Consider the following 72,089-nt stretch of genomic DNA (forward strand, 5'->3'; position numbering starts at 1 on the left):
ACACTGACCTACCTGACTGACACACACTGACCTACCTGACATACACTGACCTACATACACTGATCTACCTGACACACACTGACCTACCTACACTGACCTACCTGACCTACATACACTGACCTACTTGACACACACTGACCTACCTGACACACACTGACCTAAACACACTGATCTACATACACTGATCTACCTGACACACACTGACCTACCTGACCATCATACACTGACCTACCCGACACACACTGACCTACCCGACACACACTGACCTACCTGACATACACTGACCTACCCGACACACACTGACCTACCCGACACACACTGACCTACCTGACCATCATACACTGACCTACATACACTGATCTACCCGACACACACTGACCTACCCAACACACACTGACCTACATACACTGACCTACCTGACTGACACACACTGACCTACCTAACCGTCATACACTGACCTACCTGACCTACATACACTGACCTTCCTGACTGACACACACTGACCTACATACACTGATCTACCCGACACACACTGACCTACCCGACACACACTGACCTACCTGACCATCATACACTGACCTACATACACTGAGCTACCCGACACACACTGACCTACCTGACCGTCATACACTGACCTACCCGACCTACATACACTGACCTACACACACTGATCTACCCGACACACACTGACCTACCTGACCATCATACACTGACCTACCTGACACACACTGACCTACCCGACACACACTGACCTACCTGACATACACTGACCTACATACACTGACCTACCTGACCATCATACACTGACCTACAAACACTGATCTATCTGACACACACTGACCTACCCAACACACACTGACCTACATACACTGGCCTACCTGACTGACACACACTGACCTACCTAACCGTCATACACTGACCTACCTGACCTACATACACTGACCTACCTGACTGACATACACTGACCTACATACACTGATCTACCCGACACACACTGACCTACCTGACCGTCATACACTGACCTACCCGACACACACTGACCTACCTGACCGTCATACACTGACCTACATACACTGATCTACCCGACACACACTGACCTACCCAACACACAATGACCTACCTGACCGTCATACACTGACCTACCTGACTAACATACACTGACCTACATACACTGATGTACCCGACACACACTGACCTACCCGACACACACTGACCTACCTGACCATCATACACTGACCTACCCGACACACACTGACCTACCTGACCGTCATACACTAACCTACATACACTGATCTACCCGACACACACTGACCTACCCAACACACACTGACCTACCTGACCGTCATACACTGACCTACCCGACACACACTGACCTACCTGACTGACACACACTGACCTACCTGACATACACTGACCTACATACACTGATCTACCTGACACACACTGATCTACGTGACACACACTGACCTACCTGACCATCATACACTGACCTACCTGACATTCACGGACCTACCTGACCTACATACACTGACCTACCTGACTGACCCACACTGACCTACCCGACACACACTGACCTACCTGACATACACACTGACCTACCTGACTGACCCACACTGACCTACCTGACCCACACTGACCTACACTGACCTACCTGACCCACACTGACCTACCTGACCCACACTGACCTACATACACTGACCTACCCGACACACACTGACCTACCCGACACACACTGACCTACCTGACATACACACTGACCTACCTGACTGACCCACACTGACCTACCTGACCCACACTGACCTACATACACTGACTTACCTGAGATACACTGACCTACCTGACCCACACTGACCTACCTGACCCACCCTGACATACACTGACCTACCTGACCCACATTGACCTACATACACTGACCTACCTGACATACACTGACTTACCCGACACACACTGACCTACCCAACACACACTGACCTACCCGACACACACACTGACCTACCTGACATACACACTGACCTACCTGACTGACCCACACTGACCTACCTGACCTACACTGACCTACATACACTGACCTACCTGACATACACTGACCTACCTGACCCACACTGACCTACCTGACCACACTGACCTACATACACTGACCTACCTGACATACACTGACCTACCTGTCCCACACACACTGACTGACCTACCTGACCAGAAGGAAACAGACTTCAGACTTCATGTGTCCAGGTCCTGCAGCAGCAGCTCAGCCATGGTGCTGGTGTGTGAGGCAGCCAGAGTAGAGGAGGAGAGCTGCCTGCCCGAGCACCGATCGATCCCGCCTTCTTCCTGTTCCAGTCACAGCACGCTGATAGGTGGAGTGCAGGCTCTGGGAGACGCTGGGGATGCTGCTCAGGATGGCAGTGTCTTCTCTCTCTCCCTCCTTGGCTCTTCCCAGCTGCCCAGGTATCCCCATCCCTGCTGCTCTGCACTGACGCCGCCACCGGAGGGACGCTCAAGTCGCAGGCCCCATGAGCACTATCGCAGAGGAGGAGGAAGTGCAATCCTCCTCTGCTTTGACTGCTGGGCAGTGTGGGCAGTGACGTCACTGGTTGCTAGCCGCTAGGCGGCTATAGCAACCAGTGACCAAAAGTAGAGTCAGGTGGGGGCGGAGCTGGAGCCGGAGCCAGCGCTACCACGGCTCAGTCCGCCCCTGTCCCCTGCATTCTGGACCGGGACAAGAGACTTGGGGCTATTGGCCCCAGGCTCGGGGCTGTAGCCCCAATAGCCACCCCCTGGCGACGCCTCTGATGGAAAGGTTTGATATTTTTGCAAAAGAAGTACACTGATGCTATTTTTTTAATCTATATTTTTGTGTTTGAAACATACAGAGATTTGCTGGCTGGTCATTTTTTTAGGATTTTACCCCTGTTAGGTGCAATTCACTTACAAGTGGTTAAGTGTGATGCATTTTAAGAAAAGAACAACTTCCATGCTTTTGTGTTTAGTTTCCAACAAGTAAATTGTGTATATGTATGAATAGTACTGCATGTAAAACATGTACATTATTGATTTGTAAGTAACAAAGAAGAAAACTAATGCACAAAACCAAGGCAAGCCAAAGTAGCTAAAGAGGACTAAGAAGCCACCACACATATGGCAGTGTTCCCACACAGAAAAACAATAAGGTAAATAGAGATATGTGGCACTAACTCAAAGTGCATAAATGTGATGAAATAAATATAATCCAATTCTTCAAGTAAAGTGCATATGCGTAAAGAGCAAAATCACATAAATAAAGTGACTAAACATCCATTAAATTCATAAGAACTAACATCGGATAAATAACAGTGAAATTCATGAAATATGACATCAAATAAATAAACAAATCCAAATGTAGGTGAATAAATCCAAAAATAGTCTAAAAGTGCATCAAGATTAAAAAAAAAAAATTATCTTTATGCACTTTTAGACTATTTTTGGATTTATTCACCTTCATTTGGATTTGTTTATTTATTTATTTGATGTCATATTTCATGAATTTTCACTGTTATTTATCCAATGTCACTTCTTATGAATTTAATGGATGTTTAGTCACTTTATTTATGTGATTATGCTCTTTACGCATATGCACTTTACTTGAAGAATTGGATTATATTTATTTCATCACATTTATGCACTTTGAGTTAGCGCCACATATCTCTATATACCCTATTGATTTCTAAGTGCCATTCTGCATAGTAGTACTGTGAGCCCTGGCCAGTGTGATGATGCACCCACCAGGGATGTGTCCATGTTGAACTGAATGATGCTGGGCATTATTTAACCACTTCCGGCCCGCCACATGCCGATATACGTCCTGACTTTGAAGAGGAATATCATTGTTATGGCAGCAGCTAGCTGCCATAACCCCGGTATCCTCTTTTTAGGCTGGTGATCCAGTTTGTGGCCGATTCGCCACAAGATCACTTTTATCGGCGGCGTGGAAGGGCCCCCCTCCCACCGTGCACCGGTGCCCTGCCTCGATCCGGAGCCAGCCGCACCGGTGGAGGTGATCGGATCCTCTCACATCAGTGGTATGGAGACGAGTGAGTGGAAGTAGTTCCCACCCATCTCCATACCATTGCAGGGAGGAAGCGACGTCAAAACCTCACTTCCACCCATAGCTCTTAAAGGGCCTGTTTTTTTTTAAATTACAATTTTTTTAAATTCCGTTTTAGTGTAAATATGAGATCTACCCAACAACGTACAGGTAGCTCAAAGCTGCGTCAAAACCATCTTTAATTTCATCTACCCTAATATAAATCAATAGATCTTTTGAAGTAAGTAACACTATAGGAGACATGTGTCCCTCTTTTTAGTATTCATTACAACCATTTTTTCTTCATATCACCTTTTAATAGCCTAATATATTTTGTTTCGCAGTCTGACCCTTCTGCCCTCTATGACCACAACTTTGACCATCTCCCTTGTATTGGAAGTATTTGGGAGGGAATTTTCAATCTGGCTTTCATTTGCTTTGGTGGCGATTTTTGTGGGGTGAGTGGTTACGTCTATGTGGTCTGTAGTGGAGATTCTGCTCACTTACAATGTATCAGTCTATGTCATTAAGTTTAATAATAATGATATTTGTCCTAATACCTTTTTATCTTTGCATTGTCTACCAACCTTTCTCTGAATTGCACATCCCCTGAAGAAGCAATCAGTGAAACATGTTTGGCTAGTGTGCAATCTTCTCTTTTCTGGTTTGAACCTACATATTTCATAACCACCTTGTTATTGTTATTACTGTGAAAATCTTCATGTTCTTTTTTAACAAACTTGTTTTTAAACCATTTTTTGTATAAATAAAATCAATTTTTTAACTCCAAATCATTTCATAAGTTTTGTTGGCACCGTAAAAGTCCCCTCAATTTTGCTCTTTTCATCCAATGAGATATGAGGTCTTTTTGACCCCAGATCTCATATTTAAGAGGTCCTGTCATGCTTTTTTCCATGTTTACATTCCTTGTAATAGGAATAAAAGTGACACTTTTTTTAAAAAGAACAGTGTAAAAATAAAAAAGAAAAGGTAAAATAAATAAGAAAAACAAATTTAAACGTGATCTGTCCTGCTGAGCTCGCGTGCAGAAGCGAATGCATACTTGAGTAGTGCCCGCATATGAAAACGGTGTTCAAACCACACATGTGAGGTATCGCCGCGATTTGTAACCTAAAACATGCAACCTGTAGAATTTGTTAAACGTCGCCTATGGAGATTTTTAAGGGTAAAAGTTTGTTGCCATTCCACGAGTGGGTGCATTTTTGAAGCCTGACATGTTGGGTATCAATTTACTCGGCGTAACATTATCTTTCATGATATAAAAAAAGGGCTAACTTTACTGTTGTCTTATTTTTTAATTCAAAAAAGTGTATTTTTTCCCAAAAAAGTACGCTTGTAAGACCGCTGCGTAAATACGGTGTGACAGAGAGTATTGCAACGACCTCCATTTTATTCTCTAGGTAGAAAAAAATGTATACTGTTTGGGGTTCTAAGTAGTTTTCTAGCAAAAAAAACCCTGTTTTTAACTTGTAAACAACAAATCTCAAAAAGAGGCTCGGTCCTTAAGTGGTTAACCTGGAAAAAGACCTATGCTGAAACACAGAGCAGAATATCTGCAAGAGGCAGTGCCAGGGAGAGTCAGGTATTGCATTAAAATAATGCATTTAAAAAAAAATGCTTGGCTGTTTATTTTTAATTTAATAACAAATGTGGAGTCAAGTTTAAAACATTTAGGTCACATACCCCATCAATTAGTGTAATTTCTTATTTTTTTTAATAACTTCACACTAAACTGTACATGGGTCCATAGCATCCACATTGTGAAGTAGGATGCGCGTGCTCCCCCAACAAAAGATACTCACATTAGTTAATAATATATGTAAACTGTGTTTATTATTCTTTGCAATGCTACTATTGTAACTTTAATTGTCAAAACTTTAACTAAAAACAATTGAAAAGATAACTTGTCACTAATTTTGTAACACACTTAACTTGTAACTTTTATAAGGAACTATACTTCTAACCTTGGAAACAATTCATACAGGTCTGAAAAGTATCAACGTTTGCATCTGTTCTTAATGTACCAATAAATAAAAGTCAGCTCAGCTCCTTATCAGTAAACATGAACAATTACAATGTGTCAGCATGTATCATAGCTTAGGATGAAAGTAAATTGTGATCGGGAGGCACATCCACCTTGAAGATAAGAACATATAAACATTTATATTTGCATGGAATATTAAACAAATTGCTTTTCAAGAGTCTCTAGAAAACAAGGACTTTTATAATATGTCACTGCAATGAGGCTGTTATCTAAACACCTACCGGCATGCACTAGCAAGAAGAGAAGTTTACATACATGAAGTCAGTGAACTGAGACAAGTATGTTACAGTAGTTGAAAGTGCAACAGTTGGCAGATGCAAATTCTTTCTAGCGATTCAACAGACAGAGCATGTTGACATTTTCTTGGTATATTAAATTTTCGTGTTCTTGTGTTTGCTCCATAAATCCTTAGCAAACCAGGGCAGGGTCATTATGGCGCCTGGCAGTCTGTCATTAAAGAACTGTTCATATAACTATTAGCCTTTGTATGTTGTGTTCTGGGAAAAAAAAAAAGGTGCTATGCGTTTGTCAGAAGGGATTAGCAAGGTAAAGCATTTTACATGAAGTAAACTAAAATAAACAACAAAACCCATTAATTTGCAGGGAAGCATTTCAAACCTATTATTTTTAACTAGATAGTAATTTTGTTCTAGGTCTTTATAATACACTTTAGAGCTTTTGTGCTTGGAGGAAGATTAGTTGTTATCAAGTTGCTGTAACATAAGGCATTCTCACTCTTGTATTGTCTTTGAACACACAGCACTTTTTCCTATTCTAAGACAACAGATGTCAGATTGTATCTTGTATAAAACAGATCACTATGTGTCAACTAAAACATACAGTTCCAAAACTGTTGTATATGGATTTCTCAAGGAAGAGAAATTATTTGCCATGGTGTGCAGCTTTGTACTGAATACATAGTTGAATTTAGTTTTCTTCTTTTTAAGATGTGACAGGCATCACATTCCAGAAGTCATTCTTAAAGGAAAACTATTGTGTGTTTTCAGTAAAGTAATCATCTTTCAGGATGAGTGAATAGATTTGTACGAGTTAGAACTCATAGCAAATCTGACTGCATTGCTTCGAGTTGGGGTTTGTCAGGAAATTGAAATTTTTTCCCACCAGCAAACATGAACTGATCCAAATGAGCATGGGAATCCTGTTTCAGGATGGGGGTAATCTTACTGTACAATTTTCTGGGAAGGAGCTGCTCAAGCCATTTTGAAAGTACTGGGCTCATGCTAGGGTATAGGTGGGGGAACCTGAGATCCCAATCCTAAAACGGAAGTTCTAGTAAAAGCAGACACTCCATATAAAACAGGGGTCAGCAACCAATAGATTGTGATCTACCCATAGATTGTGACCAGCTGACTTGTAGATCATGGTCTGGGCTTGCTGACCCATAATACAAGAGCATCATACAGAGTACAATGCAGAGGGACTACTTGTAAATTGGGAGCTGTAGTAGGGAGCAAGAGCCACATAAGCTGATGCATCCTCTGTAGTGCTGGCTCCTGTCCCATGGAGGGTGATACCAACTGCACTCCACCTCTTATCCCATCGATTTGTTGCATCCATACCCACCACTTGATTTAAACCCATGATTGCCATGCAATGCAGGTGATTGCAACATAGCAGTATGGCAATTAGAGATTTAACCACATCAATACAGTGCACTTATACACCTTCCTGCCCAGACCAATTTTCAGCTTTCAGCGCTGTCACACTTTGAATGACAATTGTGCGGTCATACAACACTGTATCCAAACTAAATTTTTATCATTTTGTTCCCACAAATAGAGCTTCCTTTTGGTGGTATTTGATCACCTCTGTGATTTTTATTTTCTGCTAAACAAAAAATAATGTTTTTTTTGTTTCTGTTACAAAACTTTGTAAATAAGTAAGTTTTCTCCTTCACTGATGGGCACTGATAAGGTGGCACTGATGGGCACTGATACGTGGCACTGATATGCAGCACTGATGGGTACACATAGGTGGCACTGATGGGCACTGAAAGGCGGCATGAATTGGGCACTGCTAGGCTGCACGGATGGGCACTGATAGGCTGCATGGATGGGCACTGAAACAATAATGCCTGCCAATCAGTGATGCCCATTGTGGGCACTGATTGCCATCCATTGTGGGCACTGATTGGCATCCCTGGTGGTCTAGGGTGGCATACCTGGTGGTGACATCCCTGGTGGTCCTAGTGGCATCCCTGGTGGTCCAGTGTGGGCATCCTCAGGGGGGCTGCACTGATAATCAATCAGCACAGACCCCTGTCAGAGGAGCAGCCGATTGGCTCTCTTCTACTCGCATCTGACAGGCACGAGTGAGGAAAAGCCAATCAATGGTCCTTCCTGTTTACACTGTGATCAGCCGTGAATGGACATGGCTCATCACGTGGTAAAGAGTCTCCATCAGAGACTCTTTACCTAGATCGGAGTTGCGGTGTGTCAGACTGACACACCGCAACAACGATCACCGTGATGCGCGCCGCTGGGAGCACGCAGTGGCTTGATATCCTGGTGACGTCATATGATGTCTGGTCAGGGTATTGAAACCATTTTGCCACTGTCATTTTGCTATATGGCAGGCAGCAAGTGGTTAAATCAGGTGTGAGGAGGTGACACTGTCTTCGTTGATCTTTGATTTCTCCCATGTTGTTCAGGTAGATCTCCACCTCTTTAAGGTTGCCTACCCCTGAATTATAAAGAGATGTTTAGTCAGTCAAATGAATATTATATACTAAAGAATAAAGCAGAATTTCTATCACATGACACGATCTTACAATTTGATTTGATTTGATCTTTAGTGTCAGGGTTTCCACCCTGCTCCATACGTTTTAACTGACAAAAAGTACAAAACATAAGGATGGAGCACATTTTTTACTGACAACCTGAAATATGACAGTCTCACCTATTAACCCATTAAAAACTAAAAAAATCTGTATTTTAACAGTATAAAAAATAAATACCGTAATTATCGGCATATAACACACACTTTTTCCCCTGAAAATAAAGGGTAAACAGTGCCTGCGTGTTATACGCCAATATTGTTTTTTTACCAATGGGGGGGTGGTGGGGATCAGGCGATCCACCCCGGGAGCCACTTATTGGGGGGTGTCAGGCCAGCCGCCCCGCCTCTCCTCGCCCTGGGACAGCGCTGTCTGCATAGTCTAAAGTTGAGAAAAAATCACTTGCCAGCCCCTTGTCCTACACTGCTTCTCCTGTGTCATTGTAAAACAAAGCTTTTAAATACCTCAATAGCTCCATTTTTTCTGGCTACTCTCCTCCTCCAGCTCCTCCCCCTCCTCAGAGTATAGCTTTAGATTGGAGGAGGAGAGTGGTCACATGACCATCTAGGAAACATAAGAGGAGAGCAGTCATGTGACTGGGTCAGTAAAAAAACAGAACTATTGAGGTATTTAGAAGCTTCGGTTTACAATAACACTGACACAGGGGGAGCAGTGTAGAAGGGGCTGCCAGTGATTTTTTCTTAACTGTAGAGTATGCTGCCAGTGCTGTCCCAGGAGACTGGAGAGGTGGGGGCTGTGTATTGTGCAGAGAGAGGGGGGCTGTGTAATGTAAAGGGGGCTGTGAAAAAAAAATCCTTAAACTTCCCTCTTAAAATTGGGGTGCGTGTTATACGCCTGTGCATGTTATACGCTGGTAAATACGGTAAATAAAAACTGCTAAAACTCGCAACAAGTAATCTGACTTGCTTAACAATTATACAGTTAAACAGTGAGTGTGAGAAAAACTGAGAATGAATAAATGGATAATTTGGTGTAACCTGTAACTGTACCGGATACCGGACACTTTTACCCCCTTCTTACCCAGATTTTAGATTAATCAGACCAATTTTCAGATTTCAGTGCTGTCACACTTTGAATTAAATTACTCAGTCATACAACACTGTACCCAAATGAATTTTTTGGCAACAGATAGAGCTTTCTTTAATGGAATTTAATCACCACTCAGTTTTGTATTTGTTGCTATATAAGCCAAAAATCTACCTAAACTTTTGAAAAAAAACACAAATAACCCAAATCAGTGTATATTATTTAGTCTGTGTGAACATTATAGAGCCCACAAACTATGAAATACTATATATATATATATATATATATATATATATATATATATTTCAAATTTGAGTAATCCTGATGTATTAACTACCTATTTCATTTCTTGAGGCCCTAAATGCCAGAACAATACAAATACCCCCACATGACCCATTTTTGTAAGGAGACATTTCAAGGTATTTAGTAAGAGGCATGGTGAGCAGAGAAGGGCTGAACACCCCCCTGTTCAGTTTGCAGCAGAAATCCCGAACAGGGGAAAAGTTCTACCCCGAACGGCGAACCCCATTGTAGTCTATGGGAGCTGAACAGGAGAAATCAAATGTGCCCATTTTTAAATGTTTATATGCAAGTAATTGCCCATAAAAGGGGTATGGGGGGTCAGGGTACTGCCCTGGGGACATGTATCAATGCAAACATTTTTTTTTTTAAAACAATTGTTTTTTCAGAAACAGTGATTTTAATGATGCTTAAAGTGCAACAATAAAAAATAAAAATTCCTTTAAATATAGGGCCTGGGGAGTCCCCTTTATCAGTCTGTAAAGTCGTGCATCTGTAACATGCATAGAACATGCTGTTGCAAAACTGACATTTCTAAAGAAAAAAAAAACTAGTGAAATCACTTTTAAAATGACTCGTGGTTGCAATTGCTGGCACCCGGCTATTGAAAAAAAAAAATAAAGAAAAAATGTAATAATAAAAGCAGGCCCTTCGGTGAATGCTGGGTCGGCAGTGTCACAAGGGGGCAGTGCCATCAGGTAAAGTTGCCAGGCTCCACTCCTTGCCTATATAAGAACTGTGAAACGGCAGAGCCTGCAGACAGTGGGAGCGTTTTTTGTTTTCTGTATTTTCCGGGTGCGGCGTGCGGCGTGATTGAGGATGGATTTACATTGGGGGACACTGTTTTTGTTTTTATTTTTTAATAAAGGAATTGTCAAAAACTGTGTGTGTTTTTATCACTTTTTGACACTTTTTGGTGAATGGGTAGGGGTACTTTGTACCCGATACTCATTCACATAGGAGGAGGCGGTATCCAGATTCTGATAAGCCCCCTGCCCGTAGACCCCCACAACAACCGGCCACGGTTGTAAGGATGGGGCAGAGCCCACCCCTGCCCCAAAGCACCCACCCCCATGTTGAGGGCATGTGGCCTGGTATGGTTCAGGAGGAGGGGGGCGTTTGTTTGTTCCCCCCTTTCCTGACCTGCCAGGCTGCATGCCCGGATAAGGGCCTGGTATGGGCTGGAGGGCCCACTCTGTTTTCTACCTTTTTTTTAAACGTCAAATTTGGGTGTTGGATGAACAGGCCGAACAGCCAATGTTCGGCCCAAACTCATGCTCGGGCCGAACCATATGCCCAACATTAATGGTGAGTTATTTGAAGTTAGATGATCTGGGCAGTCTAATGGCGAGAGCGCTGACTGGAGTGTTCTGGTGGGGGGGGGCGTTCCCCTGTCGGAACACAATAGCAAAAAGGCACCTGAGCAGTCAGTTTTTAGTAGTGTGTAATTGTCTTCTCCCAGAAGGGGGTTGGGTGGAGGAAGACACCCCCAATGGGAGAAGACAGTCATTATTGCTAGCGGCTATAGCAGCCGCTAATGATAATCGCAAGTGAATCCAGCAGGCTGGTTGTACCCAAGTCACCCGGTTCGAATCTCGGCTGGTTCCTCCTGTGATTCGAACTGTTTATGGCCGGCCTAACTCTTTCAAACATACCAATGTTTCTGGCAAATGGCAATGCTGCCAGATTACCAGCCCTAATAGATATGGCTTCTTATTAATCTTAGTGCTATGCATATTTTTGACAGCATGAAAAAAGTTGCTTATATCTGATGTTTTTTTACACTCTATGTATTTTTTAAGATGTGCATTTCATGTAAGTTTGAAATCAGGTTACAAAAAATAAATTGTGTTTATAATGTTTGCTACTTTATTTGAAACTATTAATAGCAGTATTCAAATGTATTCACTTGTACAATTCCTGAAGTACACCTTCATTGTTTCTCCTCTCTTTCCATAATCTCTATATCTCATTGCCAATTCCCACTGTCAGTCTTCCTGACGTGTGATAATTACATCACAATACAATAGCAAGAGGCTTGGCACAGCTACAAGTGGCATAAATTAAAACATTTGGACGGCTGTAAGAAATGAGCAGAACTCGGCACAGTTAATATAAAATGTATGCAGCAGTTTTAATACCTGTCAATAAAGTTTATTTGTTTAAATCTACAGTTTGCGACCACATTTGATACTGTACCATGAGCAGATTATATTGCATGCAGATTTTTTTCTCTTTTAAGGAATTTTCTCAAATTTTGTATGCAAATGGGTAGATCTCCAATTGCCCACATGTATTATTTCATGGGTCAGTAGAAATAAAAAAAAGTGTATGAGAAAAGGATAAAATGTCCAGAAAAAGGAAGGAGAGAGAGCTAATTTAGGGATAATGTGGTGAAGAATTACACAATAAAGAACAAGTGGAGAACGTATTAAGCTTGGCCTGAGGGAGAGATTAAACTTGGGGCCTCAGCTCCAATTACATGTTTTAAAGCGCAGCTAAACAGGTAACATAAAAGAAAGGGGAAAAAAGTTTAATCTATATAAGGCCTCTAGAATATACAGCCGTGAGAATCTCACCTGCTACTGTTACCTGTCCATCACAAAAAAATGTGTGGCTATTTCTTCTGGCCTTCTCTAAGGTAGACTTGAATTCTGATGCCAGAACATATAACATATGGCAAATCTTGAAAATTAATTGTTTCCAAAGATCAGCACAAGCTCTTAAGAAATGTATAGAAGTTTTCATTAGATTAATTTAGTCTTCTACACAAACTTCCTACTAAGTACTTCAATCATTAAATACAAATTTAAGTCATAGTGAAAAGATACAGTTTGGAAAAATAATAGATTTATTGAAACTATGGTATGTGCAATGATTTATAGTACTTTGTTATAGTTACAGTATATTAACAGTAAATGTCCATTGTTCAAATTGATATAGTGTATAATAGCAGTCTAATTTACATTTCTCTCTCACTGAGAAAAAAGGAGGCGTGGCTTACAACCCACAGAGTTCGAGCAAAATTAAGGCATGCTTTTTTTTAAGTGTCGGGATTGAGACTTTAAGTTATAGGGGTAGATTTACTAAAACTGGTGCACTCAGAATCTGGTGCAGCTCCACATGGGAGCCAATCAGCTTCTAACCTCAGCTTGTTCAATTAAGCTTTGGAAATAAAACCTGGAAGCTGATTGGTTTCTATGCAGAAGTGAGCCTGAGTTTGCACTCTTCAGCTTTAGTAAATAAACCCCATAGTATGACATCTCTCTCTCTAAGTCTCTGAGCTGTTCTTCTGCATTGCACCCTGCCACATGGGTTTCCAAAAGGGATTATAAGTGGCCAATTTAACACATATGGCACAGGCATGGCCACAGCTGTCACAATAAGGATTTCCATTCTAAGAAAAACAATGCAGCCATAGTTGAATTGCATATAGATAGAAAATGTTTGCAAAGAGACTTCTTTAGATTAGCAACAATAAGATGCAACAAATAAATGAAAAATAAGGAAAAAATAGATGTTTGGGATGGAAACTAAATGTTATTCAGTTAAAGTGATGGTAAATGGTCACCTTGTAAAACAACCCATTCAGTTTAAAATAGAAAAGAAAAGCAAAACATTTGTGTATACTGTAGATATAACAAAAACATTTTTCATATCTTCTCTTCCACTTTTTTATAAGTGATCACATTCCCTCTGTTCTCAGTTGCATAAGAGCTGGGGGAGGAGAAGCAACAGTTCACTGAGCTTCCCAATGAAAGGCTGTGCAAGGGGGGGGGGGTGTCAGGACAAGTCTGATCATTGGAGGAGAGCAGGCTGAGTTCCCAGCATAGCAAGAGAACTGACCAAGCTGTGCTCTCCTGTGTGGTCAGTTTTTTTATCGTAAAGTAGAGGGACTTGCAAGAACACCAGGAATATCACACAAAGGAAGCAATACAAGGAGAACAGAATACTTTTCATACAAGTACTTGGTACAGCAGGCACATATGACAAATATGAAATGTTGGATTTACATTTTAGGTTAACTCATTTTGTTTGAAAACAATGGCAAATTTTTATCATGGAAACTAAATGTTATTCATCTATGGTTAACATTTACTTTAAGATTCATATTATAGTGGCAGTGTTACTTTAGGGTAATTAGAGGGGTGATAAAGAATAAAAAATCATCTGTGTAGGCTGCCACCTTTAAATAGACAACATTGATTGAAAGACCCACAATGTTGACATTTGGGAGGAGGTGGAGTAAAAAGGGTTTAAGTGTGAGGATGAATATGAGCAGTGGTAAGGGTAATCCCTTTTTTGTGGCATTGCTAAACAGGAAAAAGGAGGACATCAATGGCCTGCACTGCTGAAGTAGGGGACTTGCACTGCACTTGCACATATTAGGGCCCAAGTCTGTGTGTCAGAAGGTGGTAAGTAGAAATGACCAAACCACCCTGTCAAAGGCTTTCTCAGCTTCTGTTGCAATTTTTTAGGAATGAGCCAGATAGATCAAATTTAACATTCTTATAGTGTTGTCCTTTACTTCTCTGTATGACATAAAACCTACTTCATCAAGATGGATTAATGTTTCACGAACATTACGAGGGAGGAGCCGGATGTGGGCGAGGACGGATCGCTAGAGATGTGAGGCGGCAGCTCGGCGTCCCTCCAGCCGTGATGAAGACGACGCGCTCACAGAGTAAACACTAACCTCCCCCCCCTCTCGTCCCGGTGCGCTGTGACCACTGCGAGGAGCACGCAGCCAACATACTCCTGTTCGCCCCCCTCTCCTTCGGCATCCTCCCCAGCTCCCGAGATCGAGGGTGGGGAGGAGGGTGGTGGAGGCGGCGCCGCGGCTCGCGGAGACGGCGGTGGCAGCAAGAGAGGATTACGGCCGGGTCTGCGGCCGGGGATGCCGTCATACCCCCCGTCCCAGTGATAAAGTAACCAGCTCTTAGGAAGCGATCTCCATCAGTGTTGAAATCACTGAAAGAGTCGCTGAAGTGCACTTAGCAGGAATCGAAGATTTCAACTGAGAAGCAAGTAAGTGGGAATCTAAGTACTGCGGGAAGCATCCAGGAGGTGTAAGGAGCCAGGAAGGGTAAGACTCTGCAAAAAGCTAAATCCACGAGGAGGGTAAGTGACTGTCATAATGTGATTTACAGCTGGCTGGATGTCTTTGCCCCCCCATCCCTGAAAAGAGTGGGCCTCAAGTCATGATGCTATCTGTAATAACTCGCAACATTAAGTGTCTGTAACCATAGTACAAAAATGATCTACTCAGTGCTAAATAACTAGCCCTAACCAAGATATAACTGAAGGAGGGGTAGATGGGAAAGGCGGGAGGCGTGATTGACGATCTCATAACGACATTGGTACTCCCAGAGCCCCTCACAGTTGATAATACCCGGGATCATACTCGGGGTTGGAATAGTGGCATACGTCCCCAAGTCTACGAACATAACTTCTAGTCTCTCTATTTATGTGACTGTCTTGAATATTAAGCACAACTAGCCTAGCAGTAGACCTCTAGGACTGAAATCCCAGGTACACTGTGAATACCATTCCGGGGTAACTCTTGGGGACTCCCTCACTGTCAGGGTCAGCATATTTTAGCGGCCTACCCCCTTTAGGGGCCGGAAGAAATAGGGAAATGAGGGGCAAGTCATCCAGAGGGAATATGGTAAATCCACCCAGGACTAGCTCAAGCCCAGGTACAATCAGGAGATACATGACGAACGATGGTAGCAAAGAGAGTCCGAGTGAATCAACAGGGGCTACAGCAGCAACAGTGACGACAGGCACAAAAAACAAGACACCGGAGCGGGCAGGCAAAACGGGAACAAGAAAACAAACGACTGAAGGGGATACAAGACCTATAGGTCAAGATGGAGATGAGGAATCATCAGGCGAACTCCAGCAGGGTAGAATACTCCCCACGAAAGAAGAAATAGCAGAGATGTTCGCCAGACTGGAGGCCTCAATCAAGGGGGAGATCAATATAGTCCATGAAAATATGAGCCATCTACTGAAAAGAGTTGAAGAGGCGGAAACCATTGTGGGAACACAGGGAGCCGAAATCCAAAAAATGAAACATCAGATGGAAGCAATGCAGGTCGAACATAGAATTATCAAATATAGATTGGAGGGCCAAGAAAATTGCAACAGAAGAAAGAATCTCCGGATCAGAGGCCTCCCGGAACCACAAGATGGAATAGAGAACCTCCAGCTTAAAATGGAAGAAATTTTTATTGATTTGTTGAACCCAATGGAAGTAGGCCGAAAGTTGAAAGTGGACAGGGTGCACAGAATCAGGAAACCACCTGAAGTCAGAGGAAACCCACCACGAGATGTTATCATGCGTTTCCACAATTTTGCGGACAAAGAACAAATAACCACCAATCTAAAGAGAAATCTCCAGGCTAAGTATAAAGACACAAACCTTCAAATCTTCCAAGACCTTGCAGCAGAGACGCTCAACAGGAGAAGAATTCAGAAACCTCTCCTGGCGACCCTAAAAACGCATGGAGTACAATACTCCTGGGGCTTCCCAGCCTGCCTGATCGGACGCAAAGAGGGCCGAAAGGCCGTGCTTAGATTCCCTGAAGAAACACAAAAATTCTGTGAACACTTAGAAATCCCCCTGGTGGACATCCCGGGTTGGTATGAGAAAAATACCAATCACGAATCAATAGGGGAAACACCTGGTTGGAGACCTACTTGAAATCAGTAGTACACCTGCAAATAAAAATGAAAAAATTTAAATTTAACAGATAGCTCCTGTACAAGAAATGGAGCCCTGCTATCGCAACCAAACCCCGCACCGAGCTCAACCTCTGGGGGATAACCGGGGGGCTGTGTGGTGGTGGAGAACCTCGGTTATAATTCAAGGGCCAAGTCAAGGCCTGCTACACCCCCAAAAAATAGGGGAAAGGGATGGGGGGGGAAAGGGGTTTTTGTGGGGTTCTGGAGGGTGGGGGGGGGTCGATGGGAGGGGAGGGAAGTAGGGGAGAGCCCAACGCAACCCATAGCATCAGGAGCTTGTCTCATAGAAAATAGAAAATTAACAGAAAAGAGAGATGCCTGCTAACTTAATAATCATCTCTTACAATGTAAGGGGATTAAATGCCTGTGTTAAACGTGCAAATATTTTGGGGGAATTAAAATTCTTGAAGGCCGAGGTGGTAATGTTGCAAGAGACCCATTTTAGCATTAATAGGAACCAAACCATCTTCTCCAGGGAATTCCCAGAATGGTATTATAGTGATTCACCAATTAGGGGAGCAAGGGGAGTGGCCATAGGGTTTGCCGGGGGAACGAGATTCGAACTAGAGGAGAGGCTCTCCGATCCAGAGGGGAGGTATCTCTTCTTGAAAGAGAAAATTAACGGACGGAAGTACTCCCTGGCGAACATCTATGGGCCAAATAAAAATACTTACGGAACAGTAATGGCCATACTGACCAAATTTGAGACTTTTAAGACGGGGAGAGCAATCGTAGGAGGAGACTTTAATCTATGTCTCGACCCCGAGAGAGATTGTACGTCCCATGCTCGGGGGAAAAGAGGATCGTGGCCGGAGAAACTTAAAAAAAAACTTCACCAGCTCCAACTAGTGGATGTCTGGAGGATACAACAGGGAGACACAAGAGACTACACCTACTACTCCCCCGTGCATGGGACATACTCAAGACTCGATTTTTTTTGGTAGAACACAGGATGTTGGAGGAAATCGCAGAAGCTACCATTGGCAATATGTCCTTTTCGGACCATGCGCCTGTGAGTCTGCATTTAAAGAAGGGTGAAACCGATGCGCAGGGTACAGGATGGAGATTAAATGAGGATCTCTTAGCTGATAACGTTATCTTAAAAAGATTAAAGGAGGAATTAGAATGTTTTTTTAAAATAAATATCCCCGGTGAGGTGAATGAGGCCACAATCTGGGAAGCGCATAAAACATACATAAGGGGGATCTTTATGATGATAGGCGGGGAAAGAAATAAGAGAATGAAAAATCAAAGGCTTGCCCTGACCAGAGAGATTTACAAACTAGAGCAACAACACAAAACATCAGGGGGGAGGGAGATTTGGAGGACCCTATACCAAAAGAGAGAAGAGCTGAGGACATCCCTGGAACAAGAAACACGTAAAACTTATTACTTGGTCAAAAAAGAGAGGTACATTAATAGCAATAGGCCCGGTAGATACCTGGCAAGGATCTTAAAAAAGAAGAAAACAAGTAATTACATCGAAAGAATTAGAAACAGCTCGGGGGAGATTAAATACAAAACTCAAGATATAGCCAAAACTTTTCAAAAGTTCTATGAGGCATTGTATGCAATTAAAGCGGGTAGCTCTCAAGAACAGGTCATACATAGGCAAGAAACCAGTAAAATGTTCCTAAAAGAGGCAAGCCTAAATAAAATCTCGGAAGAGGACAGTAACATGCTGGATGCCCCCGTGACCCTTCAGGAGGTCAGGAGGGCCATCCAGGATATTCCTAATGGGAAAAGCCCAGGACCTGACGGGCTGACTGCCCTCTATTATAAAAAGCTGCAGGAACCCCTTCTCCCTATACTATGATCTTACATTAATGGGATCGGGGAAAATTGGGAGATAAGAAAGGAAGCATTAGAAGCGAAGATAACGGTTATAAAAAAGGAGGGGAAGGATGGCACCACATGTTCCTGTTCTCTCCTGAACATCGATATAAAGATCTATGCAAAGATCCTTGCAGATAGACTGAAAAGGGTTATAAAAGAAATGATCCACCCCGACCAAGTGGGATTCGTACCAGGGAGGGAAGGGAGGGATAACGGTATAAAAACCCTAATGGTGACCCAGATAATGAAGGACAGGGGAGCCCCAGGACTACTCCTGTCGATTGATGCTGAAAAAGCATTCGACAGGGTAGACTGGGGCTTCATGTGGAATACCCTGGAGGAATTTGGGATTGGGAACAAAATGATTAATAAGATCAGGGCTTTATATACTCACCCCACGGCCAGAGTCAAAATTAATGGTACCCTGTCTGAGGCCATTGAGTTGAAAAATGGCACCAGACAGGGCTGCCCACTTTCCCCGCTGCTGTTCGTGCTGACTCTGGAGCCGCTGCTAGCCACGATCAGACATAGCCCGGACATCAGCGGTATTAAAATAGGGGAAGATGAATATAAAATAGCAGCCTTTGCAGATGACGTCTTGTTATACGTCACCCGCCCAAGGATTACCCTCCCCAACATATTAGAGACTCTCAGGAAATATGGGTGGCTATCAAACTTCCGGGTAAATGCGACAAAGTCAGAAGTAATGGAAGTGGTAGAAGAAAAAGGGGGGGATAAGGCCTACCAAAAGAGTATATCTTTTAAATGGGGGGTAAAGGAACTGAGCTATCTGGGAGTAAAAATAACATCAACAAAAGAAGAAATGTTTCAAGCCAATCATGAATCTCCTTAATGAGACTAGAGCAGAGCTAAATAGAGTTCCGCGGAATAGGCTATCATGGGGCGGGAGAATAAATTTACTTAAAATGTCAATTATGCCCAAAATCATGTACAAAATTCAAATGCTACCTCTGGCAATTACACAGAATTTTTTGAATAAAATGCACACACTTTTTTTAAACTTCATATGGAGAGGGAAGAAGTCACGAGTAAAATATGCACAATTAGTGAGTAGCAAGAAGAGGGGGGGTTGGGGAGCACCCGACATCAGAAAATATTACACAGCAGCTATTTTATCACGTATACCAGATTGGATTAACAACAACAAGGAAAAGCAATGGGTGAAGATAGAAAATATAATGAGCGGAGTAGAATTGGGAAAAAATATTTGGATACCACCACATGTTAGAAAATTAAACACTAAAACATTCAATATCACGAAACACGTTTTAAATACTTGGGATAAAATTCACACTAGAGAGAGGTGGAAATATAACTCGCCGCTAGTCCCGCTTAAGGGCACAGACTATTTCCCGCCGGGGAGGGAAGACGTGGCTGGAAGATGGATCCTGAGTGAAGAAGTCCAACTTAAGGACATTACCAGCCAGGGAACATTACGTACCTTTCAGGATCTCAAAGTACGAGAATCTCGGCTGGTGATGGACAGCTGGAAATACAGGCAGCTTAAACATTTTGTGGAGTCACTCCCGCAGCCAATTAGATCAATAGAAGATCTCTACACCCTTGAGAAAGCACTCATAAAGAAAAATAGGAGGGGAGGAATGTCAAGAATATACAGAAGCCTGATAGAAATGGGAGAGACAGGCCGACCAAGATTTCTCGGGAAATGGGAGGAGGAATTAGGAAATAAGATCAGTGATAATGAGGCGAGGAGAATTCTGAGTAGGGCAAATGGCATGTCAGTAAACTATAGGATTGCGGAGATTAACTATAGAGTTATGGCCAGAATGTACATCACCCCGGACTTAGCACATAAAATGCAGGATGAGATTTCGCAGTTCTGCTGGAGGGGGTGTGGGGAAGTTGGGACAGCAGCGCATATTTGGTGGTCGTGCCCAGAAATGAAAAAATTCTGGGAAGAGGTGCGAGAGACCACATACTTGATAACCAATAAGAAAATTCCGGATGACCCCTGGGTTTGCCTGCACCATGGGAGCAATATATCATCCAAAAACTACCGTAAAAGCCTAACACCACACCTCCTCAAGAGTCTCATCCCTAGACACTGGCGAGACAGTATGAGACCTTCAATGCGGGAGTGGCTCGACAAAATAGACGAAATCTATCATATGGAATATCTGAGATATAGTGAAGGAACGGAGATGGAGGAGTATGAGGAGACATGGAGAGATTGGGCCAAATTCAAGGCCTCCAACCAGGCAGCTGAGGTGTGGGAGGATAAAGCAGAAAACTCACCCTAAATGAAGCATCCTAAATAAGATGGAAGTTACCTATTGCGACAGGTTATAGAATCACTTGAAATAGTAGGAAGGGATTACCAACAGCTTGAGGTTGCGTTGGAGCTCTCTCTCTCAAATGGGGGGGGGGTTTGCGGGAAGGGTGGGGGCGGGGGGGAGGGTGTATAGTAATAGGATACGGAATTAAACCAAGAAGGTATAAGGCAAATATTGTATAGAGTATATAGGGATTATAAGGTGTATCTGCAAATAGAAAACAGCCACGAGGATGTGAAAGTATGGTGGGATAAGTTTGACTGATAAGTTGAAATAATATATCCTCATGAAAAATACTTAGATGATGTGGCAAAAAAAAAAAAAAGAAAAAAAAAAAGATGGATTAATGTTTCTAAGTGTGGCATAAGCCTAATGCCCTGTAAACACGGTCGGACATTGATCGGATATTCCGACAACAAAATCCATGGATTTTTTCCGACGGATGTTGGCTCAAACTTGTCTTGCATACACACGGTCACACAAAGTTGTCGGAAAATCCGATCGTTCTAAACGCGGTGACATAAAACACGTACATCGGGACTATAAACGGGGCAGTAGCCAATAGCTTTCATGTCTTAATTTATTCTGAGCATGCGTGGCACTTTGTGCGTCGGATTTGTGTACACAAGATCAAAATTTCCAACAACGGATTTTGTTGTCAGAAAATTTTATAGCAAGCTCTCAAACTTTGTGTGTCGGAAATTCCGATGGAAAATGTGTGATGGAGCCCACACACGGTTGGAATTTCCGACAACAAGGTCCTATCACACATTTTCCGTCGGAAAATCCGACTATGTGTACAAGGCATTACAGAGAACATTTTGGTGAACATTTTTGGTCAGTACTCAGGAGAGCAATAGAAAGGTAATGCACATTAGGACGGGTCTTTCCCATCACTGGGAAATGAAGATATGTGGGCTCTCATGGACTAATGGACAGGGTTGCCCTGTAAGATAGAGTTGTAGGCTGTCCCAACTCTAGAGTCAAGGATTGGGGCAAGAGTTTATAATACCTGCCTGTGAAATCATCTGGGTCATATGGGTCTTTTGAGATTTTAAGGTTTTGACCATACCCAAGAATTCACCAGTGGTCAATGGGGCATCTAGAGATGCTGCAGCAGTCTGTGGGAGAGAGTGGAGACCCAAAATCGTAAGGTTGTCTGAGATTTTCTGGTGGTGCAATAAGGTGGAGGCCAAGATAGACAGTTTTGGGAGGTTGTACAATGCCTAACAGCAATCTCTGAAACAGACCGCAATGCCTCTAGAAACATGGTATTCCATGTTTTTGTCAATGGACATAGATGTGTCTGTACTTTGCCAGCTGAGTTCTAGTTTTGTAAAGCATTAAGGAAATAAGGTTTTAGGAATTGCAATTTCAAAGGGTAACTCCACTTTTGTGAAAACATTATATAGCAAATAAATACATTTATGTAGTGTATACTAATGCTATATGATTCATATTGTAATTTAATGTTATGAAAAATTAAGTTTCCATTTCACTCTGCAGTACTGTAATTTTCTATAAAATTCTAATCAATATGGCAACCTGGAAGTATTCTGTACAACGCTGGCGATTGCCTCCAAAAAAGGTTATTTCCTGCTTGTGCGAAAAACTCTGCATTAGGATACAAAGCAGGTTTAAAGCATGCTCTGCAACAAAAATTATATTTTTGGTGATATACTCCCAAAGGGTTCATTATTTGTAAAGGGATGCAGACACTGCAACTTTTCTCATCTGAATAACACTTCATATTCCCATCGCACACATTCCTGGATGAGCTCACAGATATGGGTGCTGCAGCAACAACCAGCTGGATACTGGTTCAAGTCACAATGAAAATATTTGCCAGCACACCATGGAACGGCGTAGATAGCGTCCAAACGTGTAATTTATTGCATGATCACAACACAAGGAGAGTGCAAAGTTTCCGAGTCACGCAGGATCCCTTCGTCAGGCATGTAATGATTTTCTCATCTGAAGACTAAAAGTGCATCAGATGTGTATAATGAACCAGTCACTCCTATTCAGAACTCTGCACAGGACATGGTCAAGCAAAGAGCGTTTCCTTTAGAACAGAAAAGGGTAGGATTCTACAAAAAGCTATGCAGTGTAGATTGTTCACCCAGAGGGGGTTGTTTTTTTCTCAACAAAAGGGGAGTTACTCTTCACGTTTTTACCATTGTTGCCTGTGCAGGAGATTTTTTGTGTTGAGCTCCTAGTAGTTGAATGCAGAGGGATCGTGTAAAATCACATATTTTATCTCTCTTTAGTTTGGAGCCTTTCTGTATGAATTTACCCTGCAAAACACACTTTCTCATTAAAATAGGTTGTGAGTACACCCTGAAATGAATCCCCAAGGAGCCCATCTTGGATCAAGGGCTCATTAAAGGGGTTGTAAAGTTAATTTTTTTTTTTTTTTTAAATAACAAACATGTTATACTTACCTTCACTGTGCAGCTCGTTCTGCACAGAGTGGCCCCGAACCTGGTCTTCTGGGGTCCCTCGGCGGCTGTTTCAGCTCCTCCCCGCAAGCATTTACCACCTTAATGCGAGCTCCCTCGCACGGTGGTGAGTGCTTGCGGGCGCGCTCCCGTGATACAGCCGGCGGCTATAGCCGCTCGCTGTATCACTCGGCCCCGCCCCCCGGCGCGCCGCGTCATCGGATGTGATTGACAGCAGCGTGAGCCAATGGCTGCGCTGCTTTCAATCCATCCACTGCAGCCAATCAGCGACCAGGCTGAGCTGCAATGAAGATGACGAGGACGAGCAGCGAAGATTCGAGGCGTCAGGTAAGTAAAACGGGGGGCCTGGGGGCGGCGGTACTGTCAAAAGTTTTTTCACCTTAATGCATAGAATGCATTAAGGTGAAAAAATTTTTACCTTTACAACCCCTTTAAGTTTCCAGTGACCTGCACTGGGAGACAAAACTTTCCAAGTGATTGAAAGGGTTATCACGCATGATTGGTAATTATTACGGGGTCAACAATGACCTTAGTTTAGTGACCTGTGGAAGGGAAGAGTGTGAAACCATAAGATAATTGATATGTGAGTAGGTCTGATGGGGAGCTGTAAAGAAAATATAATCCCTGTATCAGGGTGATGTATAAGCCATACATCTGTAATAGCTGAACTCAAGCATTTGATACACTTTATGAGCTGGCCCAAACAAACTATGTCTCTGCGTAACATGTGAGGCCACTGGATGTTCTGTATAAACTGTATGTAGCCAAGGATACATACAGCATACAGCACTGTGTTCTGGGTTTGAGCCGAGACCTACCTGTCTATTACCCGGAACATAATAGAGTATACAGTACCTGATCGGCACACAGCCATTCAGAGAAAGTGATGTATTCTACCAATGAATACAAATCTTCCTCTGCTCTGATTGGCTGAGTCAGAGAGGTAGGCTGATGATGTCACAACCCCTGACTCAGCCAATGAGAGGAAGCTTTGCATTTATTGCTTGCATACATTACTTTCTCTAAATGGCTGAGTGCCGATCAAATAGACCCAATTGTGTTCGAGGTATGAGACAGGAAGGTCTCGGCTCGAACCCCAAACACAGTGCACTATGCTGTATGTAGCCTCATCTACATACAGTGTATACAGCACATCCAGCTGCCTCACATGTTAGTGAGAAACATAGTTCATTTGGGTCAGCTTGTCCCAAACAAACTATGTAAAGTGTATCAAAAGCTGGAGATCAGGTTTAGGGAGTGGAGGTCTCGTTTGACTCTCCAGGGGTATGTGTAGGACAGATAGGTCATTAGAGGATCTAACACCATGTTGAAATCTCCTCCCAAAATTAGAAGGCCTTCAGTAAACACCTGTAAGGGATTTAAATAATTTTCCAGGGATTGGAATTTTTCCTGGTTTGGGATCTAGAAGGTTGCCAAGTTACCCTTTGGCTATTAAGATCACCTCTCAGGGAAAAAACAATGTTCATGAGGTTGGGCTATTTAGCAAGCTGCTTCCATTCAACCATTCTGGATAACAGGATACTGCCCCCCCCCCCCCCCCCTTGGTTTAAGAGAGGAAGTAATTCATGTAATATAGCATTGGATAGAAAATGTAGGGACTTTATCCATTTGAAAATTCATTTTCTTGGATTAAAGCATCTTGCATGTATGGATGTGTGTGAACACCGCTCTACGTCAATCTCCCATCTCCACCTCCACTAACACACAGACCAGGTGCTTGCCCCACCCATCACAGATTCCAAATTCTTGCATGTATATTCTCCACAGTTCATTCAATATGCAGGACAGTTTCTCATGTGTATTTAGGTGTTTTTTTATTTTCTTGGAAATTGAATGAGTATATCTGATCGTCGCGCTCAGCCATTCAGACAAAGCAATGTTTTCTAGCAATGAAAACAAAGCTTCTTCTGATTGACTGAGTCAGAGAGGCAGGCTGATGATGTCACAACCTTTGACTCAGCCAATCTGAATTATTTTGAATGATTGAATTAAGTAAAATTGGTTTATGTCATGACTAGGTCCTACCTCAATAAATGATGTGCATGTTTGAAGGCAGTATGCCTACAAAAAGAGAGGTAAAGAAGGTGGCCCTTTGTAAATGAAACAGAAGGATGTATAGTAGAGAATAATGGAAAGGGTGAGGTAGGGAAAGGAGAAGAACAGCAATGATAACAGAGGAAAAAGATGTTGGGCGAGGGAGGGATCAGAAGTGCTTAACGCAACAGCTGAACTAAGCTAAACTTCCTACATTTCAGGTTCTCCTATCAAAGTAAGGGAGGAAAGGGAGGAGTATGCTACTTGTGCTAAGGGGTAGGAAACCACAGGGCAGGAGCTGCTTCTCAGCATTTAACCAAGTAAAGCAGGTCAAAACATTACAACAGTGGACATAAGGTATATCTACATCAAAAACTAGGCATAAGTCATCACGCTTAACCTCCCTGGTTATGTGTTCACTTCCTAAATTGCCTAGGGAGATATAACAGTTTTCACCAGGACCATAATATTATAAATACTGTGGTCACATGCAGATCTTAGTGCACTGTCAAGTTGCCAAGCATTAACTGTGCAAAACAGAACATACTAAAGAGTCCATAGTATCAGTGTAGCAAACTGATAGGAATATAGCTGATCTGACATCAAAGACGATACACAAGTGACCCAGTAAGCTTCCCAATGGCTTTAGCGCACCTAAAAGGTCTAGGCAACCAAGCATTCGTAAGTCTCAGTTCCATTCTTCCACTGCTGCAGTTGTCTTCCGTTAGCTTTAATTTTTCGAATTATAATTGTCCAAATCATGTATCGGTCCTCTCAGTATGGTTTGTATTAGTCCTCAGTATGTTTTTACCTTAATTTTACCAATTAGATACTTTGTGGGAAAGCTCAGTTAAAAGGAATATCTCCAATGATATCCCACCCTGGAAGCCTGTATCCTCTTCAAAAGTGTCATGAGCATTTGATGCGTTTGTAGGGTGTGTCTAGAAAAGTTTGAGAAAATCTGCATGGTATCAAACTCTATGGGGCCCTTGCCCCATAGAGTTTGATACCATGCAGGCTCCCCAGAGGATCTCTTCATTTATGTCGTAGGAGTGTACCTGGCATAGGGTGGCCCTATGCAAGTCAGACCAGGAGGACTTTGAGCTTGCACATGATGAGCCCTGTCTAGTTCATTGTCTGAAGCAAGGTCCCTATCTAGAAAGGTGTATAGGATAGTAAGTATAGGCACTTTCAGATCAGGCCAAGCCTTTGCCTTGGGGGATCATTCTTAGTTTTAAAGTAATTCTTAAGTAATTTTTTTTTTACCTTAATGCATTCCTAGCACTAGTCCCAGCACTTAACACTTACCCCCCCCCCCCCCCCCCACACACACACACACACCCAAGCAGTCCTCTCTCAAACCAGTACTCTTCCTCTTCACAGGAGTCTTAGGCAGCAGTGGGAGCCATCAAATCTTGTGAGGAGGAGGGGGTGGGGTTGAGCCATGTTGTGTGTGTCTATGGAGTGTGCCCACACCCAGAAGAAGAGGTAAGGGACCTCTCTGTGCAATGCCATTGCACAAAACAGGTAAGTATAATATTTATTCATTTAATTTTAAAAATAGTCTTTACAGCCACTGTAAGTTGTTCCTTGTGCTCCTAGTTTTGAAGCTTCAAGACCAGGATCTATGTGTCTCTTTGCCATTGTTTTAGACATAAATGTCACATCCTAAGTTACCAGAGAGAATGGGTGATATAAATTGGGTTGGACTGGGTCCTTTTCTGGTTTAGGCAATAGCTGTATATACTGTAAGCTGTATTAAAAGTGAGGAGGATACATGTGTAAATATATGATTATACATGAATTTCTTCATTTATGACTTTATAAAATGCTGTTGGTCGACTAGGAGAGCCTGGTGCTTTGCTCTGGGAGATATCTTTATGGCCTATTTTAGTTCACTAGGAGTAATATCAGTCTGTAGACTATCCAGGTCCTGTCCTGTTCATTTTAGAAAGGAAGCTTATGAAAAATGTCAGTTCCTGTGAGACTGAGATTATCTGGATGGATTGAGTATAAAGTCTCATAATACATTTTCTATATATGGGCTATTGATTTTAGGTCAGGATGAAGGTTCCCTTTGCTGTCTTTAAGCCTTGTTACTCAACCTAAAATAGTCAGACTCCTCTTATCAGACATTTGTGATTTGCACAGTGACTTTATGACAGGAAACTGTATATTTCATTAAGTATATTTTCAGGGAGGTCTCATCGGCTAAAATTTCCCCACAATAAAATAAATTGCTGCAGCCATCAGCTTGTGATTAAGGGTTCACTCTTTGAATATACATAGTATGTCCAAAGAACACAATTGGTTAAAGTGGTTGTAAACCTTTGACATAAAATATGAACAAACTATATCCTTCTATAGTGTCATAATTCAGAGCACTAAGTGTCACTTCTCTCTGCTGCCTCATTCCTCTGCTATATGCATGTCACTTCTCTCTGCTGCCTCGTTCCTCTGCTATCTGCATGAGTTACTTCTGAGAAGTTTTCCTAATGCCCCGTACACACGATCGGACCTTGATCGGACATTCCAACAACAAAATCCATGGATTTTTTCAGACGGATGTTGGCTCAAACTTGTTTTGCGTACACACGGTCGCACAAAGTTGTCGGAATTTCCGCTCGCTAAGAACGCGGTGATGTACACCACATACGACGAGACTAGAAAAGGCCAGTTCAGAACCAAGAGCGGCACCCTTTGGGCTCCTTTTGCTAATCTCGTGTTAGTAAAAGTTTGGTGAGAGACGATTCGCGCTTTTTCAGACTTGTGGTTTTCAGATCGTTTTCTGTTGTTCAGTTTGTGCTTGTGGGTTTGTATCTGCTCTTCAGTGCATGCAGCAAGCTACGTGTGACTCAGTCATTGTGTTCTTGTTCATTCGTTACTGTTTTTCAGGTCGCTCTTCACAGTCCTTGCTGTTCTTCAGTGCGTTCTGTTACTTCGTTCTGAGCAGCCGACCATTTTCTAGCCATATTGCGTATACATACTCCTCGTAGAGTTCGTGCTGTGCGGGGGCTTATAGTTGGGGTCCTGACCTTGACACAAGCCCAGTCCATGAACAAGGTGGGGAGGAGTTCATGGACCAAGAATTGGTTGCTTCAGCGGGACCAGTTCTGTCATATGCCTTTGCTCTGTGAGATCTGTGAGAATAACCCTGATGATTTCAGGAACTTTCTCAGGATGACGGACCCCGTATTTCACGGTTTGTTGGCTTTGCTGACCCCCTATATCAGCAGGCAGGATACCTGCATGAGGCAAGCCATCACTCCGGAGCAGAGGCTTGTCGCCACCCTGCGGTACATGGCGACGGGGAGAAGCCTGCAGGACCTCAAGTTCTCGACAGGCATCTCCCCACAGGTTCTGGGAATCATTATCCCAGAGACCTGTTCTGCCATCATACAGGTCCTGCAGAAGGAGTATATTAAGGTAAGATTTTTATCCTTTAATATCACATTTTATTGTATATAATGTTTGCTAATATTTTGTATTTCTTTCCTCATTCCCTAATTACCATGATTGTAATATGCTGTGAATGTCCCCTTTGTCCTCATTCATGCTGGATTTTTATGTAATTATTTTTTTGTCCTTAATACATATTTGCCTTCACTTACCTCCCCAGCATGGTCTCCTGGCCCTATATTCACCTCATGTAGTCACTGTACAATGTATTTTATCAGCTCCATAGTAGTACTTTACCCCAAACACCCCCTAAAATGTTTTTAAATGTTATTTGTGCTTTAAATTCAGGCAGAGTGCCAGAGGCTTTTTTTGGGGGTTTAAAAAAATCATTTGGAACCCTCCCTCCCCCCAACTGCTAAGTCAGCTGATAACAATTCTCTATCTATCCTCAATCATCTATCTGCTGACTTTGACAAGCCCATACACATTATACCCATCTCTTTAGTGGTCAGATTTATGGAGGAATTCCCCAAAGCATGTGGTGCAAGGGCCTGCCTGTATACTTTCAAATGGTACTGTTTAAAGTTTTTGTATACTATTATTATCTTGATAGGTAATAGGAGAATTTCCAGATGTGCTCAAATGTGTACAGTGTGTATTTATATCTTTGTCTTATGACAATTCTTACCTGTCCAGTGGGCTGTCAATAGTGTAACTAAGGAGGGGCTGGCCAAAGTAATACCCATTATTTAGGCATTCATCTCTCAATGAAGTGGAGAGGGTTACCTGTCCAAGAGCTCCCCCGCTATAATGTTAGAAATGGCCCATGAGAGGGGGGGAGGGGGAATATGATAGGTGTACCTTATACTTTGGTCTTTAAAAACTCCTTCCAAAAAATGTTATCTTGATGTTGGCCAACAATGTTTGTGTGTAATCTGCTTTCCCTGTTTATGTGCAAAAGGAATAATTTTTTTTTTGTTTTGACTCCACAGTTTCCTTCCACGCCACAGGAATGGCAGACTGTGGCCTCCCACTTTGCCCAGTGGTGGGACTTTCCTAACTGCAGAGAGGCAATTGATGGAAACACGTCCACATCGTCCCGCCACCCAACTCGGGGTCATACTATTACAACTACAAGGGGTTCAATAGTATTGTGATGTTGGCGGTGGCGTCGGCTACTTATGAGTTCCTGTATGTGGACGTGGGGAAGAATGGCTGGATGTCCGATGGTGGAGTCATCGCCCAGACCGAGTTCTACAGGCGTCTCCAGAATGGCAGCTTGGACTTGCCACCTCCAGAAGACAATGTGGAAGGACTCCCATTGTTCTTCGTTGCGGATGAAGCATTTGCGCTGGGGGACCATCTTATGCGGCCATTCCCAATGAGGATCCTCACCCCGCACCAGAGGGTTTTTAATTACCGGCTGGCCAGAGCCAGAAGAGTGGTGGAGAGCACGTTTGGAATCATGGCCAGCCGGTTCCGCCTATTTCTTACACCCATACATATGGCGGAGTACAAACTGAATAACATTATCCTGGCGTGCTGTGTTCTACACAACTTTTTACAGCAACATTCTGCCAACTATGCTGGCTCAGTTGGGCCTGAGGCCGGAATTCAAAATGAACCAACCCTGACGGTGCTTGAAAGTGGCCATCCTGGCTTGCCCCCCCTGAGTGCCCGTGATGTCCGGCTAAGATACTTTGAATTTTTTGCGGGTAGGGGGGCTATCAATATGCCAGACAATGTCTAAAACCTTTTTCAAATAAAAAAAAAAATAATCAAATCTTTGGTGACATTTACTGCTTGTGTTTGTTTTAGCTGACCCTGAGAGAAATGTGGTGAGTCCTGAAAATGGGGTGATTGTGTAACATTACAAAGCACTGTTGGGTGTTATTTACTAAAGGTAAAGACACTTTGCAAAGTGGATTTGCTCTTAGGAAATAACACCCATTGTCACAGAAAACAGCAATTAGAGCACCACAAAAGTGTTGTAGCGTTGAGACAATAATCCACACATTCTTGATTAACAATCTTTTTAATACCAGCACAATCACATGTGCATTTAGAAAAGGTTTTTAAAACAAACCAACATGTTTGTTGTATAACAATTTTTGGGGTCACATTAGAAAAAGTAGAAATGTCCATTATAAGATAAAACAGGCATGTTTAAAACCAACAAGAAAGACACAAATCTTGAACTTACAATGTTCACATTTGGTAGAACTTTAAGGCAATATCAGACATGAGTATTTACAAACTGTGTTTGATATTGCATTCGGATGGGGTGAAGTCACCCCAGGAAAAGCCAAATTTTGAAGATGCACACAAATAGCCGAATGTCAACATGTGCTAGCTGCCATCATGGGGGATCAAGGGATGTGTTTTGGGGGTGCAACCCCTTCCTCTCAGCTACTTTATTATTGAGGAAGGGGTTGCACCCCCAAAACACTTCCATTGATCTCCCGTGATGGCAGATAGCACATGTTGACACACTGTGTGCATCTTCAAAATTTGTCTTTTCTCCAATTTGTCAAAAAATATTAAAAAATTGTAGCACACAAAAAACTAAGGGATTTGGAGGGGTTTTAAACTCTCCCTAAAACATCAATGATGTTCTTATTCTTTTGAAGAACATCATTGATGTTTTTCTTGATGTTTTCCAAGTCCCTATTATACCCCATGATCTCCCCGATCAGGATCTGTGCACTTTCCGAGGTGAAAGGATCAGGATCCACAACATCACGATCACCTAAAAAGATAGAAACCAAAAAAAAACACGTATTATAAATATGCCGGCATCCATCTCTTACCTGAGCCTGTGGTCGCAGACACTCACCTGTTGTGGTTCCAATTTCCACCACGTCTTCCTCCTCCTGCTGTGTTTGTCTTGGGTGGATTTCCCCTTCTTCCAGAGGTGGGGGGTCTCTGGTCTCCTAGGTGTCGTCCGAGTTTTTTCTCCCCTATGTAAAAAAAAATGGTATACTTAGCACACAGATATTTGATGACAGAACTATAAATATGAAACATTGTTTGGAAATGGGGTACAATTTTTTTTGTGGGCAGAGTTCCAAGATGTAGCATTTTTCTTGTCCTTTGTCAAGCTTGAATACTTTACCTGTCTTGTACAAGCTTCACAGATGGAGACACCCCTATAGTATACACTGGAGCACCTGTGTGGGCCCTCTAATAAAAAGGGTGTTCATGTGTCCCACACTAGAGCTCCAGCGTCCAGATGTGAAAACTGCTGCTGAGTGTCCTCTCCTTACACAGAATCTAGTTTGCATTTCATTCTAGTTACAAACCCATCTACCCAACCAAATTAGTTTCAGACAAGTAGGCCCTAAAAAATGTGGCCAAATGCATATGGCCAAAACCATGGTGTTTTCTAGGCCGAACAAACAATGTTTGATACAAACGAATAATGTGCCCATGAACATGAAAGTTGCCATTTTAAACTGGACAACAGTTAAGAAAAGCACATGGAGCAGCACGAACGTAATAAAAATAAAGAATAGGAACACAGCACAACTACTTACTTTTTTGCAGCACTCTCCGGATCTTTCTGTACTGCTCATGCTCTCTTAATTTGAGGTCCGACCACCGTTTCCTGAGCTGATCTTTCGATCGTCGTACCCCGAAATTCCAGTGCAGACTCTTGACCACTTTCGCCATGATCTTGGCCTTTCTGACATGGGGTTGGGGTAAGGTCCATACTTCCCGTCATAGTCGGCCTTCTTCAGGATGTTGACCACCTCCAACATCTCCCCAAAAGACATATTTGAGGCCTTAAATCTTCTCCTTCTGGATCCAGACGTTTCTGGCTCCGGGCTTTCCTCCCCCTCCTCCTCGTTGCTGTAATTAGCACGCACCCGCTGTGTCTCCGCCATGTGCTCTTCCCCCACTGCGCGAACGAAAAGGGGTGGGGAATAGACTAGAAAGAACGTCAGGGGAGGGCAGAGTTACACGCATGCGCAGTGTGTATAAAGCATAACACGCGTGCGTAGTACGTACGATCTGTGAGCGGAGGAAGGAGTATCGGAGACGCCGATCGTGATAACAAAGGTAAGATCTAAACTTGGGCCGATGCTGCTTCTACATTGAGGCCTATATTGTAACAAGATTAGGAGAGTTTTGCCTGACATTAGGGTTTGTCTCGTGTTGTGTCTTGCAGATAAAATGGATGGCTTCAATGACCACAACTTCCTCCCCCTGTTCATAGACAAATACAGGGAGCTGCCCTGTCTGTGGCAGGTCAAACACCCACATTATAATCATAAATAAAAGAGGCAGGCAGCGCTGGAGAAACTGCTGGAGTTGGTGACACCAGTGGTCCCCACAGCAACCATCCCCTATTTAAAAGCCAAAATTGGTGGCCTGAGGAGCACTTATCTAAGGGAGCGCAAGAAGGTCACGGATTCCCAGAGATCCGGAGCTGGAGCAGATGACATTTATGTCCCCAGGCTGTGGTACTATGAGAGACTGCAATTTCTGTCAGACCAGACTGGAGTCAGGGAATCCCTCTCAACCCTTCCTTCCACTCTTCCTTCCACCCCAGCTGAGGCTTCCGATGTCCAACCTGGGACTTCAAGCCAGAAATGATGTTTACTAGATGTTATTATTGATCACTAATTGCTGATTTAAGAAAGTGTTTTACATATCAATAGACAGTAGTTTTGAAAAATAATTGGGACAAGACTGAAAAATGCTGGGCTCAGAATGATAGTCTTTTATATTTGTTAACATTCAATTTGCAACAATCATGAGGTGAAAATTGTGTGTGATTGATGAATAAAAAACTAAAACGATGTCCCTTTTTCATACACAGGAAGACCTCAGCCAGGACGAGGCTCTGGAATGTGGCAGCCAGGAGGAGGCTGTGGAATGTGGCAGCCAGGAGGAGGCGGGGCTAAGTGGCAGCCAGGAGAAGCCTGGGCCCAGTCGGAGCCTGACCGAATCGTAGGTTCCTCCCCTCCACCTTCCATACAAAAGACTGAGGAAGGGGAGTCACATTCAGGATTCAGCGCTCTGGCTCATTCAGGAGGCTTCTGCATCCCACAGAGCCACCCCCACTCCTGAAGAGGCCTTTGCCTGCATGGCTGCCACCAAACTGCAGGGCATGCAGGAGGGTCAACGCAAGCTGTGTAAGGACCTTCTGTATAAAGTCCTAACTAAGGGGGTGAGTGGTGAAATCACACCCAATAGCCACCTGAGTGAGTTGGCCCATCCCCCTCCTCCTCCTCCTCCTGCTGCCACATCTCCAACACCAGAGCCACAGCGTGGAAGGAAGCATGGAAGGAAGACCAGAGAGTGATGGCCTGGGTTCAGTCTGGACTGGCCAAATATGCAGTCTCTTGTATGACCACAGCCTGGGGACACAGATGTCATCTGCTGCTTTCCGGATCTCTGGGACTTCTGGACCAGGCTGCACAAAATATATTGAGGGAATCCCGATAAATAATAAAGAAATGCATTTGTGAGAAGTCTGTGTGAATATGAGCAGCAAAACTACTTAATTCTTCTCACATTATAAAGAAGAAGAGAGTGCGCTGTATTAAACAATTTAAAACATTGTAGCGTGACGAAAGTGCTGTATCCATTCCGAACGCTAATTTTACCAGACCAAGCTGTTCAGTCTCGGAATTTCTTCTGAGCATGCGTGGCACATTGTGCGTTGGAACTGGCCACACACGGTCGGAATTGACACAATCGTTTTTTGTTGTCGGAAAATTTTATAGCCTGCTCTCAAACTTTGTGTGTCGGAAAATCCGATGGAAAAAGTCCGATGGAGCCCACACACAGTCGGAATGTCCGACAACACGCTCCGATCTCACATTTTCCGTCGGAAAATCCGACCGTGTGCATAACACTAATGCCCTGTACACACGATAGGATTTTCCGATGGAAAAAGTGTGATAGGACCTTGTTGTCGGAAATTCCGACCGTGTGTAGGCTCCATCACACATTTTCCATAGGAATTTCCGACACACAAAGTTTGAGAGCAGGCTATAAAATTTTCCGACAACAAAATCCGTTGTCGGAAATTCCGATCGTGTGTACACAAATCTGACGCACAAAGTGCCACGCATGCTCAGAATTAATTAAGAAACAAAAGCTATTGGCTACTGCCCCGTTTATAGTCCCGACGTATGTGTTTTACGTCACCGCGTTCAGAACTTTGTGTGACCGTGTGTATGCAAGACAAGTTTGAGCCAACATCCGCCGGAAAAAATCCATGGATTTTGTTGTCGGAATGTCCGATCAATGTCCGACCGTGTGTACAGGGCATAAGAGAGAAAAGGTGACGGGGAGGGACTTCTAGCACACATTCTGTGATTGACAGCCTCAGTTCTGTTCCTGTGTGCCGTGTGAAGGGGGGTGTGTCCCTACCCTCTAATTTGCTCAATACACTTGCCACAAATATTTGTGAAAATATTGTTCTTGCCAAGATTGGGCAGACCATCAATCAACAATGACATGGTCTCCCTCAATTGGGACACTGCCTCATGCAATCTCTCTCTTGATTCTCCAAGATACCACACAACTCCTGACACCTCTATAGTGCCCTTGACTCTCTTACATACTAAGCTTCTGTATTGGCCAGCAATGCCACCCACCCTATTAACGGATTAAAGGGGAAGCTCAGGTAGTGAGAGGGATGACACTAAGCTCCCCCACCCTCCATGCAAAGTCAAGGTTTGCCAATACCTTCCTTTGCTATACCTGACTTTGTCTATATCTATATATTTACTGATTTACAACTAGAGGCTTATCATTTTTTTTTTGGATAGGGTGGGGAAGGATTAGGATTAGGATTAGAATACCTGTCATTGTTTTGCTGTCTGTGCCCCTGTCAGGGAGATTCACCTTTTCTATTCGTCCTGTTTACCATTATCACTGAAAGTAAAAGTAAAAGAAAATTCCAAATTTTGGGTTATTCTCAGAAAAATAATAGAGGGGGAACCTTCCAATGAGGACACTATTTCTGGTGACCTGAGTCCCCAAGGGATTCCCTTAATTTGCAGGTATTTTCTCTCACTTCCTGTTTTGGCTATGGGACACAGATGACAAAAAATAAACTGACAGTGGTTATGACCCTCTCTTACTCTATCAAAAAAAAAAAAAAAATGTGCCTATAGTTCTACTTTAACTTCTGCTTATACATACAGTAAAACCTCAGATTGAGAGTAACGGGGTTTACAAGCGTTTTGCAATACGAGCTATTTTTTAAAAAAAATCCTGACTCGATTTGCGAGTGTTGTCTCCCAAGATGGTCAGGAACAAGCCTCTGGGGTGTGCATTACCGCATGTGGCCAGAGGTCCGGGGGCTCCGGTGACCCTTGGAGACACTCGGAGCTGATCGGAGACACTCAGAGATGCTCAGAGACACTCATAAACACTCCGTTCCTGAGTGTCTTCGAGCATCTCCGAGCGTCTCAGAGTGTTTCTGAGCATCTCCGAGCATCTCCGAGTGGTCTCCGAGCGTCTCCCCACCTCTGGTCACATGCGGTACTGCATACACTAGCAGTGACACTGGAACGAATTAGCTGAGTTTCCAATGAATCCTATGTTGAAACTCGCTTTAATATATGAGTGCTTTGGATTACAAGCATGCTTCTGGAAAAGACTATGCTCGTAATCCAAGGTACTACTGTATTTTGAATATATATTCAATTTGAATTGTTCAAGTTTGTAATAGATTTACTTCAATAATAAATGCAGTGTAGCATCAGCCTTAAAACAGCATCAAAACAATCGATGAACAATATTTTGCACCACTTGTGGTAATGCTGAGACTCCATGGGAAGTAGACTTAATTTGAAAAGTGAGTCAAAAGCTCTGTTTAACCCCTTGACCTCTGGAAGATTTTACCCCCTTCATGACCAGGCCATGATTTGCTATACAGCACTTGCTACTTTAAATGGAAATTGTTTAGTCATGCAACATTGTACGCAAATTAAATGTATATAATTTTTTTCACACACTGTTTTTTTTTTTTTTTTTTTTTTTAATTAGTATAAATGAAAAAACAATATTTTCTACCTACGGTTATAAAATATATCCAACAAAATCAAATTCCATCATAAATTTAGGCCAAAATGACGTCTGCCATATGTCTTTGATTAAAAACCAAACTGTGTTTTTGAGTACAATATACTATTGGGGACACTAGTAAAGTTACGGTTTAGATACTGATCCGTACAGACACTATACTAGTAATGGCGGTGACCAGTGACTTATAGGAGGTTATTTACTAAAGGAAAATCCACTTTTCACTGAAAGTGCACTTGGAAGTAAAGTCACTGTAGATCCCAGGGAGACATGCAAGGAAAATAAAAAACAGCATTTTAGCTTGCACATGATTGGATGATAAAATCAGCAGAACTTCCACTCATTTCAGATCTACCCCTTAGATTTAGAGCGACTGCACTTTCAAGTGCACCTGCAGTGCAAAGTGGATTTGCCTTTCATAAATAACCCCCTGTCAGTGTCACTGTGATAGTGGGGCCGCCAATCTGGTGTTAACAGACACTGGCTGGCAGACTGGCTGACACTAACGTCGCTAGGGACACTAATACAGTGATCAGTGATAACACTATATGTACACTGTACTAATGACACTGGCTGGTAAGGGTTAACATTAAAGGGCAATCAAGGGGTTAACTGTGTGCCTAGCAAATGTAATGTGTGTAATGTGTGCTCCTTTTACTCACAGATCTGGCTGCTTTTTCTCAGTGAACCTAGAGATGATTTCAGGGAGAAGAAACAGCCAGAATGCTGTCTGTGTACAGAGTTCTGTGTGTTTGTAAACACAGAACTCTGTGTGGTGATTGGCCACAGATGATCAACAGATATAGAGCCAAAATCATTGGCTAAAACCTGCTGACAAGCTCGTACTGTGTCCAATCACAGCCCAGGTCAGCAGGGGGTGCGCACATGCATGGCCAAAAACCCAGAAACAGGCGGGAGCAATGTACAGGTATGTTGCCTAGCCTGCAGCTGCTGCCTGCCTGCAGTAAATGTACTGTAGGTGGGTGGCAAGTGGTTAAGATCGCATCAAATATTCAGTGTGGTGCTTTATATAATCACTGCCTTTATGTTTCTCCTGGTGCTGCCAGTAGCAGCATCTCTAAGCCAGAATTCCTGGGTTTGCTTCACCCCAGTGCAAAAATTATGTAAGAATCCAACTAAGACTTGGGAAGATATGGCTGGATGGATGATAATTTGAAAGTTAACATATGTAGATTTAGAGAGCTATGAAAATATGTTGTATATACAGTATGTTAAAGTGGAACTATACTGCCTCTGAGCACCACAAACCAAATCCACATTTATTTATTTTATTTATTATTATTATTATTATTATTATTATTCAGGATTTATATAGCGCCAACAGTTTACGCAGCGCTTTATAATATAAAAGGGAGACAATACAGTTATAATACAATACAATACAATAGGATTAAGAGGGCCCTGCTCAGAAGAGTTTACAATCTAATAGGGTGGGGCAAGTGGTACAAAAGGTTGTAACTGTGGGTAATGAGCTGGTGGAAGTGGTAGGAGATTAGTTGGAGACATGATAGGCTTTCCTGAAGAGATGAGTTTTCAGGGATTGCCTGAAGGTAGCAAGAGTAGGGGATAGCCGGATAGATGGAGGTAGCGAGTTCCAGAGGATGGGAGAGGCTCTGGAGAAATCCTGGAGACGAGCATGGGAGGAAGAGATGAGAGAGCTTGAAAGCAGGAGGTCTTGAGAAGAGCGGAGAGGTTGATTTGGGCGATATTTGGAGACAAGATTAGTGATGTAGCTTGGGGCAGAGTTGTGAATGGCTTTGTATGTTGTGGTTAGAATTTTGAATTTAATTCGCTGGGTGATTGGGAGCCAGTGTAGGGATTGAAGTAGAGGGTTGGCAGACACTGAGCGGTTGGTAAGGTGGATAAGTCTGGCAGCAGCATTCATGATAGACTGAAGAGGGGATAGCCTATGGAGCGGTAGGCCAATGAGAAGGGAGTTGCAATAGTCAAGGTGAGAGATAACAAGGGAGTGAATGAGGAGCTTGGTGGTTTCATTTGTTAAAAAAGGGCGAATTTTAGAGATGTTACGGAGGTGAATTCTACAAACTTTTGACAGCGATTGGATTTGAGGCTGAAATGACAAGTCAGAGTCTAGGATTACACCGAGTACCCTGGCGTGAGGGGAGGGACTGATGGTTGCATTGTTGATTTTGATGGAAAAGTCATGGAGGGGGGCACGGGCGGGGGGGAATATTAATAGCTCAGTTTTAGAGAGATTTAGTTTAAGGAAGTGGTGCGACATCCATGCTGATATGTCAGTTAGTAAGTTAGTAATGCGAGAGGAGACTGAAGGAGTGAGGTGAGGAGTAGACAGATAGATTTGGGTGTCATCAGCGTATAAGTGGTATTGGAAGCCGTGGGCAGTTATTAAGTGACCAAGGGAGGAGGTGTAGATAGAGAAGAGAAGGGATCCAAGAACCGAGCCTTGGGGGACCCCCACAGAAAGGGGCAATGGAGCAGAGGAGACAGAGTTGTAGGTGACACTGAAGGAGCGCTGTGATAAATAGCCAGAGAACCAGGATAGAGCAGAATCTCGGAGGCCAAGGGAATGTAGTTTATTGAGAAGGAGCGGGTGGTCAACAGTATCAAAGGCCGCAGAGAGGTCCAGTAGTAGGAGTATGGAGTACTGGCTATTTTTTTTAGCAGTTAGTAAATCATTAGTGAGTTTTAGTAAGGTAGTTTCCGTGGAGTGCTGCGAGCGAAAGCCAGACTGTAAGGGGTCAAGAAGGTTATTTTCATTGAGGTAGGAGCTAAGACGGTTGTAGACTAAGCGTTCTAGAAGTTTAGAGGTGAATGGGAGTAATGAGATGGGTCTTAAGTTGTTCAGGTTGGTAGGGTCCAGTGAGGGCTTTTTAAGAATGGGAGTGATCTGTGCATGTTTTAGAGGGGAGGGGAAAATGCCACTAGAAAGGGAGAGATTGAAGATGTGGGTGAGGGAGCATAGGATAGAAGAAGAGGGTGACCGTAGTAGTTGTGAGGGAACAGGATCCAAGGGACAATTGGTTAGGTGGGCATCCGAGAAAATTTTTGTAACCTCTTCCGTAGTAGCCAATTCAAAAGAGGAGAGTGTTGAATGTGCTGCTGGGCAAGGTATGATGGGTGGGGAAGACGTACGCACAGTGGAGATGTCCTTACGAATTGCATCGATCTTGTCTTTGAAGTGATTGGCAATCTCTTGGGCAGTGAGTGAGTTAGTGGGTAGAGGGGGTGGTGGACGAAGCAGAGAGTTAAAGGTTGAGAAGAGCCGACGAGGACTGGATGACAAGGAATTAATAAGAGAGACAAAGTAGGCTTGTTTGGCAGCATGGAGGCATGAATTGTATTTTAGAAGGGCAGATTTATATAGGGTGAAGTCTTGCAGGCATTTGGTTTTACACCACAGTCGTTCAAGAGCACGGCAATGTCTCTTGAGATTTCTAGTGTTGTCAGTTTGCCAGGGTTGTAACGGTCGGGGCCTGATTCTGCGTGTGGTTAGAGGAGCAAGTGCATCTAGTGATGATGAGAGTGAACTGTTGTAGACAGAAGTGGCCACGTCAGGACAGGACAGGGGAGAGATTATGTCATATAGGTGGTCAGTAGCAGAATAGAGAAGAGAAGGGTTAAAGTGGCGAAGGTTTCTACAAGTAATTGTTTGCTGCTTGGAGGGATGGGTGGTTGGAGGCAAGGATACAGTGAAAGTAATGAGGTTGTAATCAGATAGAGGAAAGGGGGTGTTGGTGAGGTTGCCAGGGTTGCAGACATGGGAGAATACAAGGTCAAGGGTATTACCATTGGAGTGAGTGGAAGTATGTGTCCATTGGGTTAGGTCAAAAGATGAGGTTAAGTTGAGAAGTTTAGCTGTAGTTGGGCTGTTAACATTGACAGGAATGTTAAAGTCACCAAGAATAATGGTGGGTATTTCAGAGGAGAGAAAGTAGGGTAGCCAGGCACCAAAGTCATCAATGAAGCGCGATACCGGTCCTGGAGGCCTATAAATTGCTGCAATCCTCAGAGAAATGGGAGAAAACAGACGAATATAGTGCATCTCGAAAGAAGAGAGGGATAGAGAGGGAGGGACAGTAAGGACTTGGAAGGTGCTTTGTGGGGACAGAAGGAAGCCAACTCCACCTCCTTTCTGTCTGTTGGGTCTGGAGGAGTGAGTCCAATGGAGACCACCATGGGAGAGGGCAGCAGGAGAAGCTGAGTCAAAATTTTGCAGCCAGGTTTCTGTTATGGCGAGTATGTTCAAGCCATGAGAGATGAAGAGGTCATGTACAGATGTTAGCTTGTTACAGATGGAGCGGGCGTTCCAAAGGGCACATGAGATTGGTGGGGTGCTTTGAGGAAGCAGGGGGATAGAAATTAAACTGAGTGGATTGCGGTGGTTGCCAGAGGGGGAGGGGTATTGGATATGTGGCTTGCATTTGGAAAATGGCGGACCAGGATTAGGAGAAATGTCACCTGAGACTAGGAGAAGGAGGAGGGTGAGGAAGGCAAGGTGGGAGTGGGATGTGCATGAGCGCACGTGTCTAGTGGCCCTGGTGTTTATGTCAGGATTAGGGATGAGCTGAACACCCCCCTGTTCGGTTCGCACCAGAACATGCGAACAGGAAAAAAGTTCGTTCGAACATGCGAACACCGTTAAAGTCTATGGGACACGAACATGAATAATCAAAAGTGCTAATTTTAAAGGCTTATATGCAAGTTATTGTCATAAAAAGTGTTTGGGGACCTGGGTCCTGCCCCAGGGGACATGGATCAATGCAAAAAAAAGTTTTAAAAACGGCCGTTTTTTCAGGAGCAGTGATTTTAATAATGCTTAAAGTCAAACAATAAAAGTGTAATATCCCTTTAAATTTCGTACCTGGGGGGTGTCTATAGTATGCCTGTAAAGGGGCGCATGTTTCCTGTGTTTAGAACAGTCTGACAGCAAAATGACATTTTGAAGGAAAAAACTCATTTAAAACTACCCGCGGCTATTGCATTGCCGACAATACACATAGAAGTTCATTGATAAAAACGGCATGGGAATTCCCCAAAGGGGAACCCCGAACCAAAATTAAAAAAAAAAAATGACGTGGGAGTCCTCCTAAATTCCATACCAGGCCCTTCAGGTCTGGTATGGATATTAAGGGGAACCCCGGCCAAAATTTTAAAAAAAAAATGACGTGGGGTTCCCCCTAAATTCCATACCAGACCCTTCAGGTCTGGTATGGATTTTAAGGGGAACCCCGCGCCAAAAAAAAAAAAAAAAAACGGCGTGGGGTCCCCCCAAAAATCCATACCAGACCCTTATCCGAGCACGCAACCTGGCAGGCTGCAGGAAAAGAGGGGGGGACGAGAGTGCGGCCCCCCCTCCCTCCTGAACCGTACCAGGCCACATGCCCTCAACATTGGGAGGGTGCTTTGGGGTAGCCCCCCAAAACACCTTGTCCCCATGTTGATGAGGACAAGGGCCTCATCCCCACAACCCTGGCCGGTGGTTGTGGGGGTCTGCGGGCGGGGGGCTTATCGGAATCTGGAAGCCCCCTTTAACAAGGTGACCCCCAGATCCCGGCCCCCCCCCCTGTGTGAAATGGTAAGGGGGTACATAAGTACCCCTACCATTTCACGAAAAAAGTGTCAAAAATGTTAAAAATGACAAGAGACAGTTTTTGACAATTCCTTTATTTAAATGCTTCTTCTTTCTTCTATCTTCCTTCATCTTCTGGTTCTTCTGGCTCTTCTGGTTCTTCTGGTTCTTCCTCCGGCGTTCTCGTCCAGCATCTCCTCCGCGGCGTCTTCTGTCTTCTTCTCCTCGGGCCGCTCCGCACCCATGGCATGGGGGGGAGGCTCCCGCTCTTCTCTTCTTCTCTTCTTCTTTTCTTCTTTTCTTCTCTTCTTCTCTTCTTCTCTTCTTCATTTTCTTCTCCGGGCCGCTCCGCAATCCATGCTGGCATGGAGGGAGGCTCCCACTGTGTGACGGCGCTCCTCGTCTGACAGTTCTTAAATAACGGGGGGGGCGGGGCCACCCGGTGACCCCGCCCCCCTCTGATGCACGGTGACTTGACGGGACTTCCCTGTGGCATTCCCCGTGACGTCACAGGGAAGTCCCGTCAAGTCACCGTGCGTCAGAGGGGGGCGGGGTCACCGGGTGGCCCCGCCCCCCCGTTATTTAAGAACTGTCAGACGAGGAGCGCCGTCACACAGCGGGAGCCTCCCTCCATGCCAGCATGGATTGCGGAGCGGCCCGGAGAAGAAAATGAAGAAGAGAAGAAGAGAAGAAAAGAAGAAGAGAAGAAGAGAAGAGCGGGAGCCTCCCCCCATGCCATGGGTGCGGAGCGGCCCGAGGAGAAGAAGATAGAAGACGCCGCGGAGGAGATGCTGGACGAGAACGCCGGAGAAAGAACCAGAAGAGCCAGAAGAGCCAGAAGAGCCAGAAGAACCAGAAGATGAAGGAAGATAGAAGAAGCATTTAAATAAAGGAATTGTCAAAAACTGTCTCTTGTCATTTTTAACATTTTTGACACTTTTTTCGTGAAATGGTAGGGGTACTTATGTACCCCCTTACCATTTCACACAGGGGGGGGGCCGGGATCTGGGGGTCACCTTGTTAAAGGGGGCTTCCAGATTCCGATAAGCCCCCCGCCCACAGACCCCCACAACCAGCGGCCAGGGTTGTGGGGATGAGGCCCTTGTCCTCATCAACATGGGGACAAGGTGTTTTGGGGGGCTACCCCAAAGCACCCTCCCAATGTTGAGGGCATGTGGCCTGGTACGGTTCAGGAGGGAGGGGGGGCCGCACTCTCGTCCCCCCCTCTTTTCCTGCGGCCTGCCAGGTTGCGTGCTCGGATAAGGGTCTGGTATGGATTTTTGGGGGGACCCCACGCCGTTTTTTTTTTTTTTTTTTTGGCGCGGGGTTCCCCTTAAAATCCATACCAGACCTGAAGGGTCTGGTATGGAATTTAGGGGGAACCCCACGTCATTTTTTTTTTAAAATTTTGGTCGGGGTTCCCCTTAATATCCATACCAGACCTGAAGGGCCTGGTATGGAATTTAGGGGGACCCCCACGTCATTTTTTTTTTTAAATTTTGGTTCGGGGTTCCCCTTTGGGGAATTCCCATGCCGTTTTTATCAATGAACTTCTATGTGTATTGTCGGCAATGCAATAGCCGCGGGTAGTTTTAAATGAGTTTTTTCCTTCAAAATGTCATTTTGCTGTCAGACTGTTCTAAACACAGGAAACATGCGCCCCTTTACAGGCACACTATAGACACCCCCCAGGTACGAAATTTAAAGGGATATTACACTTTTATTGATTGACTTTAAGCATTATTAAAATCACTGCTCCTGAAAAAACGGCCGTTTTTAAAACTTTTTTTTGCATTGATCCATGTCCCCTGGGGCAGGACCCAGGTCCCCAAACACTTTTTATGACAATAACTTGCATATTAGCCTTTAAAATTAGCACTTTTGATTTCTCCCATAGACTTTTAAAGGGTGTTCCGCGGCATTCGAATTTGCCGCGAACACCCCAAATTGTTCGCTGTTCGGTGAACTTGCGAACAGCCAATGTTCGAGTCGAACATGAGTTCGACTCGAACTCGAAGCTCATCCTTAGTCAGCATGTGGGTGCAGCAACTGCAGGAGATGATGGGTGCCATAGTAGGGAGAGGGTAGGAGTGAGGGTGATATGTGCATGCTGCAGGGAAGAGAGGAGGGGTAGAGTAAAGATAATTTGAGGATAGAAGACACCAATGTGAGAAGGAAGAGAATAAGGAGCATGTTAGTGGATAGAGAGTGGGAAACTAACCTAATATAAAATAAATTTCAAAGGTGGTTTGCTTGTCGTCTTGCAGAGTGGAGCAGAATTCCTGTTGTTCATGCAGCTTTAGTTATCCTGCTTTCGTTAAACTGCGTCGGTGAAACTGCGCATCACTCGTGACAGAGCCACTCAGGAAAGAGCCATGATGTCTGCACCATGCCCCTGTCTGCGCCACCCCATAAGCTGCCATAAATTTATAGAGAGACTAAGCTGGGATGCATTTCTCAGTTGGTCATTATTGGGTCTGATGTGAGACACCTGAATAAGGGGAGGAGATGGCCAGGGCCAGGCCAGCTACAAACACAGGCTAGGGTCATAAAGCTAATTACCTCTCTTGATCACTCAAGCCACATGGAGTTGAGAATCAATCACCGGTAATATTGCTATTGCAGTGTGATTGTTATAGAGCTAGCAGTAAATATGGAAGTTTAAAGATATGGCAGCAGGAGACAATTACCAAAAATATTAATACTAAATTTACTAAACTAAATTTACAGCTTGTTTTTCTCCCAGAAGTCAAACAAATCGCAGACCTGGCTTTCCACTGTAGGATCCTACATGTGTGGCCACAACACCTGTAGACAGTGTCATAGACATAAAAAAAGCACCTCAGTTTTTTCTTTTTCTACCAAGAAAACATATACCATCAAACAGTATATAAACTGCAACTCTAAATCAGTGGTATATGTTATTCAGTGTAGTGCCTGCAGTCTACAATATGTAGGGTGCACTATACGCCCGTTGAGAGTTAGAATTTTGAAACATGTGAATGTCACTACAAATACTAATGCTAAAAATATCTCAAATGTGTCAAAACATTTCCGGGAATTCCATCATGGTAATCTTGACACTTTTTCCTTTTTTGGTGCTGAACAGGTTAAAAAACCCCCAAGAGGAGGTGACACTCATCATATTTTGCTCAAGCGTGAAGTATGGTGGATACATACCCTCAATACTAGAAAACCATATGGTTTGAACAACAGGATGGATATAAATCTTTTTTTTAACATAATTGCATTTTTCAACATAGTCGCATTGTTTGATACATTTATCGCACCATTTTGAATATGCTTTATTTGTTCATGATATGTTTCTCATATGCCTGCTGTGCTTCTCTTTCTTTTCTCCATGTGTTTTTAATTGTTTTGATTGCTTTGATTAAGATGCACCTGCCCTATTTGGAGTGCTTACTATGTTATAAATATCAGTTTTTAAATCAAACATGTATGCTTTGATGAAGGCTTCTTAGCCGAAACGCATCAACGTAGCCTGTACCCGTGTACACATGTAACCCAATAAAGGACTTTTATTCAAGAGCATCCGAGTCGCCAGCCCTTTTCTGATTCAAGTACTGCATTTTGGGGCCTGAACATCCTGGCTAGAGCACCGGATCACAGTTCATAGATCATCATATTGGCAGTGGAGCTGTGGTATAATTTTCCTTCACATTTATTATATTGCAGTTTACCAATTTGTATTTATTCATGTAAAAACGTTATCCCAAAAGGATATGCGGAACTTCAGTGTGAGCTGGAGCTTGGCTTCAGTTTCTAGTGTATCTAAATCTGCTGTCTGCTATGCCCTTGTGCTCTTTCATCCAGAGTGGAGACACTCTAATACAGGAGGTGTGCTACTGGCCAAATCATCAGGTAAAAAAAAAGGGGGGGGAGAAAACAAATGCAGCAACCTCATCTAAGGATTGGTAAGTTGCAATATATTAAATTTTTGGTTTAGGGTTTATTACCACTTACATTCATTTAATATTCAAAGCAAACTCACCTATCCATCCATGTTTCATGCTTTATTTTGCTTTTGCTTTTTGCAGTTTATAATTTCTGGCCGTGGCCATCTTGAGTTAGGGCAGATGATTCATGTAGTATTTACTTCCTGGATTCTATCTGCCCTTAGCTCAGGCATGCAGGCAGGAGGGTATCATTAGCTTTAAAGACCCCCTCTTATCTCCCCAATGCTCCTGGGATGTATGAAATCATTTTCCTTGACCTGAAAACCAGAAATGTGAAACAATGTAAAACAAGTAAATATGGTATACTTTCCTCTCTATTTACTAATGCTAGCAGCATAAGAATTAAAAATAGTCAGTGTTGATTTGGAGAGTTAAGTTCTGTTTTAAATACACATTTATTTAGATACTCACATGTTTCCCTTATTTCCTTACTTATTTTTACAGATTTACTCATCTATAGTATTCATCTTTGATCTTATATTTTGAAGAGTAAATAAATTCTTATAAAATGTTGTCTTTGTACTTAATAAGTAATAGTGCACTGTGAAAAATGTCAGTGAAATTATTTTAAAAGAGAAAAGGACAGACAGATGTTCCTGATAATGATATACCTGTCCATGAGTGACTAACATGTTTCCCATCTTTACATCTATTAACTCAATTACAACTGACTACCTCAAGTAATCCTTGCATTTAAGAGTGAAATTACTGGCAAAACCTGTACTTACTCATGTGTCTCAGAAGTGTGGATTTAAGGGAAATGGCTCACTTAAAGTAAACCTGTCATTAGTTTATATATGTAAAGGGTTAACTGGGGGGGGGTAATTTATGCAAATGTTTAGTAGTGTGTGAATGTTGGGAAGGTAGCTTGTCTACTATGTTGGGCATGCTTGCTCCATAAGGCAGAGGAGTTCTGAGCCTGAATGAAAAGTTTTACAAAAAAAGCACACAATGGTAAAAGCTGTGAAGTAAAGTACTATTCACCTGGGGGGTGAGACAAGGAGTACACATGGGATCCCCTGGAAGATTGTTATGCATCAGAGAGCACACAGATAAATAAGGTTAGCTATACTTGTGAAGTGCAAATGCTACATGCTGTGCAAAGAGTGGAGATAGCGTTTAACATGAATTAAGCTGTGCCTCTTGGCAGGAACTGCTTAGAAATTGTACAAAAGCTGATAGGTTAGGTAATAGCCCTGAATTTTGTCAGACTTACAAAGTGCTAAGTTTGGCAAGTAGGATCTCATGCCATCTTCAGTTAGTCAGAGTGCCTTTAAAAAACTGGGTCTTTTAGAGTGTTTGTATACAGGGGAGATACCATCGTTGGAATTTTTTTTAGGAGACTTGATTGTTTAGGTCATTATACAAAACATCCATAATTTTCCATCTGCTCTGCTTCTAGCTGTTCCAAGCTATGGAAATTCAGTAAAAGTTAGTGGAGTGTCCATGTTTAAATTGTGTTTCCACCACCATCTTCTGTACCATATGTAGCCAGGTGCTGGACTAAACATGGAGAAGGAGACACTCCTTACAATCAGTTTACTCTCACTTTTTACTGATATTCTGGGTGTTGTGCTGGACTATCCTCTCCAGTCAGCAGGGGGAGAACTAAAGCAAGAAGGCCTATAGACTTCTATGCAGAACTCTGAGAAATTGAAATTTTGAAAAACTGAAATTTGGGACAGCAACCACAGAATGGAACTAATAAATCCTATACATTCCATTCGCCATGAGACACCAAGAAAGCAGGAAAGTGGAGAGACAGTTTTACCGGACTGCACGAGAGACTGCTTCCTCTTGGCATCTGTGTGCTCACAAATCTTTGGGAAGACTAATGGGGACTAGAGCTTGAGACCTGAGGGTGGTGACACTCCGGGCAGTGCTGAACGAACTGGGTACTCCAGGAACTGGTGAGATTATTATTATTTGACTACTGATAGCAGAGACTGAGTTACTGGAAGAAGGACACTTAATGCATAGTCCCTATAGTGCGCTTGTTGGTTTATCAAGACTGTTGTTAAGTGCACCAACACTTCTTAAAAAGGGTCCCAACTATAGCCAGCAGAAGAACATAATAATGGACTACCATTCTACAAGCCCCCTCCCCTTTTTTTCTACTACTTCTATAACAGGTACCTTTATCCAGTTAGCCAAGGCCTAGCATAGTCACCCTCAATAGCACTACCCATAGTGAAAACCAAAGGTTTTTTTTATTTATTTATTTTTTTAATTTTTAACCTACTGTTGCAGTCACTTACTAATAATGAAGAATGTCCCACACCCTGCAGACTGATGGTTGCTAAGGAAAACACATATTCTTAGAAGGCCTCTTCACAGCTCTAAACTCCCAGGAGCTGTAGGAGTTAATAACTCTGGGTCTAACATTTCAGAACCCGACAGTGGCCCAACTGTAAACCCCTAGGAAATTATTAATAGAGCTTTCACACTAAGCTAAGAAATACAAGCTAAATTCATTCTTACTTTCAGCACTACCCCTACTCATTGCAATAGATGGCCTCACAGACTAATAGGGAGGAATGAGAAGGGATGGACGAGGGCTTGACCTTCCCAACTGATTTGTATAAATGATAGCCCCATAATGTTCAGAAGGAGACCTTTAGGTTAGGGTGGGCCCTTTTGGATGCCCACTATAAAAGTATTGCCCATACTATAAAAGCATTATAAAAAAAAAATCGTAACTGCCCAAAGCAATACCCCTGTGCTAGGATAATTATTTCCTGGTTGTATGGGTGCTAACCTGGTATAGAACATAATGGGAGCTTGTAATTTCACCTATATACTATATATGACTGTATATGTGACTAATAACTGTAAAGAAAAAGAAAAACCTTTTACATCCACCACATTTCAAGGCTTACTGTGCCTAAAAAATAAATTGATCCTGGGCTAAACTGATCTCTGATGTATAAACAAAATAAACAGAACAACCCTAATGCATAATCCCACATTTCAATAACAACCCGTATGTTTCAGGTGTATTGTTATAGCTGTCTGCTTTATGTGGTTTGAATTAGGGATGAGCCAAACACCACCCCCCCCTTCGGTTCGCACCAAAACTTGCAAACAGGCAAAACATTTGTGCGAACACCATTAAAGTCTATGGGACACGAACATGAAAAATCAAAAGTGCTAATTTTAAAGACTTATATGCTTGTTATTTCCATAAAAAGTGTTTGGGGACCCGGGTCTTGTATCAATGCAAAAAAAGTTTTAAAAAAGGTAGTTTTTCGGGAGCAGTTATTTTAATAATGCTTAAAGTGAAACAATAAAAATGAAATATTCCTTTAAATATCGTGCCTGGGGGTCTCCTTAGTCTGCCTGTAAAGTAGCGCATCTTTCCCATGTTTATAACAGTACCACAGCAAAATTTAATTTCTAAAGGAAAAAATGTAATTTAAAACTGTTCGCGGCTGTAATGTATTGTCGGCTCCCGGCAATATAGATTAAAATCATTGAAAAAAACGGCCAACAATTTTAAAAAAATTGCGTGGATATACCCCAAAAATCCATACCAGGCCCTTCAGGTCTGGTATGGATATTAAGGGGAACCCCACACCAAACTTTTAAAAAATGGCATAGGGGTCCCCCAGGCCCCCGGGCTCTATATACTCTGAACAGCAGTATACATACTATACGGCCTGCCCTATATACTCTGCAGAAAGATTGGGCCTTAGGTGTTGGTGATGGTGGTGCCATAACACTGTAACCCTTCACAATTACTGTTGTTGGGCACAGGAACGGGCCCTGCTGTGAATAATATATCAAAAATTGTAATTACATGCCCCTGTTAAACAGGGGCAGAAAAACTGGGCCTTTGGTGGTGGTGGTGCCACAACACTGTAACCCCTCACAGTTACTCTTGTTGGGCGCGGAAATGGGCCCTGCTGTGAAATATAATATCAAAAATTGTAATTACATGCCCCTGTTAAACAGGGGCAGAAAAATTCGGCCTTGGGTAGTGGTGGTGGTGCCACAACACTGTAACCCCTCACAGATACTCTTGTTGGGTGCAGGAAAGAGCCCTGCTGTGAAATATTATATCAAAATTTTAATTACATGCCCCTGTTAAACAGGGGCAGAAAAATTTGGCCTTGGGTGGTGGTGGTGGTGCTCTAAACCAAAAATATTGTTGGAAGGTAGCATCTTCAAGATTGAGGAGAAATAGGATAGTCAGCATAGGCAGTCTTCAAAGGATTCCAGATCCGCAGCATATTCAATCAGCATCAGGTGCTTGATAACTGCTGATCCAAGACTGATTCATTTTTAAGAATGTGAGCCTATCAACAGAGTTTGTGGACAGGCGCACTCTTTGATCTGTTACAAACTTTCCAGCAGCACTGAATGTGTGTTCAGAAAGCACGCTGGATGCAAGACAGGCCAGTAGCTCGATTGCATATTGAGCAAGTTCTGGCCAGTGGTCCATCCTCAAGACCCAGTAACCCAGTGGATGCTCTGTTGGAAAGGTCTCCAAGTCTGCTCTTGACCCTAGATGTTCCTGCACCATATAATGCAGACGCTGGCGATGGTTGCTTGAACCAATCAGACCTTGGCGCTGAGGACTGAAAAATTGTTTAAAGGCCTCAGTCACCCGGTTCTCCACCGCTCTTCCTCTGACTGAATGAAGCCTCAGCAACATGTTGTCCAGCACCAGCAAATGGTAACCTCCCAGGATCTGAAAATGCGTTACACAAACCTTTCTTCAAGGCCTCCTGAAGATGTTTCATCCTCTACTCCCTCTGCGAAGGCAGGATAAGTTCTGCAACTTTACCCTTGTAACGTGGATCAAGAAGGGTTGCCAGCCAGTAATGATCCCTCTCCTTGATAACACGAATCCTAGAGTCCTTTTCGCAGGCTTTACAGAATCAGGGAGGACATGCACCGTAAGTTTGCAGAGGCATTAAATTCTGAGTCCTCTGGGTCACTAAGGATTACATTATCCGTAACTACCTCCTCCCAGCCACGTACAACTCCTTGGGTTTCTGGGGACTGAAAACCATCCCTTGAAGACTGCTGCTGAGTGTTATCCTCTACATCCATGCTGACACAGTCCTCCTCCTTTTCTTCCTGTGTGTTTGGCCAGCCCGCAGGAATGCTATCTGGATAAAGGGGGCCTTGAGAGGAAAGGAAGTCCTCCTCTTCCTCCTGCTGTTCTGCCTCAAGTGCCCTGTCCATGATTCCATGAAGCATGTGCTCCAGCAGGAAGACTAGAGAGACAGTGTCACTGATGCATGCATTGTCACTGCTTACCATCCTTGTGGCCTCCTCAAATGGTGACAGGACAGTGCATGCATCCTTGATCAATAGCCACTGGCATGGCAAAAAGAAGCCAAGCTCCCCTGACCCTGTCCTGGTGTCATACTCGCACAGGTACTCATTTATGGCCCTCTGCTGTGTGTGCAGCCACTGCAGCATTGCCAACGTTGAGTTCCACCTGGTGGACATGTCACAAATGAGGCGGTTGATGGGCAGGTTGCACTCCCTTTGAATGTTAGCCAGCCGAGCACTGGCATTGTATGACCGGTGGAAATGACCACAGACCTTTCTGGCCTGCCTCAGGAGATCTTGTAAGCCTGGGTACCTGGTCAAGAACTGCTGCACCACCAAATTCAGGACGTGTGCCAAACATGGAACACGGGTCAAGTGTCCCTGTTGGAGGGCAGAGAGAAGGTTGGTGACATTGTTGCATACAACCATTCCTGGCTGAAGCTAGCATGGCGTCAATCACCTCAGAGTCTGCCCCTGCAGAGGTGACAGAATCTCTGCCCCAGTGTGGCTCCTGTCCCCTAGGCAGACCAACTCAAGCACCGCATGACATCTTTTAGCTTGACTGATTGCATAGCCCCTTGAACGCTTATGGAGCACTGCTGGTTCAGAGGACAAATCTGCAGAAGAGACCATAGAGGAAGAAGAAGAGGAAGGGGTGGAGGAGAGAGCTGTGACAGAATCACAATTAGTAAATTGGAGGCGTGGTGGTGGAACAAGCTCCAAAAACACTGAACCCTGTCCTGCATCCTTCCCAGCTGCCAGTAGAGTTACCCAGTGTGCCATTAAGGAAAGGCAGCATCCCTGCCCATGCCTGCTGGACCATTAGTCAGTGGTAAAATGAACCTTACTGCTGACCGCCCTGTCCAACAAGGCCAAAACATTGCCTTCCACATTCCTGTAGAGAGCCAGAATGGCCTTCCGTGAAAAGAAATGGTGGTTTGGAACCTGCCACTGAGGTACAGCACATTCCACAAATTCACAAAAGGGGGCAGAGTCTACCAGCTGAAAAGGCAGCAGTTGCATTGCTAGCAATTTGGCCAAGCTAAAATTTAGATGCTGAGCATGTGGATGGCTGGGACCGAATTTCTTTTTACGGTTCAGCAACTGGGGCAGGGAAATTTGCCTGCTAAAATCAATTGGTGGTGTATTGCTAGTAGATTGGCTGCAAGTACTTGGGACATCTATTGCTATACCTTCATTTCTCTCAGTGCAGGTTTTTGAGCGGACTGGAGGTATAGTAAGATTGGAGATCCCAGATGAGGAGCAAGGAGAAGTCCACCTTTTTCTATGATGTGGGTCTTTCAAGTGTTGTTGCCAACAGACTGCATGGCAGGTTGTCATATGTCTGGTCAAGCATGTGGTGCCCAAGTGGCTGCTGTTCTGGCCATGCTTGATCCGCTTCAGACATAGGTTGCAAACAGCAACAGTGCAGTCTGCTGCAGACGTGTCAAAAAAGGCCCACACCAAGGAACTTTTAAAAGTCAGTGGGGAGTCAGCAGCTCCTGCAAAGCTCTGCGGTGTGATGCAATAGGGTGACTGCCCTTAAGCTGCTCCCTAGAGGACATCCTGCATCGTTGGAGTTGTGCCTCCTCCTCCTCCTACTCACTTTCCTCCTCTCCTCTCTCAGGCAACCAAGTACAGTCAGTGACCTCATCATCCCCTCCCTCCCCGTCACTGGAGCAAACTTGGCAGTATGCTGCAGCTGGGAGAACATGATTGCCAGTTTCTTGTCCTTCTGTGGCACCCCCTCTCTCTAGGCTCATATTACTCCCTTCCTCAACCTGTGAACCAACATCGGTGCCTTCAAATCACTGCGCATCCTCCAGCAGCACATAACCGACACTGTGATCGAATAATTCTGGGGACTCCTCTGTGCATAATGGTGGGGCTATGGAAGGAGTGACTGTGGACAAGGAGCCAGTGGAATAGGGCTCTTTTGCAGCTGCGTTGGAAGGCAAACTACTCTGAGCCTGGGTGACAGAGGATGAGGAGGATGAGGACGGCTTTGTTATCCACTCCACCAACTCTTCTGCATGTTGTGGCTCAATAACACGGTCAGCAGTAGCAAAAAAGGACAAGCATGACGCACAGCCCCCTGCAGAGGATGCACCATGTCCATGACCACCACTGTTGACTGTAGACACAGAGGCTGCTTGCCCTCTTTTAGTAGCCTGTGAGTGTCTGCCTCTCCTTGGTGGCCTTCCAGACATGATGTATTTTTTTTTTTTGCAACCCCACACTACACTGTATTAGATACATTGTATACTGTGTACACCTCCAGAAGTGTAGTAGAAACCGTACACATTGTATTAGATACTGTGTACACCAACTGCACTGCATTAAAAACTGTACAACAGCTGCACTGTATTGTGTACTGTGTACACCATGAGAAGTGTATTAGAAACTGTACACACTGTAATTGCAACTAGGTGAGGAGTACAAAGACAAGTGTGTCTTGCCTACAGTCAAGCATGGTGGTGAGAGTGTCATGGTCTGGGGCTGCATGAATGCAAACACACCTCCAAGACGACCACTGCCTTGCTAAAGAAGCTGAGGGTAAAGGTGATGGACTGGCCAAGCATGTCTCAAGACCTAAAGCCTATTGAGCATCTGTGGGGCATCATCAAACGGCAGGTGGAGGAGCACAAAATCTCTAACATCCACCAGCTCTGTGATGTCATCATGGAGGAGTGGAAGAGGACTCCAGTGGCAATCTGTGAAGCTCTGGTGAACTCCATGCCCAAGAGGGTTAAGGCAGTGCTGGGAATTAATGGCGGCCACACAAAATAAATTAATGGCTGTGTTTTAAGTTATTTTGAGGGGACAGCAAATTTACACTGTTATACAAGCTGCACACTCACTACTTAACATTGTATCAAAGTGTCATTTCTTCAGTGTTGTCACATGAAAAGATATAATAAAATTGTTACAAAAATGTGAGGCGTGTACTCATATTTGTGAGATACTGTATATATATACTGTATATATATACTAGACTGTTTATATATATTAATACACCGCCTGACGTGTATTAGAAACCATACACACTGTATTAGATACTGTGTACACCGCCTGAACTGTATTTGCAACTGTACAATGGCTGCACTCTATTGTATACTGTGCACACCACCAGAAGTGTAGTAGAAACTGTACACACTGTATTAGATACTGTGTGCCCTGCCTGAAGTGTATTAGAAACTGTACACACTGTATTAGATACAGTGTGTACCGCCTGCACTGTATTAGCAACTGTACAACGGCTGCACTGTATTGTATATTGTCCCCCTGAGCCATGATTGGCCAAACCCTTCCTTTGGGCAATTATGGCTTTCTCAGCAGGGCGCGCTGTGATTGGCCAAAGCATGCAGCTCAGGTCGATCTCGCAGTGCATTATGGGGCGTTCCGCGGCGCTCAAATTTCCCTCAAACACCATCCGATGTTCGAGTCGAACGTAACCGCGGGCTCATACCTAGTTTGAATCAGAATTGGTTTCACTGTCTTTGATTCTTTGGGACCCTCACTTTACACAGTGGATGGCAAGTAAGCCAGTGTACCTTGGATGCTGAAGGAAAAATATATACAGGCTTCAATTGCTGGTGTTCTAGAAATGCAAGTTGCCTGGTTGTCCTACTAGATGCAAAATTGACAGTGTACATTTGACCACTTCCCATCCACCGTACGTTTAGAAACACCCTTGGATGGGAAGGGTGACATCTTGGTCATGCTGCAGCAATGATCAAAATATAATTTTGTTGGGCCAGCAATTCTGCAGAAAGTAGAAGAAATCCAAGTGGCAAACGAGCTGCTGAATTACTTTTACATGAGGCAGAAGATCAAAGAGCCCAGTAAGGATGCGACAGGCGGCATCCAAAACACACAGTGAGAGGAATGGATGTTGTTCCTTCCACTTCCTGTTTCGGTTCTTTGTTTACCTGGCCAGTAATGGCCAGGGAAGTAGTCGATCAGATCGATCTGTGTCTGATCAGCTGCATTGGAGGCCAGAGAAGAGATTTGGGTTCCCATAGACCCCAGATCTCTCCATAAAGACGACCTGTCATAGTCCATACTATTACAAGGGGTGCTGTTTATCCCTGGTAATAGCAATAAAGCTGTAAAAAAAAAAGAAAAACAAAAATTTTAAAGCTCCCCTGTTCCCCCTTGCTCGCGCGCAAATGCGAAAGTTCACGTAGGTTCTGCATGCATGTGTAAATGCCGATCGCACCACACATGGAAGGGATCACTGTGAACGTCAGAGCAAGAGCAATCATTTTAGCACCAAACCTTTTGTGTAACTCTAAAATGGTAACTTGTATAGGCTTTTAGATGGTTGCCTTTGGAGATTTTTAGGTACTGTAATTTGGCGCCATTCCACGGGCAGATGTAATTTTAAAGCAGGACATGTAGGGTATTTATTCACTTGGTGTAACATCATCTTTTATATCCTACCAAACAATTGGGTATTACATTAAAATCCATTATGCATAATGCATTAAAAATTTGGGTTCATTTTCTAGCAAAAAAAATTATGTTTTTACATGTAGGAGAGGAATGCCAGAATAGGCCCGTACTGAAAATGGTTAACTGCTTGATTGAAGACAATTGGGGTGCTAGCAAAAGTAACAAGGTGATGGAGGTAACACTCATTATGCTATCTAAAAAAAAGGTTATTGCTGGAATTCCACTTGAACTGCAGGGTTGGAAAGAGAAATACTTCTCTATTCCCTGCAGCAGTGGGTTAAACCGCCACAGCCCTTTCCTGTCTGACTGTTATTAACAATGAGTTAACAATGTAAACTATGTACTTGGAGTTGATAAGGTAAGTTATGTATGTGATATTGATAGAGGCCTCAAATTTGCACTTGCCTGTCCACCCTAGACAGCAGGAAAAATTAGAATCTTGTATCTGTGACCCCAAAGCAGCTTTTTTTTAACCAAGGTTCCAGGGAGCTCTAGGATTCCTCCTGTGGTTACTGGAGGTTCCATGAGAAATGATCAATTTCTGCATCTCCCATAAGTTACTACTGGCACTAATGATCTTTAAAGCTATCTGTAAAGAGGTAATTCTTTTGACTGCTAACGCAAGTAGCATTATTCTCACTGACCATCATTTTAATATAGCTTTTCTTCACTTATCATCAATCTAAAGGAACCTTTCTCCACTGACCCTCAATGTAATGGAGCACTTTACTCACTATCGATGTAAGGGGACACTTTTGCACTGACCACTAATGCGCAGGAGCCTTACAATCTTTGTGGTCTTTTCTGTACATTATCATTTGATCTTTTTAAATTATTTCTAAAAATAATGTTATTGTATTGGGCAACCCTGTGTGTCAAACCAGCTACGTATGCAACAATACTTATTCCTTAATTTATACTTATGCACATCCACACCTTAGCATTTACTCTAATTTCAAATGAGTTGTAGATACAAAAATTTGTAGCAGAAATTCCCCCAAAACCTGCATGTCAAAAAGGTTAAGAAAGGCTACCTTTAGCATTACTTTTTGTGAGTGTGTACTTCACCTCTGCTAAAGTTAAATTAAAATGAGACCAGTTAAAAAAGGCTCAAAGCTTGCATAAAAAGTAATATACAGTAGGGCAGAGATGTAGTTTTTGTGCTGTGCCCAATAGTCATTATATACTGAGTTCCATTATTACTTTACCTATTTGTTCTTTATCCAAATGTCAGTGCAATATAATTATTACACAATAATACAATTTATTTCTTGTTACGCTTCACAGCCTTTATTTTCCCTGCCCAGACAAGCTAATACTCCTTAATTAAATTAAAACCAGCACTTTAACATGTTCGCCGTGTAATGTCTTTGAAAAGAGACTACTATATAAAGAAAAGAGTTTTCAGCTAGTTATAGCAAGCCAAATTCCCTATCGAATTCTAAAATGTAAATAGAAAGCTTCCCGTCACAGGTATCATATCACTGACCTTAGCAATGACTTTGTTTTGGCATGCAAGTGGAACAAGCTTAAACTCTGGCTTACTTTTTATTTAACAAAAAAAAATACACTGACTTGTCAAAATAAAAGGGCAATTAAAGAACATATGTTTGAGGATACAACAAAAGAATCCTTGAGTTGTGAATGTTCAAACCAAAAACACCACTATAATATTTCCTGCCACAATATGATCAATGGCATGTAAAATGTTAGTAAAGCATAAACATATCTCACTTCAATGCCTTATTTTCTTAAATAATTAAGTGAATGACTGACTTTCTTTGTAAAGAATTTTCTTTTAGTTTTTTGAGAAAATAAACCTTTTAGTATTTTTTTTTCTTTTTAATTTACATTTTTTTTTTTTTTACTAAATCTGTTGCTTGAATAATGATGTGAAATTTAAGTAAAGAGAAAGTACACTGTGTTATCTATGATTATGTGATAATTACAAACAAAATCGTACTAAATATACAAAATATATACATAAAAACATATGCATACTGTATATACACAAAAAAAATATAAGTTCAAAATATTTTTATGGTTGTCCATTATACAATTGTTTTATATATTTCACCCAGTGAAAAATATCAAACGATTTACTACTGGATAGTGGGAACAACTCACCAGGGTTGCTTGACCTTATAATTACAGGAGGTCAAACAGCATCGTGACCCAGCATTTAGAACATCCAGGAATGGCCAGGGTATAGGTTATGTAATTTTCTTTCCTTCTACCATGGGTGGCAGCGCTATTTTGTTATGCTCGTGGAAGCCTTCCATTCTGGCAGAACACAATGATGAGTGTTGCCGACAGCGTTAATCATTTGGGAAAAAACTCAACAGGCCGCTTGTACAAAAGTCGATCGATAGATAGACTTGTTTACAACCAGGGGAACCATACATGGAATGAAATTCATCCGGTCCCTGTTGAACATTCTGAATTTCAATCCATGTATGATCAGCTTAAGAATCAGTGTAAAGACTTTACAGAAAAAACATAATATGCCAGTTTTATATATAAATGTGCAGCGGTAACTAAGAACGGTCATAATGGATAGGACCGTATACAAATAATTAATGTTAAGCATTCTAAACATGTATTAACATCAATGAGTATATAAATTAAAGTCCACGCTGTGATAGTGAATAAGTGAAAATAATCCACAAATAAGAGACTAAAGTGTGATGTTGATCCAGGTAGATGAATATCAACTTCCAGACATCTATAGGAAAACGAATGTGAAGAGAAGATAATGGGAGAAGCTATCACCAACATAAGAGAGGCTTACCAGAGCTAATGGACTCAGCAAGGCATACGCCTAATGAGTCGTCAAGACTTGTGGGGATGTTGTCACAGGCAGATGTCCTTCAGGGAACTTACAACCAAGAGGAACACTCAGAGGCAGGCAGATTATGTCTCCTTAGACGAAACGCATCGGGACGAGCCTATTGATGCCATTGCGTTAAACTTTCAGTGTTCTTACAAGCGCTTTTTTATCTACTCAAATGGGAGTGTTCCTCAAATTTTAAATAAATTTCCTTGTTATGCGGATTCACACTATGTTGAATTTTTATTTAATTTATGGCTACAACATGTGAGCCCATGAAAAGGATTTACTCTGCCTGCCTCTGAGTGTTCCTCTTGGTTGTGAGTTCCCTGAAGGACAGTGTGAACATCATTTTCCTGTGACATCATCCCCAGACGTGGATGTCCCTGTGTATTGGTGCGTTGTCACCACAAGTCTTGATGACTCATTAGACGTATGCCTTGCTGAGTCCATTAGCTCTGGTAAGCCTCTCTTACATTGGTGGTGGCTTCTCCCATTATCTTCTCCCCACATTTGTTTTCCTATTGATGTCTGGAAGTTGATATTCATCTACCTGGATCAACATCACACTTTAGTCTCTTATTTGTGGATTATCTTCACTTATTCACTATCACAGTGTGGACTTTAATTTATATACTCATTGAAGTTTATACATGTTTAGAATGCTTAACATTAATTATTTGTATACGGTCCTATCCATTATGACCGTTTTTATTTAGCGCTGCACATTTATATATAATTGTGTCACTTGCGATTGTCATTTGCTGTGCTGGCTGCTGTCGTGTTTAGGTGACCGTGCAGTATTGTTTACTTTATCACATAATATGCCAGTTGTCAAAGGTCATAAAACCCAGGAAAAAGACAACAGATCCCCTCTCCTCAGGATTTGTTCCTGGTTACCACAGCCTTATGCCAGCCCGCATCCCAATTTTCAAAGAGAGACAAACACCATTCTCATAAGGGTGGATACACAGCCCATGGGCATCCTGCTTCTCCAGAGAGGGAGAAGAGACGGCAAATCCAATACTGAACAGGATTGAGGGCATATCCTTTCAGGGTGCAAGAAATGGGGCCCTTATTTTATGGTCCCCCGATATCTACATGGAAACGCAGTCTAAAGCCACAATTTCACCAGGTTGTTGACTATTATATGTTTCTAGCAGGATAAATGCAGGATATGGAGATTGACCCAAAGTGGAATGCAAATGACCTATTAGGCTGGAAGCACTGAATTTGCTTTACTCAGTTGAGGCTGATCTAGAGGAATCTCTGGATTTGGTAGGCCTTGGTGCAGCTTCAGACAAAGCTGTGACCCATACTCAATTTAGACCAAAATTGGTCTTCAATCCTTGCTAAAGGCCCATACATAAAAACCTTTCACTAGATGTACATAGAGATTTAACAAATATGTGCCAATCAAAATCTATTCATTACAACCTTTCCTTTCTTTGGAAGAAAGAATTTTTTTAAGCACCAATAAAGAAGCAACAAGGACATTTGGAGTTGCCAGCTCTATGTGAGATGTAAGAGAGAGCATCAGAGCCGGAGCACCCACGTGAAATTTATTACAAGCCTGCAAAGGACTTACACTGATTTTGAGTGTTGCATTATCTGCTTTTACAGAAGAAAGAATAGCACCGCAGCACATAAAAGATCAGAAATAAGTTGTGATTAAGCAGGCTGACAAGGGCAACAATATTGTCCTTCAAGATCTTGGAGACAATCTTAAAGTGGTTGTAAACCCTTACGTATACCCAGTGAAGTGACATGCTGCCATCTGTACTCTACAGTCTTCAAAAACACACATTTTACACATCAACTCTCAGAAGCAGAAAGCAGGGAGCAGGGATCTAACAACACACACACTGCAGAGCCAGGGTACAGAGCTCCATGAAATCTAATAGCTGTTTAGAGGGAAGGGATACACATCCCCCTCTTGCAGGCTCATAGAGAAAAACACAGAGCTGAGTCTAAAGAGTAGGAGGAGGCTGGCCATCTCCCAGGAGGCTGAGGTGTCAGCTTACTGTTCTAACAGTGGCTCATGCAAATAGCAGAGGGATCAGAGATGAGAAAGCTCCAATGGTTTGGGCCAGGGGAAGAGCTAGTACTCTTTAATACTGTATATGGGAAGTTAAAACATAAATTGGGTACTTCAAGTGTTTAGAAGGCTCTAACCTGAAACTCCTTATTGGTTTCAGTAAGGAATGGGCAGATTTTTATGGATGGCTGGAAACATACCCAAATTCAAGCTTTTTCAATAGCCAGTGATATCTTTTTTCAAGTTTTTATGTTTCTCAAGAGATTTAGCCATTATTTTGCTCTCTACTTCCTATAAATTGCTTTGGGGGCTAGCCTCACAAACGTTTTTTTTATTATATAAGTCAGACTCTGCCGGAAAGCGTGGTGGGGAAAAGAAAAAGAGATGATATAGAGTGCCTACGAGGTTGTCTAGAATGTTTTTATCTGTGTTGGCAAATTGCTAGTGGGGGAATGGCTTAAAAGGAACCATTTTTGCAAATATGATGGGGCTGCCCATTAATAAAACCATTGTGGATGGAAATTCACAGCCTAATTGGTCAAATTACACAATATTCTTTATCAAACGATCTTCTATTATTATTGTCCCATACCTTCCATCTCTATGTGGGCAAATATAAAAGATCCTTATTGCCTCATCTTTTGAATGGAGGGAAGAGTTTTAATACCCTTAAACTGGAAATTATTATTATTATACAGGATTTATATAGCACCAACAGTTTACGCAACGCTTTACAATATAAAAGGGAGACAATACAGTTATAATACAATAAGATACAAGAGGATTAAGAGGGCCCTGCTCAGAAGAGCTTACAATCTAATAGGATGGGGCAGGTGGTACAAAAGGTTGTAACTGTGGGGAATGAGCTGATGGAAGTGGTAAAAGATTAGTTAGAGATGTTATAGGCTTTCCTGAAGAGATGAGTTTTCAGGGATTGCCTGAAGGTAGCAAGAGTAGGGGATAGCCGGACAGGTGGAGGTAGCGAGTTCCAGAGGATGGGAGAGGCTCTGGAGAAATCCTGGAGACGAGCATGAGAGGAGGAGATGAGAGGGCTTGAGAGTAGGAGGTCTTGAGAAGAGCGGAGAGGTCGATTTGGGTGATATTTGGAGATAAGATTGGTGATGTAGCTCGGAGCAGAGTTGTGGCTGGCTTTGTATGTTGTGGTTAGTATTTTGAATTTAATTCGCTGGGTGATTGGGAGCCAGTGTAGGGATTGGAGGAGAGGGTTGGCAGACACTAAGCGGTTGGTAAGGTGGATAAGTCTGGCAGAAGCATTCATGATAGACTGGAGAGGGGATAGCCTATTAAGAGGCAGGCCAATGAGAAGGGAGTTGCAATAGTCAAGGCGAGAGATAACAAGGGAGTGAATGAGGAGCTTGGTGGTTTCATTTGTTAAAAAGGGGCAAATTTTAGAGATGTTACGGAGGTGAATTCTTCAAACTTTTGACAACAATTGGATTTGAGGCTGAAATGACAAGTCAGAGTCTAGGATGACACCTAGTACCCTGGCGTGAGGGGAGGGACTCATGGTTGCATTGTTGATTTTGATGGAAAAGTCATGGAGGGGGGCACGGGCGGGGGAAATATTAATAGCTCAGTTTTAGAGAGATTTAGTTTAAGAAGGTGGTGCGACATCCATGCTGATATGTCAGTTAGTAAGTTAATAATGCGAGAGGAGACTAAAGGAGTGAGGTGAGGAGTAGACAGTTAGATTTGGGTGTCATCGGCGTATAAGTGGTACTGGAAACCGTGGGCGGTTATCAAGTGACCAAGGGAGGAGGTGTAGATAGAGAAGAGAAGGGGTCCAAGAACAGAGCCTTGGGGGACCCCCACAGAAAGGGGCACTGAAGAGGAGGAGACAGAGTTGTAGGTGACATTGAAGGAGCGCTGTGATAAATAGGCAGAGAACCAGGATAGAGCAGAATCTCGGAGGCCAAGGGAATGTAGTTTATTGAGAAGGAGCGGGTGGTTAACAGTATCAAAGGCTGCAGAGAGGTCAAGTAGTAGGAGTATGGAGTACTGGCTGTTGGTTTTAGCAGTTAGTAAATCATTAGTGAGTTTTAGTAAGGCAGTTTCTGTGGAGTGCTGTGAGCGAAAGCCAGACTGTAAAGGGTCAAGGAGGTTATTTTCACTGAGGTAGGAGCTAAGACGGTTGTAGACTTATGCCCCATACACATGGTCGGATTTTCCGACAGAAAATGTGTGATAGGACCTTGTTGTCAGAAATTCCAACTGTGTGTAGGCTCCATCACACATTTTCCATCGGATTTTCCAACACACAAAGTTTGAGAGCAGGCTATAAATTTTTCCGACATCAAAATCCGTTGTCGGAATTTCCGATCGTGTGTACACAAATCCGATGCACAAAGTGCCACGCATGCTCAGAATAAATAAAGAGATGAAAGCTATTGACTACTGCCCCGTTTATAGTCCCGATGTACGTGTTTTATGTTACCGCGTTCAGAATGATCGGATTTTCCGACAACATTGTGTGACCGTGTGTATGCAAGACAAGTTTTAGCCAACATCCGTCAGAAAAAATCCTAGGATTTTGTTGTCGGAATGTCCGATCAATGTCCGACCGTGTGTATGGGGCATAAGCGTTCTAGAAGTTTAGAGGTGAATGGGAGCAATGAGATGGGTCTTAAGTTGTTCAGGTTGGTAGGGTCCAGTGAGGGCTTTTTAAGTATGGGAGTGATCTGTGCATGTTTTAGAGGGGAGGGGAAGGTGCCACTAGAGAGGGAGAGATTGAAGATGTGAGTGAGGGAGCATAGGATAGAAGAAGAGGGTGACCGTAGTAGTTGTGAGGGAACGGGATCCAGGGGACAATTGGTTAAGTGGGCATCTGAGAAAAGTTTTGTAACCTCTTCAGTAGTAGCCAATTTAAAAGAGGAGAGTGTTGAATGTGCTGTTAAGCAAGGTATGTTGGGCGGGGAAGATGTACGCACAGTAGAGGTATCCTCACGAATTGCATCAATCTTGTCTTTGAAGTGATTGGCAATCTCTTGGGCAGTGAGTGAGTTAGTGGGTAGAGGGGGTGGGGGACGAAGCAGAGAGTTAAAGGTTGAGAAGAAATTGCATTTGGCTCCATCAGTAAAGGACTGGATAGTTAAATTACAAGAAATAAGATAGGCAGAGGAATGGAGATTTAGATGTAAACATTTATTTTAAAAAATGTTTAAATTTATGGTTGCCATTGGTTGCAGGTTGCATCTTCTGACATGTTTAAATGTTTGCTTATTTAGAGTTGAAGGTAGTTTTAGTTTTTCACTAAGCTTACAACTGGCAGTAATAGTAATCATGGAATGTAGGTGTTGAGAGCTGCTGATTGTGATGTCGATTTTGATTTGTAAGTCCTTTTATGTTTTTTTGTTGGTGTAGGTTAGCTATATTATTTACGTGGAATTATGATTGTATTTGTGTTATTACTTGTTTGTGTATATGTACAGAAAACCAAACTATGTACTTTAGGTACAGGTTAGTACACATGAGAATAGCAACAATCTAGTGCCTAAAGTGATAAAAGGTAAATATGAATAAAAAATATAATTGAAACAATACCCAATGTATATAAACTCCACGATGAGATGGAATAAATGATATAGAATAAATGATATACAAAAAGGACTATTTTCTATGTGAAAAATAAATAGTGAAATAAATTAACATAGTTGAATGTGAACGACAAAAATTAATTTCCAGAACACTATTACCACGTGCAACAATATAAAGAAATATTGTGAAGATACTGAGCATATACCCTGTGAAAAGCAAAAAATAAAGCAATAAAAATTATAACCAAACTAAAAAAGTCCATAAAAAATCCAAGTCCAGAAAAACAGTAATTATTGAAATTCTTGCATATTGTGGAAAACAGGCAAGTAGATATCCCCCAGTGCTAGGAGAAGTGCAGAGACAGACTTGCTGAAGTGACACAGGTGCATGGGCAGACCTCCACCGTTTAAAACAACTGCCTCTTACCAAATAGAGTTGGTCTCTAGATTATAGGAGACCTATGGAACGGATGGCTGCAACCCCAGCCAGGGATCTAGAACAGCAGACACTTGTTGTCATCCGGGACCCGGAACTCGCTCCGTCACACACAGCGAATAGAATAAGATGGCTCCCCATAAAAGAAATAAAAGCTCCACATAGCATAAAAACCACGACTTTATTTAATAAAGAGTAAGATTGCACTTACACAATGGTTGTAAAAAACAAGCATCAAAAACGCCGGCCAGCTAATAGACTCCCCGTGTCTTCCGGGTGTACAGAACGCGGTGTCGTCGGGACGTAGCTCCTCCTCCCTACGCCGTTTCGTCACAACAGGACGTGGTCACGGGATGACCACGTCCTGTTGTGACGAAACGGCGTAGGGAGGAGGAGCTACGTCCCGACGACACCGCGTTCTGTACACCCGGAAGACACGGGGAGTCTATTAGCTGGCCGGCGTTTTTGATGCTTGTTTTTTACAACCATTGTGTAAGTGCAATCTTACTCTTTATTAAATAAAGTCGTGGTTTTTATGCTATGTGGAGCTTTTATTTCTTTTATGGGGAGCCATCTTATTCTATTCGCTGTGTGTGACGGAGCGAGTTCCGGGTCCCGGATGACAACAAGTGTCTGCTGTTCTAGATCCCTGGCTGGGGTTGCAGCCATCCGTTCCATAGGTCTCCTATAATCTAGAGACCAACTCTATTTGGTAAGAGGCAGTTGTTTTAAACGGTGGAGGTCTGCCCATGCACCTGTGTCACTTCAGCAAGTCTGTCTCTGCACTTCTCCTAGCACTGGGGGATATCTACTTGCCTGTTTTCCACAATATGCAAGAACTTCAATAATTACTGTTTTTCTGGACTTGGATTTTTTATGGACTTTTTTAGTTTGGTTATAATTTTTATTGCTTTATTTTTTGCTTTTCACAGGGTATATGCTCAGTATCTTCACAATATTTCTTTATATTGTTGCACGTGGTAATAGTGTTCTGGAAATTAATTTTTGTCGTTCACATTCAACTATGTTAATTTATTTCACTATTTATTTTTCACATAGAAAATAGTCCTTTTTGTATATCATTTATTCTATATCATTTATTCCATCTCATCGTGGAGTTTATATACATTGGGTATTGTTTCAATTATATTTTTTATTCATATTTACCTTTTATCACTTTAGGCACTAGATTGTTGCTATTCTCAAATAATCTTTTTTAGCGCGACTTTTTTTAATTACATTAGATTCACGGTTTACTACCTTTAGTCGCAGCTTTTCTTATTGTGTTAGCGCAGTATTTTTTTAACTTTATAGTACACATGAGAGTAGTAGGTGCTTTTGTTTCATGTCTGATATTTACAACCAATTTAAATAAATGTTAAGGTTCTTGACTGATGTGACCACTAGTGAGCCAAACAAATGTAAGAGGTATCATCAAGAAAAATTAGAAGTTATGCATAGTTCCATAGTTAGTCAGGTTGAAAAAAGACACAAGCCCATCTAACTCAATAAGGAAATAAAAATCATACAATCCCTTATACACAATCCTTACAGGGTTGCCAACCGCCAGTAAATTTACTGACAGTTCGTAAAAATCACTTCCAGTTACTGTCAGTAAATATCAGTGGCCGATAATTTCATATTGTGTTGACTTTTTAAGTGTAAATCAAGTAAATTGCTTTGTTATAGGTATTGTCAGTTTTTCCATATCATGGTTACACTGTTCAAATATTCACTGTGTTAGTTTTCAATAGGAGTTCTGTAATTTCTTAGGTTGCCAGTAAAATTGTTTCCATGTTTTGTCAGTAAAAAATGCTGCTGGAGGTTGGCAACCCTGAATCCTTCACCCACAGTTGATCCAGAGGAAGACGAAAAACCCCAGCAAAGCATGATCCAATTTGCTACAGCAGGGGAAAAGATTCCTTCCTGATCCGCAGAGAGGCAATCGGATTTTCCCTGGATTAACTTTACCTATAAATGTTAGTACCCAGTTATATTATGTACATTTAGGATAGAATTCAGGCCTTTTTAAAGCAATCTACTGAGCTGGCCAGAACCACCTCTGGAGGGAGTTTATTCTACATTTTCACAGCTCCTACTGTAAATAAACTTTTCCGTATTTGGAAATTAAATTTTTTCTTTTCCTGTGTCTGGAATTTTATAGTACACTATACTTCTATCATTTGCAGAAGATACACAAGGATCAATACACCCTTTCAGGCCAGTCAATAGTAGCTTCTATGGTTAGCTTAACCATTGGTCTTTCTGACTATGTAGACCACTTTTTACAGCCTCTAGTAACATCTCTACCTGTGTGTATCAAAAACATAGATCACATTTTTGAGATCTTGGAAAATACACCTGGCATGAAGATTACCTTTGGGCTTCATTAAATGTTATCTCAATGTATGACTCAATTCCCCTATCATTTTGGGCTAACAGCACCTTAATACTTTTTTGGGAAGTATAATAATCCCTACAGCCTCCAGGGAGATATTTTATTGGAAATCACTACATTTATTTTATATAGAAACATAGAAAAGTGATAGCAGAAAAAGACTGAGTAGTCCATCAAGTCTGCCCATTTTTTTTTTTTTGGGGGGGGGGGGAGTGTTTTTGTTTTGTTTTTTTGTTTTTGTTTTTTGTTTCATTGAGCATGTTGTCTAACTATAGATTTATGCTTATCCCAAGCATGTTTGAAGCTGTTTACTGTTAACTGTCTCACTAGCTCTGTTGGTAGTTTATTCAATTTCCAATCGTCAGTCACCATTTCAGTAAAATAATACTTTGTAAGATTAGTTTTGAACTTTCCTCCCGTTAGTTGGAGGTTATGTCCCCGTGTTCTTGATTTGGCTTCATATTATAAAGACTGCCTTCCTGAACCTTATTCACACACTTGATGTATTTAAAGGTTTCAATCATGTCTCCCCGTTCCCTTCTTTCCTCCAGACTGTACATATTAAGTTCCTGAAGATGCTTTCGATATGTTTTATCCCCCACATCTTTTAGCATTTTTGTTACCCGTCTCTGACCTCGTTCTATCTTATCAATATCTTTTTGTAAGTGAGGTCTCCAGAACTGGACACAATATTCTAAATGAGGTCTCACTAAAGATCTATATAGGAGAATCAGAACCTCCTTCCTCCTGCTGGTGATCCCTCAAGTGATGCATCCTAGAACTCTATTCGCTTTTCCCACTGCCTGGGAACACTGTTTGCTCATTTTGCAATCATCTGAAATAAGCACCCCCAAATCTTTTTCTTTTGTAGTGCTGGCTAACACTGTATCCCCAATGTTGTACTCTCTCAGGGGATTATTTTCCCCTAGGTGCATTATTTTACATTTAGGAATATTGAACTACAGTCTCCACTGCTTTGACCAATCTTCAAGCAATGCCAAATCATGCTCCATATTACATAATTACTTCAGTTTTCAGGGCACCTTTTACCTTCAAACGGCACAGTAATGGGGGCTAGTTTTGCTGCCAGTTATGCCATCCTATTTATGAGTTACTGGTAGGAGGTTTTTGTTTGCTCAAAGAACCCATAGGTTAGTGCTACTGACATATGACTATGACATGTAGATTCTTGTAAAGTCTGGAATGGTTTGAACTGTTAATAAACTCTGCCTTTTATTAAAGAAAAAAAAAACATATCACAATGTTAGTGCTACTGACATACTGTATGGCTATGACGTATGTGGATTCTTGCAAACTCTGGAATGGTTTGAACTGTTAATAAACTTTACCCTTGATTAAAAAATAACCCCTTTGCTAGACATACAGTATGGTACTGTTTGATTAAAACATAGATGACATTATCTAGCAGGGGGATACAAGCTCCATCCTTATCTTTATAGACCACTACAATAACCCTATTTGTAACTGCTTTAGTGGTTGACAGAAAATTATTGGTATACTTGGATCTTGAGCTCCATCATGATGGCTTGGGCATTATATTATCCAAAGCTCATTCCAAACCAACATCTGGCAATTCATATTTAAATTAGGCAAGCTGTCACCTCCCTAGCTGGAACAACAACAATCCAGACCGCCAGGTTTGTAGGCTTTGGAGAAACTGCTCCACTGTGGGTAACTACATCATCCAAAGTGAGTGTACAGACGAAGGCCCAGTATTTATAACTCAGTTCAACAGAATGTACCAATTTATTAGAAATATTATTGGGGAGGTGTCCTGGAGAATGATGTCCTGGCGAGCATACGAGGAGATTCCCCCAGATCACAGAGGGTTCATACATGTCTCCTTGGTCTTTAGCCAAGCTAACCTTTATGCAGAGATATTGGGATTGGTGAGAGGAAGTTGCAGCAACCAGCGGCATCCATCCAACTTTACTGGGATAGGACTACTTGTCTTGTAGCACAAGAAGGGATGGATACGAGAGTGTAACATACACTTCCCTGGGAAACACCAGATGCCAAGTATGCACTAAGGAGAAAAAACCGACAGTATCCATGGAAGGGTAAAGTACTACATCAATCTGCTGGTACTTGGATCTTGTAACCCTATTGTGAATCATCACAGCCTAGTTTCCACATGAAATCCCATTACCCTCTATATCCCTTTTCTCCTTGCTCTATCAATGATAGATCCGCTGCACTTCCATCCATCCCTGTATGCCATCCACCCATGACCCTTCATCATAGTTATAGAATAGGAGACCTATAACTATCGAGACTTTTTTTGAGGAATCTGCCACTCTGATATTTTGCATTTCTAGAAAGGCTTTGTTATAGTGCTCTGAAATTTATTGAACACTATTTAGCATATGCCAAATTCCTCAGCAATACTGACAACTCAACATATGGGCTCATCAGGAACTCAGTAATTAGGCGGATAAGAACCTTCTGTTCTTCTATACACTGGGATATACTATCTGCACCTGTGACATCCTTTCAGCCCTTGCTGATATGGATCTCCCATTAACCTTCCCTCTCCCTCCCCCCTCTAGCTGGAGCCTCCAAGGGGTTGACACTTAGGTACACCTCCTAGACAGACTGTGTTAGATTCTCATATGGCCCCTTGCCATGGAGGTGTCCCCCTGTGTCAACTGAATTGGCGTCCGGAGGAATTGTTACATGTTTTTTGTATATGTCTGTGTTTTATGTGTGTCAATGACACAGCTAGCGTGCAATACTTTGTATTGCTAAGTAGTAATCTTCCCTCTGTTTCCCCAATGGTGGCTGGCAGCAGCACTATGATTTTAGATGATTTTTGATTTAATAAATATATTTATCTTTTTAAGCAGTCTGCACTGCAGTCATTTGGAGCCTTTCTTTCCATCTTTTCTCACCTCCTCTGGGTAAAAGAGATAATTTCTCTATGTATGTTTGAGGCTATATGATTGAACCCTATTGGTAAGAGCAGACAGGACTCATGCTTTGATTTACACCTTGTCCCCTTCTGCTTTTTGATGTTACTTGGTATCTTGAATGACTTCCCACTGCCCTGCTGGTTCATGAAAGCATCGGTTGATATTTTTTCAAGCAAGAAAATCCATATTGCTCAACTGGAAAAATCCCACTTCCCCATCTTCAATACATGTTTTTTGTATGATCAATAAAGAACTACCTAGATACAAAATAATATATGACAGTAGTGCCCAAAAGATTTTTAAAAATATTAAATTTATGGATGGAATCATTTATTGCCTCATATTTGGATATGCCATCCTTGTATGTTACCTTCTAGGGTACTGCTATATGTGCTTTTTTGTTCACAATGTGGGCCTAGGGCGAGAGGGAGTATGTTTGGTCATGCTTTGTTGATATTTTAGGTACAATGTCAGGTACTTTGTGCTCCCTTTCTATGCTTTGCATGTTCTTTTTTATGCTGCGTTAGACCTTCTCTCTATGCAAAAAATTAAATAAACACCTTTAAAGGAATGATATTAGAAAACATTGGCCAATCTCAAAAAAATTATCTCAAACTTGAATACTACCTGACAGGCCTAAATTAGTTTTCCGGACTATTAAGAACATTATTGCTCCCAGCAAAGCGCTCCAAGTAAATACATATTGGATTGACAATATTTCATCCTTTTTATTATTGTCTGTAGTGTACCGGTACAAAACATGTAGATACCTGATACATCAGCATATCACTCACTCATATCACTGGTTTAAAAACCTTCTGAGATTCAAAGGGCTGAATCTATACATTCATTGGATTCTGCATGTGTTCTTCCTTCTATGTGGTTTATTTTCTCACCTGCCCTTGTGCCTGCCTTATGTAGGAACATTGATACGGTCCCTTTAGGTAAGGGTTGATGAACATCAGGTTACACCAGCATTACCAGGCATTTCAGTGTGCATCATAATAAAGATCCTAAGTTGTTACAAGCCTTTGTGATTCAATCCATTCGCTCTACTCTGTCTGAAACTGATCACTTCAAGAAGTTCTGCTCACAAGAGATCTTGTGGCTTTTTCAGTTAGATAGCCTTTTTCCAGGGGGCTTAAGGAAGAACTAGATGTTTATACTATCATCAAATTTATCACATTATTTCCTAGTGGAGGATTTTTCAGTTCATAATTGCTAATTTTTGCTTAGTTTTTACATACAGTATGTTACATTCTAACAGTCTTATCTGTTTATATCACCTAGTGACTTGTACATTGAAACTCCATTATTCGATCTCCTTGTTATGTAGGCCTCTTCAGGCTTATCCTAAGGGATACTATAGGGGTTGATTTACTAAAGTCAAATAGACTGTGATTTTTGCAAGGGCATTTGCTCCAGAGCTTAGTAAATGAGGTGAAGCTTCAAATTCCAAAGAATACCGAATC

Source organism: Aquarana catesbeiana, linkage group LG01, assembly GCF_042186555.1.
Source record: "Aquarana catesbeiana isolate 2022-GZ linkage group LG01, ASM4218655v1, whole genome shotgun sequence".
Classification (NCBI taxonomy): Eukaryota; Metazoa; Chordata; class Amphibia; order Anura; family Ranidae; genus Aquarana; species Aquarana catesbeiana.